Genomic DNA, 72,089 nt, shown 5'->3' with positions numbered 1-72,089 from the left:
CTCAAAGTAGATTTGAAAATCTCCCATTTATCATTTGTTCCATTATTTGACATTAGTTCTTCCCAGTCTATATCCTGAATTGCAGCCCTCATCCTGGGGAAATTGGCTTTCTTAAAATTAAATGTTTTTGCCCTCCCAGCCTGCGTTTGTTTTTTACAGTATAGGTAAAATGTAACTATATTGTGATCACTGTTACCGAGGTTTTCACGAACATTGACATTCCCAACAAGATCTGCATTATTAGAAATGACCAGATCCAACAGAGCTTCACCTCTAGTCGGGTCTTCCACAAACTGGCCCATAAAATTTTCCTGCAACAGGTTGAGGAAATGTCTCCCCTTTGCAGTTGAAGCCGAACCATGATACCAATTAATATCCCGGAAATTAAAATCTCCCATTATCACTACAGTACCCGCCTGTGCAGCCCGCTCCATCTGTTTATATAGCTGATCTTCCATCTCCTCAGTTATATTGAGGGTCTATAGATTACACCAAAAGTAATTTTTTCAGTGTTTACCTCCCTTTGTAATTCTACCCACAAGGTTTCAACCTCCTCACAATCTTCACCCTCTAATGTCTCATTCACACTCACCTTCATATCGCTTCTCACATACAGCCATACACCACCGCCTTCATATCACTTCTCACATACAGACATACACCACCGCCTTCATATCACTGCTCACATACAGACATACACCACCGCCTTCATATCACTTCTCACATACAGACATACACCACCGCCTTCATATCACTTCTCACATACAGACATACACCACCACCTTCATATCACTTCTCACATACAGACATACACCACCGCCTTCATATCACTTCTCACATACAGACATACACCACCGCCTTCATATCACTTCTCACATACAGACATACACCACCGCCTTCATATCACTTCTCACATACAGACATACACCACCACCTTCATATCACTTCTCACATACAGACATACACCACCGCCTTCATATCATTTCTCACATACAGACATACACCACCACCTTCATATCACTTCTCACATACAGACATACACCACCGCCTTCATATCACTTCTCACATACAGACATACACCACCGCCTTCATATCACTTCTCACATACAGACATACACCACCGCCTTCATATCATTTCTCACATACAGACATACACCACCGCCTTCATATCACTTCTCACATACAGACATACACCACCACCTTCATATCACTTCTCACATACAGACATACACCACCGCCTTCATATCACTTCTCACATACAGACATACACCACCACCTTTCCTATTTGCCCTGTCTTTCCGAAACAGTGTAAAACCCTGTAGATTTATAGCCCAGTCATGTGACGAGTCCAGCCATGTTTCAGCAACACCAACTATATCTATATCTTCTTCCAGTATCAAGGCCTCCAGCTCCCCCATTTTGCTTGCTAGACTTCTGGCATTTGTGAACATACACTTTAACTTGCCTTTCAGTTTTTCACTTTTATTATCAGAAATGTGATTTGACATTATTTGGGCATTTTTATTTACACTGATGTTTTGTAACGAAAGGATCTCCTTATCTTGTTGTCTAGTCCTCTCCCCACATTCTGTTTCTCCCCCCACCAATATAGTCTGACCCCTCTCTAACCTGGCTACCCCTTTTTTTTCTACATTGACCTCCCTCCTCTAGTTTAAATACTCCGCCACCCAAGAGCACAACGGACCCGCTTCCATTTAGGTGCAAATCATCTGCAGAATACAGTTTGTACCCCAATGAAAAGTCAGCCCAGTGCTCTAGGAACCCAAATCCTTCTCCTCTACACCAAGACTTCAGCCATGCATTTACCTCCCTGAGCTCCCGCTGTCTTTCCTGTGATGCGCATGGCACAGGCAGTATTCCTGAGAATACAACCTTGGAGGTCCTTCCCTTCAGCTTGTAGCCTAGTTCTTTAAAATTATTCTTAAGGCTCCTCCACCTACCATTTATTCTGTCGTTGGTACCGACATGGACCACGACAGCTGGATCATCACCAGCCCCATCCAGCAATTTGTCCACCCGTTCCACCACATGCCGAACCCTGGCACCAGGGAGACAGCAAACCATTCGGTTGAGGCGGTCTTGGCGACAAATTATTCTATCCGTCTTCCTGATTATAGAATCCCCCTACGACTATCAATTGTCTTGGCTTACCTGCATTACCATCCCGCCGACTACTAGCTGGGCTGTTCTCCCGGCTGTTAGGGAGATCAGTATCCACTAGGGCTGCCATTTCTGAGACTGACACCCTCGCATCATCACCCAACGTGGCAATTTTGCTTGGAATGTCAGAAACCGGATCGGCCTTCCTTTTCTTTGCCCCCTTTCTACTGCCCCTAACTACATTAACCCAGCTACTTACCTGATCCTGCTCACCCATGTCTTCACCCTCCAGTTCTAACCCACTAACTGCATGCTCAGCTCAAGATTGTCTATCCTCCTATATAACCCCCAATATAACTCCCCCACCCCCAAATATAACTCCCCCAACCCCCAATATATCTCCTGCAACCCCCAATATAAACCCAATATAACTCCCCCAACCCCAAATATAACCCCTGAGCCCAAATATAACCTCCAAGCCCAAATATAACCCCCAATATAACTCCCCCAACCCCAATATATCTCCCAACCCCAAATATAACTCCCCCAACCCTAAATATAACCCCCAACCCCCAATATAACTTCCAATATAACTCCCTCAACCCCAAATATAACTCCCCCAACCCCAAATATAACCTCCCAACCCCAAATATAACCTCCCAATATAACGCCCCAAATATAACCTCCCCCAACCCCAAATATAACTCCCCCAACCCCAAATATAACCTCCCAACCCCAAATATAACCTCCCAATATACTCCCCCAACCGCAAATATAACCCCTAAACCCAAATATAATCCAAGCCCAAATATAACCCCCACAACCCCAAATAAAACCCCCACAACCCCAAATAAAACCCCCAACCCCAAATATAACTCCCCAACCCCAATATAACCCCCAACCCGCCAATATAACCCCCAACCCCAAATATAACTCCCCCAAACCCCAATATAACCCCCAATATAACTCCCCCAACCCCAAATATAACTCCCCCAACCCCAAATATAACTCCCCAACCCCAAATATAACTCCCCCAACCCCGAATATAACTCCCCAACCCCAAATATAACTCCCCTAACCCCAAATATAACTCCCCAACCCCAAATATAACCCCCAGTATAACTCCCCCAACCCCAAATATAACCTCCCAACCCAAATATATCCTCCCAATATAACTCCCCCAACCCCAAATATAACTCCCCAATATAACTCCCCCAACCCCCAATATAACTCTCCCAACCCCAAATATAACCTCCCAACCCCAAATATAACCTCCCAATATAACTCCCCAACCCCAAATATAACTCCCCCAACCCCCAATATAACCCCCATATAACTCCCCCAACCCCAAATAGAACTCTCCCAGCCCCCAACCCCAAATATAATCCCCAATATAACTCTCCCAACCCCCAACAACCAACACAACCCCCAACACCTAACATAACTCCCCCCACGCCCAATATAACTCCAACCCCAAATATTACCCCAAACCCCCAATATAACTCCCCAACCCCAAATATAACCCCCAATATAAACCCCCAACATAACCCCCAACCCTAAATAACCCCCAATATAACCCCCAATCCCAAACATAACTCCCCCAACCCCCAATATAACTCCCCCATTCCCCGAATGGAAGTCCCCAACCCCCAATATAACTCACCAACCCTAAATATAACCCCCAAAATAACCCCCCAACATAACCCCCAATATAACTCCCTACACCCCAAATATAACCCCCAACCCAAATATAACTCTCCCAACCCCCAATATAACTCTCCTAAACCCCAATATAAATCCCAAACCCCAATATAACCCCAAATATAACCCCCAATATAACTCCCCCAACCCCAAATATAACACCCCAAATATAACCCCCCAATATAACTCTCCCAAGCCCAAATATAACTTCCCCAAGCCCAAATATAACTCTCTCAACCCCAAATATAACTCTCCCAACCCCCAATAAAAAACTCCCACAACCCCAAATAGAACCCCCAAGCCCAAATATAACCCCCAATATAACTCCCCCAACCCCAAATATAACCCCCAATATAACTCCCCCAAACCCAAATATAACCCCCCAACCCCCAATATAACTCTCCCAACCCCCAATAAAAAACTCCCCCAACCCCAAATATAACTCCCCCAACCCCAAATATATCTCCCCCAACCCCCAATATAACTCCCCCAACCCCAATATATCTCCCAACCCCAAATATAACTCCCCCAACCCTAAATATAACCCCCAACCCCCAATATAACTTCCAATATAACTCCCCCAACCCCAAATATAACTCCCCCAACCCCAAATATAACCTCCCAACCCCAAATATAACCTCCCAATATAACTCCCCCAACCCCAAATATAACCTCCCCCAACCCCCAATATAACTTCCAATATAACTCCCCCAACCCCAAATATAACTCCCCCAACCCCAAATATAACCTCCCAACCCCAAATATAACCTCCTAATATAACTCCCCCAACCGCAAATATAACCCCTAAACCCAAATATAATCCCAAGCCCAAATATAACCCCCACAACCCCAAATAAAACCCCCACAACCCCAAATAAAACCCCCAACTCCAATATAACCCCCAACCCGCCAATATAACCCCCAACCCCAAATATAACTCCCCCAAACCCCAATATAACCCCCAATATAACTCCCTCAACCCCAAATATAACTCCCCCAACCCCAAATATAACTCCCCAACCCCAAATATAACTCCCCCAACCCCGAATATAACTCCCCAACCCCAAATATAACCCCCCCCATTCCCCAATAGAACTCCCCCAACCCCAATATAACTCACCAACACTAAATATAACCCCCAAAATAACCCCCCAACATAACCCCCAATATAACTCCCTACACCCCAAATATAACCCCCAACCCAAATATAACTCTCCCAACCCCCAATATAACTCTCCTAAACCCCAATATAAATCCCAAACCCCAATATAACCCCAAATATAACCCCCCAATATAACTCCCCCAACCCCAAATATAACACCCCAAATATAACCCCCAATATAACTCTCCCAAGCCCAAATATAACTTCCCCAAGCCCAAATATAACTCTCTCAACCCCAAATATAACTCTCCCAACCCCCAATAAAAAAACTCCCACAACCCCAAATAGAACCCCCAAGCCCAAATATAACCCCCAATATAACTCCCCCAACCCCAAATATAACCCCCAATATAACTCCCCCAGACCCCAATATAACTCCCCCAAACCCAAATATAACCCCCCAACCCCCAATATAACTCTCCCAACCCCCAATAAAAACTCCCCCAACCCCAAATATAACTCCCCCAACCCCAAATATAACCCCCCCAACCCCAAATATAACTCTCCCAACCCCCAATATAACTCCCGCAACCCCCAATATAAACCCCAATATAACTCCCGCAACCCCCAATATAACTCCCCCAACCCCAAATATAACCCCCAAGCCCAAATATAACCCCCAATATAACTCTCCTAACCCCAAATATAACTCCCCCAACCCCAAATACAACCCCCAATATAACTCTCCCAACCACAAACATAACTCCCCCAACCCCAAATATAACTCCCCAACCCCAAATATAACTCCCAATATAACTCCCCAACCCCAAATATAACCCCCACAACCCCAAATAAAACCCCCACAACTCCAAATAAAACCCCCAACCCCAAATATAACTCCCCAACCCCCAATATAACCCCCAACCCCAAATATAACCCCCAACCCCAAATATAACTCCTCCAACATATCCCCCAATTCCAAATATAACCCCCCAACCCCAAATATAATTCCCAATCCCAAATATAACCCCCCAACCCCTAAATATAACCTCCAACCCCAAATATAACTCCCCCAACCCCCAATATAACCCCCAACCCCCAATATAACTCCCCTAACCCCCAAATATAACCCCCAACCCCCAATAACACACATATACATATAATCCCAAATATCATCAACCCATAAGAGCTTACGTTCTGCAGGAGAGAGGACCCTGCTGACCATAAGAGCTTACACTCTACAGGAGAGAGGACACTGCTGACCATAAGAGCTTACACTCTACAGGAGAGAGGACACTGCTGATCATAAGAGCTTACACTCTACAGGAGAGGACACTGCTGACCATAAGAGCTTACACTCTACAGGAGAGAGGACCCCGCTGACCATAAGAGCTTACACTCTACAGGAGAGAGGACCCCGCTGACCATAAGAGCTTACACTCTACAGGAGAGAGGGCACTGCTGACCATAAGAGCTTGGCAGATTAGAAAGAGAGGACTGGGCAAATTAGAGAGGACTGGGCAGATTAGAGAGTACTTGGCAGATTAGAGCGAGGACTCAGCCAACGAGAGAGAGGACTGGGCCGACGAGAGCGAGAGAGGACTGGGCCGACGAGCGAGAGAGAGGATTGGGCTGACGAGAGAGAGAGGACTCGGCCGACGAGAGAGAGAGAGGACTGGGCCGACGAGCGAGAGAGAGGATTGGGCTGACGAGAGAGAGAGGACTCGGCCGACGAGAGAGAGAGAGAGGACTGGGCCGACGAGCGAGAGTGAGGATTGGGCCGACGAGAGAGAGAGAGGACTGGGCCGACGAGAGAGAGAGAGGACTGGGCAGATGAGAGAGAGAGAGGACTGGGCCAAGAGAGAGGGAAGACTGGGCCAACAGAGAGAGGCCTGGGCCGAGAGAGAGAGGACTGGGCTAAGAGAGAGGGAAGACTGGGCCAACAGAGAGAAAGAGAAGACTGGGCCGATGAGAGAGGACTCGTCAGATTAGAGAGAGAGAGAAGACTCGGCAGATGAGAGAAAGAGAGAGAACTCGACCGACGAGAAAAAAAGAGAGGACTCGGCCGACGAGAGAGAGAGAGAGGACTCTGCCGACGAGAGAGAGAGGACTTGGCCGACGAGAGAGATGACTCGGCCGACGAGAGAGAGAGTTTTGAGGACTCGGCCGCCGAGAGAGAGAGAGGACTCGCCCGACGAGAGAGAGAGAGGACTCGGCCGACGAAAGAGAAGACTGGGCCGAGAGAGGACTGGGCCGACGAGAGAGAGAGAGAGGATTCGGCCGACGAGAGAGAGAGAGGATTCGGCCGACGAGAGAGAGAGAGAGAGGACTCGGCCGAGAGAGAGGGAGGACTGGGCCAACAGAGAGAGAGAGAGAAAAAACTGAGGCAGATTACAGAGAGAGAGAAGACTCGGCAGATTAGAGAGAGAGAGAAGACGAGAGAGAGAAAGAGAAGACGAGAGAGAGAAAGAGAAGACTCGGCCGACGAAAGAGAGAGAAGACTCGGCCGACGACCGAGAGAGAGGACTCGGCCGACGACCGAGAGAGAGGACTCGGCCGACGACCGAGAGAGAGGACTCGGCCGACGACCGAGAGAGAGGACTCGGCCGACGACCGAGAGAGAGGACTCGGCCGACGACCGAGAGAGAGGACTCGGCCGACGACCGAGAGAGAGGACTCGGCCGACGACCGAGAGAGAGGACTCGGCCGACGACCGAGAGAGAGGACTCGGCCGACGACCGAGAGAGAGGACTCGGCCGACGACCGAGAGAGAGGACTCGGCCGACGACCGAGAGAGAGGACTCGGCCGACGACCGAGAGAGAGGACTCGGCCGACGACCGAGAGAGAGGACTCGGCCGACGACCGAGAGAGAAGACTAGGCAGATTAGAGAGAGAGAGAAGACTCGGCCGACGACCGAGAGAGAGGACTCGGCCGATGACCGAGAGAGAAGACTCGGCAGATTAGAGAGAGAGAACTCATTCGACGAGAGAGAGGACTCGGCCGACGACAGAGGGAGAAGACTCGGCAGATTAGAGAGAGAGGACTCGGCTGACTAGAGAGAGAGAGAGAGGAATTGGCCGACGAGAGAGAGGACTGGGCCGAGAGAGGACTGGGCCAAGAGAGAGAGGACTGGGCCAAGAGAGAGAGAGAGGACTCGGCAGATAAGAGAGAGAGAGGACTCGGCAGATTAGGGAGAGAGAGGATTTGGCAGATTAGAGAGAGAGAACTCGGCCGACGAGAGAGAGAGAGAAGACTCGGCAGATTAGAGAGAGAGAACTCGGCCGACGAGAGAGAGAGAAGACTCGGCAGATTAGAGAGAGAGGACTCGGCTGACTAGAGAGAGAGAGAGAGAGAAGACTCGACCGACGACCGAGAGAGAAGACTCGGCCGACGACCGAGAGAGAGGACTCGGCCGACGACCGAGAGAGAGGACTCGGCCGACGACCGAGAGAGAGGACTCGGCCGCCGACCGAGAGAGAGGACTCGGCCGCCGACAGAGAGAGAGACTTCGGCCGACGACCGAGCGAGAGGACTCGGCAGATTAGAGCGAGAGGACTCGGCTGACTAGAGAGAGAGAGAGAGAGAGAGAGAGAGAGGAATTGGCCGACGAGAGAGGACTGGGCCGTGAGAGGACTGAGCCGAGAGAGGACTGGGCCGAGAGAGGACTGGGCCGAGAGAGGACTGGGCCAAGAGAGAGAGAGAGGACTGGGCCAAGAGAGAGAGAGAGGACTCGACCGTCAAGAGAGAGAAGACTCGGCCGACGAGAGAGAGAGAAGACTCGGCCGACGACCGAGAGAGAGGACTCTGCCGACGACCGAGAGAGAGGACTCGGCCGACAAGAGAGAGAGGACTGGGCTGACGAGAGAGAGAGAAAACTGAGGCAGATTACAGAGAGAGAGAAGACTCGGCAGATTAGAGAGAGAGAGAAGACTCGGCCGACGACCGAGAGAGAGGACTCGGCCGCCGACAGAGAGAGAGACCTCGGCCGACGACCGAGAGAGGACTCGGCCGACGATCAAGAGAGAGGACTCGGCCGACGATCAAGAGAGAGGACTCGGCCGACGATCAAGAGAGAGGACTCGGCCGACGATCAAGAGAGAGGACTCGGCCGACAACCGAGAGAGAAGACTCGGCAGACGAGAGAGAGAGAGGACTCGGCCGACGACAGAGAGAGAAGACTCGGCAGATTAGAGCGAGAGGACTCGGCTGACTAGAGAGAGAGAGGGAGAGAGAGGAATTGGCCGACGAGAGAGGACTGGGCCGAGAGAGGACTGGGCCAAGAGAGAGAGAGAGAGAGAGGACTGGGCCAAGAGAGAGAGAGAGAGAGGACTCGACCGTCAAGAGAGAGAAGACTCGGCCGACGAGAGAGAGAGAAGACTCGGCCGACGAGAGAGAGAGAAGACTCGGCCGATGACCGAGAGAGAGGACTCGGCCGATGACCGAGAGAGAGGACTCGGCCGACGAGAGAGGACTGGGCCGACGAGAGAGAGAGAAAACTGAGGCAGATTACAGAGAGAGAGAAGACTCGGCAGATTAGAGAGAGAGAGAAGACTCGGCCGACGACCGAGAGAGAAGACTCGGCCGACGACCGAGAGAGAGGACTGGGCCGACGAGAGAGAGAGGACTGGGCCGACGAGAGAGAGAGAAAACTGAGGCAGATTACAGAGAGAGAGAAGACTCGGCAGATTAGAGAGAGAGAGAAGACTCGGCCGACGACCGAGAGAGAGGACTCGGCCGCCGACAGAGAGAGAGACCTCGGCCGACGACCGAGAGAGAGGACTCGGCCGACGACAGAGAGAGAAGACTCGGCAGATTAGAGCGAGAGGACTCGGCTGACTAGAGAGAGAGAGAGGAATTGGCCGACGAGAGAGGACTGGGCCGTGAGAGGACTGGGCCGAGAGAGGACTGGGCCAAGAGAGAGAGAGAGGACTCGACCGTCAAGAGAGAGAAGACTCGGCCGACGAGAGAGAGAGAAGACTCGGCCGACGACCGAGAGAGAGGACTCGGCCGACGAGAGAGAGAGGACTGGGCCGACGAGAGAGAGAGAAAACTGAGGCAGATTACAGAGAGAGAGAAGACTCGGCAGATTAGAGAGAGAGAGAAGACTCGGCAGACGAGAGAGAGAGGACTGAGCCGAGACAGAGGACTGGGCCGACGAGAGAGAGAGAGGACTGGGCCGACGAGAGAGAGAGGACTGGGCCGAGAGAGAGAGGACTGGGCCGACGAGAGAGAGAGAGGACTGGGCCGACGAGAGAGAGAGAGGACTGGGCCGAGAGAGAGAGGACTGGGCAAACGAGAGAGAGAGAGAGAGGACTGGGCAAACGAGAGAGAGAGAGGACTGGGCAAACGAGAGAGAGAGAGGACTGGGCCGACGAGAGGGGACTGGGCTGACGAGAGAGGACTAGGCCGACAAGAGAGGACTGGGCCGATGAGAGAGAGAGGACTGGGCCGACGAGAGAGAGAGGACTGGGCCGACGAGAGAGAGAGAGGACTGGGCCGACGAGAGAGAGAGAGGACTGGGCCGACGAGATAGAGAGGACTTAAGAAGATTAGACAGAGAGAGAAGACTCAGCAGATTAGACTGACAGAAGACTCGGCCGACGAGAGACAGAGAGGACTCGGCCGACGAGAGAAAGAGAGGACTCGGCCGACGAAAGAGAGGACTGGGATGAGAGAGGACTGGGCCGACGAGAGAGAGGACTGGGCCAACGAGAGAGAGAGAGAGGACTGGGCCGACGAGAAAGAGAGGACTGGGCCGACGAGATAGAGAGGACTGGGCCGACGAGATAGAGAGGACTGGGCCGAGACAGGACTGGGCCGACGAGAGAGGACTGGGCCGACGAGAGAGAGATAACTGGGCCGACGAGAAAGAGAGGACTGGGCCGACGAGATAGAGAGGACTGGGCCGACGAGATAGAGAGGACTGGGCCGACGAGAGAGAGATGACTGGGCCGACGAGAGAGAGATGACTGGGCCGACGAGAGAGAGGACTGGGCCGACGAGAGAGAGATGACTGGGCCGACGAGAGAGAGGACTGGGCCGACGAGAGAGAGGACTGAGCCGACGAGAAAGAGAGGGAGGACTGAGCCGAGACAGAGGACTGGGCCGACGAGAGAGAGGACTGGGCCGACGAGAGAGAGAGAGGACTGGGCCGACGAAAGAGAGAGGACTGGGCCGACGAGAGAGAGAGAGGACTGGGCCGACGAGAGAGAGAGAGGACAGGGCCGACGAGAGAGAGAGAGGACTGGGCCGAGAGAGAGAGGACTGGGCCGAGAGAGAGAGGACTGGGCCGAGAGAGAGAGAGAGAGGACTGGGCCAACGAGAGAGAGAGAGGACTGGGCCGACGAGAGGGAGAGGACTGGGCCGACGAGAGGGAGAGGACTGGGCCGACGAGAGAGGACTGGGCTGACGAGAGAGGACTAGGCCGACAAGAGAGAGAGGACTGGGCCGATGAGAGAGAGAGAGAGAGAGGACTGGGCCGACGAGAGACAGAGAGGACTCGGCCGACGAGAGACAGAGAGGACTCGGCCGACGAGAGACAGAGAGGACTCGGCCGACGAGAGACAGAGAGGACTCGGCCGACGAGAGACAGAGAGGACTCGGCCGACGAGAGACAGAGAGAACTCGGCCGACGAGAGACAGAGAGGACTCGGCCGACGAGAGACAGAGAGGACTCGGCCGACGAGAGACAGAGAGGACTCGGCCGACGAGAGACAGAGAGGACTCGGCCGACGAGAGACAGAGAGGACTCGGCTGACGAAAGAGAAAGAGAGGACTGGGCCGAGAGAGGACTGGGGTGACGAGAGAGAGAGGACTTGGCCGACGAGAGAGAGAGAGAGGATTCGGCCGACGAGAGAGAGAGAGGATTCGGCCGACGAGAGAGAGAGAGAGAGGACTCGGCCAACGGAAGAGAGAGACGACTCGGCCGACGGAAGAGAGAGACGACTCGGCCGATGACAGAGAGAGGAGTCGTCCGACGACAGAGAGAGGAGTCGGCCGACGACAGAGAGAGGAGTCGGCCGACGACAGAGAGAGGAGTCGGCCGACGACAGAGAGAGGACTCGGCAGATTAGAGAGAAGGAGGACTCGGCAGATTATAGAGAGAGTACTCAGCAGATTAGACAGAGAGCACTCGGCAGATTAGAGAGAGAGAGCACTCGACAGATTAGAGAGAGAGAGAGCACCCGGCAGATTAGAGAGAGAGAGAGCACTCGGCAGATTAGAGAGAGAGCACTCGGCAGATTAGAGAGAGAGCACTCGGCAGATTAGAGATTAGAGAGAGAGAGCACTCGGCAGATTTGAGAGAGAGAGGACTCGGCAGATTTGAGACAGAGAGGACTCTGCAAATTAGGGAGAGAGAGGACTCGGCAAATTAGGGAGAGAGAGGACTCGGCAAATTAGGGAGAGAGAGGACTCGGCAGAATAGAGAGAGAGGACTCGGCAGAATAGAGAGAGAGAGAGGACTCGGCAGATTAGAGAGAGAGAGCACTCGGCAGATTAGAGAGAGAGAGCACTCGGCAGATTAGAGAGAGAGAGCACTCGGCAGATTAGATAGAGCACTCGGCAGATTAGAGAGAGAGAGCACTCGAAAGATTAGAGAGAGAGAGAGCACTCGAAAGATTAGAGAGAGAGGACTCGGCAGATTAGAGAGAGAGGACTCGGCAGATTAGAGAGAGAGGACTCGGCAGATTAGAGAGAGAGCACTCGGCAGATTAGAGAGAGAGCACTCGGCAGATTAGAGAGAGAGCACTCGGCAGATTAGAGAGAGAGCACTCGGCAAATTAGAGAGAGAGCACTCGGAAAATTAGAGAGAGAGCACTCAGCAAATTAGAGAGAGGACGCGGCAGATTTGAGAGAGAGGACTCGGCAGATTTGAGAGAGAGAGAGGAGGCGGCAGATTTGAGAGAGAGAGGACTCGGCCGACGAGAGAGAGGACTCGGCAGATTAGAGAGAGAGGACTCGGCAGATTAGGGAGAGAGAGGACTCGGCAGATTAGAGAGTGAGGACTCGGCAGATTAGAGAGAGAGGACTCGGCAGAATAGAGAGAGAGAGGACTCGGCAGAATAGAGAGAGAGGACTCGGCAGATTAAAGAGAGAGCACTCGGCAGATTAGAGAGAGAGAGCACTCGGCAGATTAGAGAGAGAGCACTCGGCAGATTAGATAGAGCACTCGGCAGATTAGAGAGAGAGAGAGCACTCGGCAGATTAGAGAGAGGACTCGGCCGACGAGAGAGGACTCGGCAGATTAGAGAGAGAGAGGACTCGGCAGATTAGAGAGAGAGGACTCGGCAGATTAGAGAGAGAGGACTCGGCAGATTAGAGAGAGAGGACTCGGCAGATTAGAGAGAGAGGACTCGGCAGATTAGAGAGAGAGGACTCGGCCGACGACAGAGAGAGGAGTCGGCCGACGACAGAGAGAGGACTCGGCAGATTAGAGAGAAGGAGGACTCGGCAGATTATAGAGAGTACTCGGCAGATTAGAGAGGGAGAAGACTCGGCAGATTAAAGAGAGAGCACTCGGCAGATTAGAGAGAGAGAGCACTCGGCAGATTAGATAGAGCACTCGGCAGATTAGAGAGAGAGCACTCGACAGATTAGAGAGAGCACTCGACAGATTAGAGAGAGAGGACTCGGCAGATTTGAGAGAGAGAGGACTCGGCAGAATAGAGAGAGAGGACTCGGCAGAATAGAGAGAGAGAGAGGACTCGGCAGATTAGAGAGAGAGAGGACTCGGCAGAATAGAGAGAGAGAGGACTCGGCAGATTAGAGAGAGCACTCGGCAGATTAGAGAGAGAGAGCACTCGGCAGATTAGAGAGAGAGAGCACTCGGCAGATTAGAGAGAGAGAGCACTCAAAAGATTAGAGAGAGAGAGCACTCGGCAGATTAGAGAGAGAGGACTCGGCAGACTAGAGAGAGAACTCGGCCGACAAGAGGGAGGACTCGGCCGATTAGAGAGAGAGAGGACTCGGCCGATTAGAGAGAGGACTCGGCAGATTAGAGAGAGAGGACTCGGCCGACGAGAGAGAGAGGACTCGGCCGACGAGAGAGAGAGGAGTCGGCCGACGACAGAGAGAGGACTCGGCAGATTAGAGAGAAGGAGGACTCGGCAGATTAGAGAGAAGGAGGACTCGGCAGATTATAGAGAGAGTACTCGGCAGATTAGAGAGGGAGAAGACTCGCCAGATTAGAGAGCGTACTCTGCAGATTAGAGAGCGTACTCGGCAGATTAGAAAGAGAGAGGACTCAGCAGATTAGAGAGAGAGAGGGGACTCGGCAGATTAGAGAGAGAGAGAGGACTCGGCAGAATAGAGAGAGAGCACTCGGCAGATTAGAGAGAGCACTCGGCAGATTAGAGAGAGAGAGAGCACTCGGCAGATTAGATAGAGCACTCGGCAGATTAGAGAGAGAGAGCACTCGACAGATTAGAGAGAGAGCACTCGGCAGATTAGAGAGAGAGGACTCGGCAGATTTGAGAGAGAGAGGACTCGGCAGATTTGAGAGAGAGAGGACTCGGGAGATTAGGGAGAGAGAGGACTCGGCAGAATAGAGGGAGAGGACTCGGCAGAATAGAGAGAGAGAGGACTCGGCAGAATAGAGAGAGAGAGGACTCGGCAGATTAGAGAGAGGACTCGGCAGATTAGAGAGAGAGAGAGGACTCGGCAGATTAGAGAGAGAGCACTCGGCAGATTAGATAGAGCACTCGGCAGATTATAGAGAGAGAGCACTCTAAAGATTAGAGAGAGAGAGCACTCGGCAGATTAGAGAGAGGACTCGGCCGACGAGAGAGGACTCGGCCGACGAGAGAGGACTCGGCCGACGAGAGAGGACTCGGCAGATTAGAGAGAGAGAGGACTCGGCAGATTAGAGAGAGAGAGGACTCGGCAGATTAGAGAGAGAGGACTCGGCAGATTAGAGAGAGAGGACTCGGCCGACGACAGAGAGGACTCGGCCGACGACAGAGAAGGAGGACTCGGCAGATTAGAGAGAAGGAGGACTCGGCAGATTAGAGAAAAGGAGGACTCGGCAGATTATAGAGAGAGTACTCGGCAGATTAGAGAGAGGACTCGGCAGATTAGAGAGAGAGAGGACTCGGCAGATTAGAGAGAGGACTCGGCAGATTAGAGAGAGGGGACTCGGCAGATTAGAGAGAGGGGACTCGGCAGATTAGAGAGAGGGGACTCGGCAGATTAGAGAGAGGGGACTCGGCAGATTAGAGAGAGGGGACTCGGCAGATTAGAGAGAGGGGACTCGGCAGATTAGAGAGAGGGGACTCGGCAGATTAGAGAGAGGGGACTCGGCAGATTAGAGAGAGGGGACTCGGCAGATTAGAGAGAGAGGGGACTCGGCAGATTAGAGAGAGGGGACTCGGCAGATTAGAGAGAGGGGACTCGGCAGATTAGAGAGAGGGGACTCGGCAGATTAGAGAGAGGACTCGCCAGATTATAGAGAGAGAGGACTCGGCAGATTAGAGAGAGAGAGGACTCGGCAGATTAGAGAGAGGGGACTCGGCAGATTAGAGAGAGGGGACTCGGCAGATTAGAGAGAGGGGACTCGGCAGATTAGAGAGAGGGGACTCGGCAGATTAGAGAGAGGGGACTCGGCAGATTAGAGAGAGGGGACTCGGCCGATCAGAGAGAGGGGACTCGGCAGATCAGAGAGAGGGGACTCGGCAGATTAGAGAGAGGGGACTCGGCAGATTAGAGAGAGGGGACTCGGCAGATTAGAGAGAGGGGACTCGGCAGATTAGAGAGAGGGAACTCGGCAGATTAGAGAGAGGGGACTCGGCAGATTAGAGAGAGGGAACTCGGCAGATTAGAGAGAGAGGATTTGGCAGATTAAAGAGAGAGAGTACTCGGCAGATTAGAAAGAGAGAGGACTCGGCAGATTAGAGAGAGGACTCGGCAGGAGAGGACTCGGCAGATTAGAGAGTCGGGACTCGGCAGATTAGAGAGAGAGGACTCGGCCGACGAGAGAGAGGACTCGGCAGATTAGCGAGAGAGAGGACTCGGCAGATTAGCGAAAGAGAGGACTCGGCAGATTAGAGAGGAGGACTCGGCAGATTAGAGAGAGAGTACTCGGCAGATTAGACAGAGAGCACTCGGCAGATTAGAGAGGGAGAGGACTCGGCAGATTAGAGAGAGAGAGCACTCGGCAAATTAGAGAGAGGGGACTCGGCAAATTAGAGAGAGGGGACTCGGCAAATTAGAGAGAGGGGACTCGGCAAATTAGAGAGAGGGCTCGGCAGATTAGAGAGAGGACTCGGCAGATTAGAGAGAGGACTCGGCAGATTAGAAAGAGAGAGGACTCGGCAGATTAGAGAGAGAGAGAGGACTCGGCAGATTAGAGAGAGAGAGAGGACTCGGCAGATTAGAGAGAGGACTCGGCAGATTAGAGAGAGGACTCGGCAGATTAGAGAGAGAGGACTCGGCAGATTAGAGAGAGAGGACTCGGCAGATTAGAGAGAGAGGACTCGGCAGATTAGAGAGAGAGAGAGGACTCGGCAGATTAGAGAGAGAGAGAGGACTCGGCAGATTAGAGAGAGAGGACTCGGCAGATTAGAGAGAGAGGACTCGGCAGATTAGAGAGAGAGGACTCGGCAGATTAGAGAGAGAGGACTCGGCAGATTAGAGAGAGAGGACTCGGCAGATTAGAGAGAGAGGACTCGGCAGATTAGAGAGAGAGGACTCGGCAGATTAGAGAGAGAGGACTTGGCAGATTAGAGAGAGGGGACTCGGCAGATTAGAGAGAGAGAGGACTCGGCAGATTAGCAAGAGAGAGGACTCGGCAGATGAGAGAGAGAGGACTCGGCAGATTAGAGAGAGGGGACTCGGCAGATTAGAGAGAGGACTCGCCAGATTATAGAGAGAGAGGACTCGGCAGATTAGAGAGAGGGGACTCGGCAGATTAGAGAGAGGGGACTCGGCAGATTAGAGAGAGGGGACTCGGCAGATTAGAGAGAGGGGACTCGGCAGATTAGAGAGAGGGGACTCGGCAGATTAGAGAGAGGGGACTCGGCAGATTAGAGAGAGGGGACTCGGCAGATTAGAGAGAGGGGACTCGGCAGATTAGAGAGAGGGGACTCGGCAGATTAGAGAGAGGGAACTCGGCAGATTAGAGAGAGAGGATTCGGCAGATTAGAGAGAGAGGATTCGGCAGATTAGAGAGAGGACTCGGCAGGAGAGGATTCGGCAGATTAGAGAGTCGGGACTCGGCAGATTAGAGAGAGAGGACTCGGCCGACGAGAGAGAGGACTCGGCAGATTAGCGAGAGAGAGGACTCGGCAGATTAGAGAGAGAGGACTCGGCCGACGACAGAGAGAGGACTCGGCCGACGACAGAGAGAGGACTCGGCAGATTAGAGAGGAGGACTCGGCAGATTAGAGAGAGAGTACTCGGCAGATTAGACAGAGAGCACTCGGCAGATTAGAGAGGGAGAGGACTCGGCAGATTAGAGAGGGAGAGGACTCGGCAGATTAGAGAGGGAGAGGACTCGGCAGATTAGAGAGAGAGAGGACTCGGCAGATTAGAGAGAGAGAGGACTCGGCAGATTAGAGAGAGAGAGGACTCGGCAAATTAGAGAGAGGGGACTCGGCAGATTAGAGAGAGGGGACTCGGCAGAATAAAGAGAGAGGGCTCGGCAGATTAGAGAGAGGACTCGGCAGATTAGAAAGAGAGAGGACTCGGCAGATTAGAGAGAGAGGACTCGGCAGATTAGAGAGAGAGGACTCGGCAGATTAGAGAGAGAGAGAGGACTCAGCAGATGAGAGAGAGAGGACTCGGCAGAATAGAGAGAAAGAGGACTCGGCAGAATAGAGAGAGGACTCGGCAGATTAGAGAGAGGGGACTCGGCAGATTAGAGAGAGAGAGAGGACTTGGCAGATTAGCGAGAGAGAGGATTTGGCAGATTAGAGAGAGAGGACTCGGCAGATTAGAGAGAGAGGATTCGGCAGGTTAGAGAGAGAGAGAGAGGACTCAGCCGACGAGAGAGAGGACTCGGCAGATTAGAGAGAGAGAGGACTCGGCAGATTAGAGGACTCGGCAGATTAGAGAGAGAGAGGACTCGGCCGACGAGAGAGAGAGGACTCTGCCGACGAGAGATAGAGGAGTCGGCCAACGACAGAGAGAGGACTCGGCAGATTAGAGAGGAGGACTCGGCAGATTAGAGAGAAGAAGGACTCGGCAGATTATAGAGAGAGTACTCGGCAGATTAGAGAGAGAGCACTCGGCAGATGAGAGGGAGAGGACTCGGCAGATTAGAGAGAGGACTCGGCAGATTAGAGAGAGGACTCGGCAGATTAGAGAGAGGACTCGGCAGATTAGAGAGAGGACTCGGCAGATTAGAGAGAGAGAGAGGACTTGGCAAATTAGAGAGAGAGGACTCGGCAGATTAGAGAGAGAGAACTCGGCAGATTAGAGAGGACTTGGCCGATGAGAGAAGTGCTGTTTCCATCTTCATAGATTTGCGAGAGATCTGGAGGCTGCACCGCACGTCCATAAAAGACTTTGCTGTCTATTTCCAGGTTCACCACACTTACCAAAAATTAAATTCCATATTTGTCTCAGAAGGTCACCACTTATCGGCCGAGTTCTCAGTGATCCGTCCAATTACCATTTCAGATCACTCCCCGTTCCATCTAGATCTATCTCTCCGTGAGCTCTAATGAGGCCTTGCTGGAAAATCCCACTCATTTGGCCATGATGGGAAAAACACTCAATAGCACGCCGCAGATCTCTAATGCAACGTTACTGGAGGCCCACAAATTGTTTTGGCCGGGGTGAATTTATTGCTAAAAGGTTCCAGAGTTAAAAAACTGAAGAGTTAATCATCTACGTTCTGTCACAGATATCGACCCTGGAAAATCTCCAGAAGAAATCCTCTCATGTCCGCTCAGAGAATTGATCACTTTAAGCTGATTGATCTTTTAAATATTAGATCGGCAAAAAACCTGCAGATCTTAAAATATAAAGGCTACAACCGTGAGATAGAGGCAGGAACAGGACGTCTAAAAGAAAAAAAATCCACCATGAGGGGAGCACCGAGCAGCTAATGGAGGACGGCCTAAAGCTCCTAGAATGACCCATGTTAAGCGTTAGACCAGGCTGACCTCCTGCGCCACTGCTTTTTTTACCCCTTTTTTATTTTTAATGCCACTAGACAAGGCCGCCCGCTGTCCCCGACACTCTTTATTCTAGTTATAGAAACATGGCTTCAGATGCTTAGACAGAACCCGGCTGTTCACGGTCTTAAATGGCTTGTCCAGGCACAGATAACTGATGACCTTTCCACAGGACAGGTCATCAATATATGATTGGTGGGGGTTCTACACCCGGACTAATCAGCTGCCGGATGTTATGCAGGGGATGCAGCACGGCCGATATTGTGGACCGGAGCCATCTGCTTCCAGCATGGACATCCGGTGCCCAGAGGCAGCCAGTGCAGCTGATCGTTGCGGGGTCCGGGTGTTGGACCCACATCGATCATAAACTGATGACCTATCCTGTGGATAGGTCATCATCAATTGTCCATGCCCGGACAACCCCTTTAAGATAGGGAACTTCACACATAAGACCGCAGCACTCGACGACGTTTGGCTATTGATAATCTCTAAGGGTATGTTCACACGGCTTATTTTCGGCCATTTATCGGGTTGTAAACGTATTTTCAGACTTTTTTAAGTTTGCGTGTGAACGTACTCTGACCCTCAATCGGCTGTGCCCATAATCTTGACATTTGAACACTTTTAGAGCCTTTCAAACTTTACGATCAATTATAGTAAGTTTGAGGCGCTCATCGTTACCTGCTCTAAAAAGAACGCGATGAAATAAAACATACGTCACCCTTTCACTGACCTTCGGAAGCCATGAATTATTTCGGCATCCATCTACCGTCTGACCCTAAACCGTAACAATTCAACCACTCCTGCAGCAGGTGAAGACTAAGTGGGGGGTCTAAGTGTCCCTTATTTGTCGTGGCTCGGCAGGAAAGTCCACTGATTACCTGGAATCTCCCGCAGATTCTGTACTCATCGCAACCCGACCACTTGATGTTCCAATTTCCTTTTTAATAAGTTTCGATCTATATTTTCAAAGTTCCTCTGGCAGGATAAAAACCCCAGGATTGTCTGGAATACTCGGATTCAGAAAAAAGAACAAGGGGTCTGGATTACCAGATCTCACTACTTCTTACCGTGCCGCTCAACTCTCTAGATGCTTGAACATGGTGGAGCCCAACAATGAACAGATACATATTGGATTGGAAAGACATTCTCCTATGGAGAAACGGTCACGTGCCTCCACCCCAGTCGGTTGTTTATTATGGTCTTGACCAAGGGAATGATTAAAACATACTTCAGGATCCTCCACGTGAAGGGCTGTTCGGACACGATTTCCACCGCTTCGCTTACCACCGGTGATCTTGGATGGTAAACCAATGGTTCCGCACCCCATTGGAGAACGTTCAACTCCATTCTAATCTACAATCTCTTGAAGACCTCCAACCCCTCCACTTTACTCCCCTCAGTAGACTGCTCATAGGCTACACTTTTGCTCCACCAGTAGAACCTTTCTGACTCGGTTCAGTCGCTGATTAAGAAACGACGCTCCAGATTGTACCATGGGCTATTACTCGATCTGGTTGTTGAGAGGCCAAGTTTTATATCGGCTTAGGAACGGGAACTAAACATCACCTTCACTGAGGAAATGGTGGAGCAAATATTCCATCACTCCCACGGCTTTTCCAGATGTAGTCGTACACAAGAGAAGTCACTATGGGGTTTAGAACAGCGGACTACCCCTGGTGGCCCCAATGGAAATCTCTCTCAGATCTGGTGGTACTGTCCCGGGAAATGAATGGCATAATTAACATTTGTTCCACGAACATCACACTTACTCCGGAACGTATTCCCTTGTGGTGAGCAGGAGGCGAGTATGTTCCATGTAAGGGGGACCTCTCCACGCATTTGTTACCTCCCCCCCCCCCCCCCACGGCTGCCATGTGGAGAGAAAAGGTGCAACAAAGAAGTAGATTGGGAGAACAAGAACGGAGGTCCCTCAGAACCTGGCTGGAGGCGACGTCTCTTCATTCTCCCGACACTCCGGTAAAGTTACTATGGGATCTCGCAAGATCACTCTGTGCTGTGAGTACAGCTGGACATGAATTGAGAGAAGTGTGATGCGGATTGGTCACATACACTTCATACAACGCCCACTTGGTCAAAACTAAAAAAAACGGCGCCTTGGGCATGAAGAACAAATTTGCATAACACTTAAAATGCTCATAACTTTGTCAAAAACAAACACGAGACTTCTCTACATTCCAGCGCCGATTAGATTAGGTGAAGCCTCGAATATCCATCGTGGGGAAAATGTCTGAGGGACTATATACAGGAGTATGTGACAGGTAATAGTATTCTAAGTGACAGCCAGCACTGATATACTAAGGACAGAAGATGTCACACCGACCGGATGTGTTTATATGAAGAGGTGAGCAGAAGCCTAGACAGAGGATCCGCTGTAGATATAGTGTTTATATGAAGATGTGAGAAGCCTAGACAGAGGGGCCGCTGTGGATATAGTGATTATATGAGTGGTGAGAAGCCTAGACAGAGAGGTCACTGTGTATATAGTGTTTATATGAGGGGTGAGCAGAAGCCTAGACAGAGGGGCCGCTGTGGATATGATTATATGAGAGGTGAGCAGAAGCCTAGACAGAGCGGCCGCTGTGGATATAGTGTTTATATGAAGAGGTGAGCAGAAGCCTAGACAGAGGGGCCGCTGTGGATATAGTGATTATATCAAGAGGTGAGCAGAAACCTAGACAGAGTTGCCGCTGTGGATATAGTGATTATATAAGGGATGAGCAGAAGCCTAGACAGCGGGGCCGCTGTGGATATGGTGTTTCTGGACTTTGTAAAGACTTTTGGAATAGTCAACCTCAGGAGCTGGTTCTTTACTGAAAGATCAGTGAATCTGTGGAATAGCCGACCTCAGGAGCTGGTTCTTTACTGTAAAAGCTGTGAATCTGTGGAATAGCCAACCTCAGGAGCTGGTTCTTTACTGTAAAAGCTGTGAATCTGTGGAATAGCCAACCTCAGGAGCTGGTTCTTTACTGTAAGAGCTGTGAATCGGTGGAATATCTGATCTCAGGAGCAGGTTCTTTACTGTAAGAGTCATGAATCTGTGGAATAGCCGACCTCAAGAGCTGGTTCTTTACTGTAAGAGCGGTAAATCTGTGGAATATCTCACCTCAGGAGCTGGTTCTTTACTGTAAGAGCGGTGAATCTGTGGAATATCTGACCTCAGGAGCCGGTCACAACAGGAACAGATGGCGGCTTCAAGACAGGCAAAGTAATATCAGCGGCTATGTTAATGTGTGTGTGAATGATAATCCAGTCTGAATGCCACTTGGGATCAGGGGGAAATTCAGTTTTTAGGGCTAATTGGATAATGCTTTATGAATGTTTTTTACCATCCTCTGAATCACTAAAGGTAAAACAACGTTCTCTAGATGCCCATATTCCCTCCCTTTTTCCCACCTCTTGATTGAACTTGATGGGCGTACGTCTTTTTTCAACCGTGTTATGTAAGTTATACAGCACTCAAAATGTGACGTGTTGGCACAGATGATTCCCAAAAGGGTGAGAAGGGGTCTGGAGGTCGGCTGAGACGTCTCCTCGCTGATTGACCACAACACAGAGGACAGAATCACAATTTTACTTTATTTCATAAAAAATATCCTGCATAGTATTTACAGTCCATCAGAGCGCCCCCCGCAGCCAGACACCCCCACTACAGTTCTCTTCATCATAAAAATTAACGAGCAGCAGAGGAGAAAATGTTACCCCCCCATCTGACTGCCAGCGCTGGGTCGCCCCCTGCTGCTCAGCATGGTTGTATTACATCATTTCCATCTCTCGCTTATTCGCTCTTTTCCTCGGCTGAACCTCCAAACTTATCCAGATATCTCCTGCAAGAGACAAAGATGCAGCTGTGAGGTGGTCGCCCCCCGGACCCAAGGGTCGGCAACAATGTTCTCCACCCCGTTACCTCACCTCCGAGCATAATCATACAGCGCCTCCTTCCGTTCCTGTAACGATAAGTGCCTGACTTCTGGACTACGGGCAAAACCCTTGGGTATTGTCTGCAAGAAAAAGATAAATAGAGATGAAGACCACCAGCAAAAAACTCCCCAAAAACAGTGCTACTCCCCATCCTCAACCCTGCTATACTATTACTCCATGACTGTAGATCCTCCAAACATATTACTCCTCCATCCTCAACCCTACTATATTATTACTCCATGACTGTAGATCCTCCAAACATATTACTACTCCGTCCTCAACCCTAGTATATTATTACTCCATGACTGTAGATCCCCAAACATATTACTACTCCGTCCTCAACCCTAGTATATTATTACTCCATGACTGTAGATCCTCCAAACATATTACTCCTCCATCCTCAACCCTACTATATTATTACTCCATGACTGTAGATCCTCCAAACATATTACTCCTCCGTCCTCAACCCTAGTATATTATTACTCCATGACTGTAGATCCTCCAAACATATTACTACTCCGTCCTCAACCCTACTATATTATTACTCCATGACTGTAGATCCCCAAACATATTACTACTCCGTCCTCAACCATAGTATATTATTACTCCATGACTGTAGATCCTCAAACATATTACTCCTCCGTCCTCAACCCTGCTATATTATTACTCCATGACTGTAGATCCCCAAACATATTACTACTCCGTCCTCAACCCTACTATATTATTACTCCATGACTGTAGATCCTCCAAACATATTACTACTCCGTCCTCAACCCTACTATATTATTACTCCATGACTGTAGATCCCCAAACATATTACTACTCCGTCCTCAACCATAGTATATTATTACTCCATGACTGTAGATCCCCAAACATATTACTCCTCCGTCCTCAACCCTAGTATATTATTACTCCATGACTGTAGATCCTCAAACATATTACTCCTCCGTCCTCAACCCTGCTATATTATTACTCCATGACTGTAGATCCTCCAAACATATCACTACTCCGTCCTCAACCCTACTATATTATTACTCCATGACTGTAGATCCTCCAAACATATTACTACTCCGTCCTCAACCCTGCTATATTATTACTCCATGACTGTAGATCCCCAAACATATTACTCCTCCGTCCTCAACCCTAGTATATTATTACTCCATGACTGTAGATCCCCAAACATATTACTACTCCGTCCTCAACCCTACTATATTATTACTCCATGACTGTAGATCCCCAAACATATTACTCCTCCGTCCTCAACCCTAGTATATTATTACTCCATGACTGTAGATCCTCCAAACATGTTACTACGCCGTCCTCAACCCTAGTATATTATTACTCCATGACTGTAGATCCCCAAACATATTACTACTCCGTCCCCAACCCTAGTATATTATTACTCCATGACTGTAGATCCCCAAACATATTACTACTCCGTCCCCAACCCTAGTATATTATTACTCCATGACTGTAGATCCTCCAAACATATTACTCCTCCGTCCCCAACCCTAGTATATTATTACTCCGACTGTAGATCCCCAAACATATTACTACTCCGTCCTCAACCCTAGTATATTATTACTCCATGACTGTAGATCCCCAAACATATTACTACTCCGTCCTCAACCCTAGTATATTATTACTCCATGACTGTAGATCCTCCAAAAATATGACTACTCCGTCCCCAACCCTAGTATATTATTACTCCATGACTGTAGATCCCCAAACATATTACTACTCCGTCCTCAACCCTAGTATATTATTAATCCATGACTGTAGATCCTCCAAACATATTACTACTCCGTCCTCAACCCTAGTATATTATTACTCCATGACTGTAGATCCCCAAACATATAACTACTCCGTCCTCAACCCTAGTATATTATTACTCCATGACTGTAGATCCTCCAAACATATTACTACTCCGTCCTCAACCCTACTACATTATTACTCCATGACTGTAGATCCTCCAAACATATTACTACTCCGTCCTCAACCCTACTACATTATTACTCCATGACTGTAGATCCCCAAACATATTACTACTCCGTCCTCAACCCTACTATATTATTACTCCATGACTGTAGATCCCCAAACATATTACTCCTCCGTCCTCAACCCTAGTATATTATTACTCCATGACTGTAGATCCTCCAAACATGTTACTACTCCGTCCTCAACCCTAGTATATTATTACTCCATGACTGTAGATCCCCAAACATATTACTACTCCGTCCCCAACCCTAGTATATTATTACTCCATGACTGTAGATCCTCCAAACATATTACTACTCCGTCCCCAACCCTAGTATATTATTACTCCATGACTGTAGATCCTCCAAACATATTACTACTCCGTCCTCAACCCTAGTATATTATTACTCCATGACTGTAGATCCTCCAAACATATTACTACTCCGTCCCCAACCCTAGTATATTATTACTCCGACTGTAGATCCCCAAACATATTACTACTCCGTCCTCAACCCTATATGATTACTCCATGACTGTAGATCCCCAAACATATTACTACTCCGTCCTCAACCCTACTATATTATTACTCCATGACTGTAGATCCCCAAACATATTACTACTCCGTCCTCAACTCTGCTATACTATTACTCCATGACTGTAGATCCTCCAAACATATTACTACTCCGTCCTCAACCCTGCTATATTATTACTCCATGACTGTAGATCCCCCAAACATATTACTACTCCGTCCCCAACCCTAGTATATTATTACTCCATGACTGTAGATCCTCCAAACATATTACTACTCCGTCCCCAACCCTAGTATATTATTACTCCATGACTGTAGATCCCCAAACATATTACTACTCCGTCCCCAACCCTAGTATATTATTACTCCATGACTGTAGATCCTCCAAACATATTACTACTCCGTCCCCAACCCTACTATATTATTACTCCATGACTGTAGATCCTCCAAACATATTACTACTCCGTCCTCAACCCTACTATATTATTACTCCATGACTGTAGATCCTCAAACATATTACTACTCCGTCCTCAACCCTAGTATATTATTACTCCATGACTGTAGATCCCCAAACATATTACTACTCCGTCCTCAACCCTAGTATGTTATTACTCCATGACTGTAGATCCTCCAAACATATTACTACTCCGTCCTCAACCCTAGTATATTATTACTCCAGGACTGTAGATCCCCAAACATATTACTACTCCGTCCTCAACCCTACTATATTATTACTCCATGACTGTAGATCCTCCAAACATGTTACTACTCCGTCCTCAACCCTACTATATCATTACTCCATGACTGTAGATCCCCAAACATATTACTACTCCGTCCTCAACTATAGTATATTATTACTCCATGACTGTAGATCCCCAAACATATTACTACTCCGTCCCCAACCCTACTATACTATTACTCCATGACTGTAGATCCCCAAACATATTACTACTCCGTCCTCAACCCTAGTATATTACTCCATCACTGTAGATCCTCCAAACATATTACTACTCCGTCCCCAACCCTACTATATTATTACTCCATGACTGTAGATCCTCCAAACATATTACTCCTCCGTCCTCAACCCTACTATATTATTACTCCATGACTGTAGATCCCCAAACATATTACTCCTCCGTCCTCAACCCTAGTATATTATTACTCCATGACTGTAGATCCTCCAAACATATTACTCCTCCGTCCTCAACCCTACTATACTATTACTCCATGACTGTAGATCCCCAAACATATTACTACTCCGTCCTCAACCCTAGTATATTATTACTCCATGACTGTAGATCCTCCAAACATATTACTACTCCGTCCTCAACCCTACTATATTATTACTCCATGACTGTAGATCCCCAAACATATTACTACTCCGTCCTCAACCCTAGTATATTATTACTCCATGACTGTAGATCCCCAAACATATTACTACTCCGTCCTCAACCCTAGTATATTATTACTCCATGACTGTAGATCCCCAAACATATTACTCCTCCGTCCTCAACCCTAGTATATTATTACTCCATGACTGTAGATCCCCAAACATATTACTACTCCGTCCCCAACCCTAGTATATTATTACTCCATGACTGTAGATCCTCCAAACATATTACTACTCCGTCCTCAACCCTAGTATATTATTACTCCAGGACTGTAGATCCCCAAACATATTACTACTCCGTCCTCAACCCTACTATATTATTACTCCATGACTGTAGATCCTCCAAACATATTACTCCTCCGTCCTCAACCCTGCTATATTATTACTCCATGACTGTAGATCCCCAAACATATTACTCCTCCGTCCTCAACCCTAGTATATTATTACTCCATGACTGTAGATCCCCAAACATATTACTACTCGGTCCTCAACCCTACTATATTATTACTCCATGACTGTAGATCCCCAAACATATTACTCCTCCGTCCTCAACCCTAGTATATTATTACTCCATGACTGTAGATCCTCCAAACATGTTACTACTCCGTCCTCAACCCTAGTATATTATTACTCCATGACTGTAGATCCCCAAACATATTACTACTCCGTCCCCAACCCTAGTATATTATTACTCCATGACTGTAGATCCTCCAAAAATATTACTACTCCGTCCCCAACCCTAGTATATTATTACTCCATGACTGTAGATCCCCAAACATATTACTACTCCGTCCTCAACCCTAGTATATTATTAATCCATGACTGTAGATCCTCCAAACATATTACTACTCCGTCCTCAACCCTAGTATATTATTACTCCATGACTGTAGATCCCCAAACATATAACTACTCCGTCCTCAACCCTAGTATATTATTACTCCATGACTGTAGATCCCCAAACATATTACTACTCCGTCCTCAACCCTACTACATTATTACTCCATGACTGTAGATCCTCCAAACATATTACTACTCCGTCCTCAACCCTACTATACTATTACTCCATGACTGTAGATCCTCAAACATATTACTCCTCCGTCCTCAACCCTGCTATATTATTACTCCATGACTGTAGATCCTCCAAACATATTACTACTCCGTCCTCAACCCTGCTATATTATTACTCCATGACTGTAGATCCCCAAACATATTACTCCTCCGTCCTCAACCCTAGTATATTATTACTCCATGACTGTAGATCCCCAAACATATTACTACTCCGTCCTCAACCCTACTATATTATTACTCCATGACTGTAGATCCCCAAACATATTACTCCTCCGTCCTCAACCCTAGTATATTATTACTCCATGACTGTAGATCCTCCAAACATGTTACTACTCCGTCCTCAACCCTAGTATATTATTACTCCATGACTGTAGATCCTCCAAACATATTACTACTCCGTCCCCAACCCTAGTATATTATTACTCCGACTGTAGATCCCCAAACATATTACTACTCCGTCCTCAACCCTATATGATTACTCCATGACTGTAGATCCCCAAACATATTACTACTCCGTCCTCAACCCTACTATATTATTACTCCATGACTGTAGATCCCCAAACATATTACTACTCCGTCCTCAACCCTGCTATACTATTACTCCATGACTGTAGATCCTCCAAACATATTACTACTCCGTCCTCAACCCTGCTATATTATTACTCCATGACTGTAGATCCCCAAACATATTACTACTCCGTCCCCAACCCTAGTATTTTATTACTCCATGACGGTAGATCCTCCAAACATATTACTACTCCGTCCCCAACCCTAGTATATTATTACTCCATGACTGTAGATCCCCAAACATATTACTACTCCGTCCCCAACCCTAGTATATTATTACTCCATGACTGTAGATCCTCCAAACATATTACTACTCCGTCCTCAACCCTAGTATATTATTACTCCATGACTGTAGATCCCCAAACATATTACTACTCCGTCCTCAACCCTACTATATTATTACTCCATGACTGTAGATCCCCAAACATATTACTCCTCCGTCCTCAACCCTAGTATATTATTACTCCATGACTGTAGATCCTCCAAACATATTACTACTCCGTCCCCAACCCTACTATATTATTACTCCATGACTGTAGATCCTCCAAACATATTACTACTCCGTCCTCAACCCTACTATATTATTACTCCATGACTGTAGATCCCCAAACATATTACTACTCCGTCCTCAACCCTAGTATGTTATTACTCCATGACGGTAGATCCTCCAAACATATTACTACTCCGTCCTCAACCCTAGTATATTATTACTCCAGGACTGTAGATCCCCAAACATATTACTACTCCGTCCTCAACCCTACTATATTATTACTCCATGACTGTAGATCCTCCAAACATATTACTCCTCCGTCCTCAACCCTACTATATTATTACTCCATGACTGTAGATCCCCAAACATATTACTCCTCCGTCCTCAACCCTAGTATATTATTACTCCATGACTGTAGATCCTCCAAACATATTACTCCTCCGTCCTCAACCCTACTATACTATTACTCCATGACTGTAGATCCCCAAACATATTACTACTCCGTCCTCAACCCTAGTATATTATTACTCCATGACTGTAGATCCTCCAAACATATTACTACTCCGTCCTCAACCCTACTATATTATTACTCCATGACTGTAGATCCCCAAACATATTACTACTCCGTCCTCAACCCTAGTATATTATTACTCCATCACTGTAGATCCTCCAAACATATTACTACTCCGTCCCCAACCCTAGTATATTATTACTCCATGACTGTAGATCCCCAAACATATTACTACTCCGTCCTCAACCCTAGTATATTATTACTCCATGACTGCAGATCCCCAAACATATTACTCCTCCGTCCTCAACCCTAGTATATTATTACTCCATGACTGTAGATCCCCAAACATATTACTACTCCGTCCCCAACCCTAGTATATTATTACTCCATGACTGTAGATCCTCCAAACATGTTACTACTCCGTCCTCAACCCTACTATATTATTACTCCATGACTGTAGATCCCCAAACATATTACTACTCCGTCCTCAACTATAGTATATTATTACTCCATGACTGTAGATCCCCAAACATATTACTACTCCGTCCTCAACCCTACTATATTATTACTCCATGACTGTAGATCCCCAAACATATTACTACTCCGTCCTCAACCCTAGTATATTATTACTCCATGACTGTAGATCCCCAAACATATTACTACTCCGTCCTCAACCTTACTATATTATTACTCCATGACTGTAGATCCTCCAAACATATTACTACTCCGTCCTCAACCCTAGTATATTATTACTCCATGACTGTAGATCCCCAAACATATTACTACTCCGTCCTCAACCCTAGTATATTATTACTCCATGACTGTAGATCCTCCAAACATATTACTCCTCCGTCCTCAACCCTACTATATTATTACTCCATGACTGTAGATCCTCCAAACATATTACTACTCCGTCCCCAACCCTACTATATTAGTACTCCATGACTGTAGATCCTCCAAACATATTACTCCTCCGTCCTCAACCCTGCTATATTATTACTCCATGACTGTAGATCCCCAAACATATTACTACTCCGTCCTCAACCCTTCTATATTATTACTCCATGACTGCAGGTCCCCAAACATATTACTACTCCGTCCTCAACCCTACTATATTATTACTCCATGACTGTAGATCCCCAAACATATTACTACTCTGTCCTCAACCCTACTATATTATTACTCCATGACTGTAGATCCCCAAACATATTACTCCTCCGTCCTCAACCCTAGTATATTACTCCATGACTGTAGATCCCCAAACATATTACTCCTCCGTCCTCAACCCTAGTATATTATTACTCCATGACTGTAGATCCCCAAACATATTACTACTCCGTCCTCAACCCTAGTATATTATTACTCCATGACTGTAGATCCTCCAAACATGTTACTACTCCGTCCTCAACCCTAGTATATTATTACTCCATGACTGTAGATCCTCCAAACATATTACTACTCCGTCCTCAACCCTACTATATTATTACTCCATGACTGTAGATCCTCCAAACATATTACTACTCCGTCCCCAACCCTAGTATATTATTACTCCATGACTGTAGATCCCCAAACATATTACTACTCCGTCCTCAACCCTACTATATTATTACTCCATGACTGCAGATCCCCAAACATATTACTACTCCGTCCTCAACCCTGCTATATTATTACTCCATGACTGTAGATCCCCAAACATATTACTACTCCGTCCTCAACCCTACTATATTATTACTCCATGACTGCAGATCCCCAAACATATTACTACTCCGTCCTCAACCCTAGTAGATTATTACTCCATGACTGTAGATCCCCAAACATATTACTACTCCGTCCTCAACCCTAGTATATTATTACTCCATGACTGTAGATCCCCAAACATATTACTACTCCGTCCTCAACCCTACTATATTATTACTCCATGACTGCAGATCCCCAAACATATTACTACTCCGTCCTCAACCCTAGTATATTATTACTCCATGACTGTAGATCCTCCAAACATATTACTACTCCGTCCTCAACCCTACTATATTATTACTCCATGACTGTAGATCCTCCAAACATATTACTACTCCGTCCTCAACCCTACTATATTATTACTCCATGACTGTAGATCCCCAAACATATTACTACTCCGTCCTCAACCCTAGTATATTATTACTCCATGACTGTAGATCCTCCAAACATGTTACTACTCCGTCCTCAACCCTAGTATATTATTACTCCATGACTGTAGATCCTCCAAACATATTACTACTCCGTCCTCAACCCTACTATATTATTACTCCATGACTGTAGATCCTCCAAACATATTACTACTCCGTCCTCAACCCTACTATATTATTACTCCATGACTGTAGATCCCCAAACATATTACTACTCTGTCCTCAACCCTATATGATTACTCCATGACTGTAGATCCCCAAACATATCACTACTCCGTCCTCAACCCTACTATATTATTACTCCATGACTGTAGATCCCCAAACATATTACTACTCCGTCCTCAACCCTAGTATATTATTACTCCATGACTGTAGATCCCCAAACATATTACTACTCCGTCCTCAACCCTACTATATTATTACTCCATGACTGCAGATCCCCAAACATATTACTACTCCGTCCTCAACCCTAGTATATTATTACTCCATGACTGTAGATCCTCCAAACATATTACTACTCCGTCCTCAACCCTACTATATTATTACTCCATGACTGTAGATCCTCCAAACATATTACTACTCCGTCCTCAACCCTAGTATATTATTACTCCATGACTGTAGATCCCCAAACATATTACTACTCCGTCCTCAACCCTAGTATATTATTACTCCATGACTGTAGATCCCCAAACATATTACTACTCCGTCCTCAACCCTACTATATTATTACTCCATGACTGCAGATCCCCAAACATATTACTACTCCGTCCTCAACCCTAGTATATTATTACTCCATGACTGTAGATCCTCCAAACATATTACTACTCCGTCCTCAACCCTAGTATATTATTACTCCATGACTGTAGATCCCCAAACATATTACTACTCCGTCCCCAACCCTAGTATATTATTACTCCATGACTGTAGATCCCCAAACATATTACTACTCCGTCCTCAACCCTAGTATGTTATTACTCCATGACTGTAGATCCTCCAAACATATTACTACTCCGTCCTCAACCCTAGTATATTATTACTCCAGGACTGTAGATCCCCAAACATATTACTACTCCGTCCTCAACCCTACTATATTATTACTCCATGACTGTAGATCCCCAAACATATTACTACTCCGTCCTCAACTATAGTATATTATTACTCCATGACTGTAGATCCCCAAACATATCACTACTCCGTCCTCAACCCTACTATACTATTACTCCATGACTGTAGATCCCCAAACATATTACTACTCCGTCCTCAACCCTAGTATATTATTACTCCATCACTGTAGATCCTCCAAACATATTACTACTCCGTCCCCAACCCTACTATATTATTACTCCATGACTGTAGATCCTCCAAACATATTACTCCTCCGTCCTCAACCCTACTATATTATTACTCCATGACTGTAGATCCCCAAACATATTACTCCTCCGTCCTCAACCCTAGTATATTATTACTCCATGACTGTAGATCCTCCAAACATATTACTCCTCCGCCCTCAACCCTAGTATATTATTACTACGACTGTAGATCCCCAAACATATTACTACTCCGTCCCCAACCCTAGTATATTATTACTCCATGACTGTAGATCCCCAAACATATTACTACTCCGTCCTCAACCCTAGTATATTATTACTCCATGACTGTAGATCCCCAAACATATTACTACTCCGTCCCCAACACTAGTATATTATTACTCCATGACTGTAGATCCTCCAAACATATTACTGCTCCGTCCTCAACCCTAGTATATTATTACTCCAGGACTGTAGATCCCCAAACATATTACTACTCCGTCCTCAACCCTACTATATTATTACTCCATGACTGTAGATCCTCCAAACATATTACTCCTCCGTCCTCAACCCTGCTATATTATTACTCCAGGACTGTAGATCCTCAAACATATTACTACTCCGTCCTCAACCCTAGTATATTATTACTCCAGGACTGTAGATCCTCCAAACATATTACTCCTCCGTCCTCAACCCTAGTATATTATTACTCCATGACTGTAGATCCTCCAAACATATTACTACTCTGTCCCCAACCCTACTATATTATTACTCCATGACTGTAGATCCCCAAACATATTACTACTCCGTCCTCAACCCTAGTATATTATTATTCTATGACTGTAGATCCTCCAAACATATTACTACTCCGTCCTCAACCCTAGTATATTATTACTCCATGACTGTAGATCCTCCAAACATATTACTCCTCCATCCTCAACCCTACTATATTATTACTCCATGACTGTAGATCCTCCAAACATATTACTACTCCGTCCTCAACCCTACTATATTATTACTCCATGACTGTAGATCCTCCAAACATATTACTACTCCGTCCTCAACCCTAGTATATTATTACTCCATGACTGTAGATCCCCAAACATATTACTACTCCGTCCTCAACCCTAGTATATTATTACTCCGACTGTAGATCCCCAAACATATTACTACTCCGTCCCCAACCCTAGTATATTATTACTCCATGACTGTAGATCCCCAAACATATTACTACTCCGTCCTCAACCCTAGTATATTATTACTCCATGACTGTAGATCCCCAAACATATTACTACTCCGTCCTCAACCCTAGTGTATTATTACTCCATGACTGTAGATCCTCCAAACATATTACTACTCCGTCCTCAACCCTAGTATATTATTACTCCATGACTATAGATCCCCAAACATATTACTACTCCGTCCTCAACCCTACTATATTATTACTCCATGACTGTAGATCCCCAAACATATTACTACTCCGTCCTCAACCCTACTATATTATTACTCCATGACTGCAGATCCCCAAACATATTACTACTCCGTCCTCAACCCTACTATATTATTACTCCATGACTGTAGATCCCCAAACATATTACTACTCTGTCCTCAACCCTACTATATTATTACTCCATGACTGTAGATCCCCAAACATATTACTCCTCCGTCCTCAACCCTAGTATATTACTCCATGACTGTAGATCCCCAAACATATTACTCCTCCGTCCTCAACCCTAGTATATTATTACTCCATGACTGTAGATCCCCAAACATATTACTACTCCGTCCTCAACCCTAGTATATTATTACTCCATGACTGTAGATCCTCCAAACATGTTACTACTCCGTCCTCAACCCTAGTATATTATTACTCCATGACTGTAGATCCTCCAAACATATTACTACTCCGTCCTCAACCCTACTATATTATTACTCCATGACTGTAGATCCTCCAAACATATTACTACTCTGTCCTCAACCCTAGTATATTATTACTCCATGACTGTAGATCCTCCAAACATATTACTACTCCGTCCCCAACCCTAGTATATTATTACTCCATGACTGTAGATCCCCAAACATATTACTACTCTGTCCTCAACCCTATATGATTACTCCATGACTGTAGATCCCCAAACATATCACTACTCCGTCCTCAACCCTACTATATTATTACTCCATGACTGTAGATCCCCAAACATATTACTACTCCGTCCCCAACCCTACTATATTATTACTCCATGACTGTAGATCCCCAAACATATTACTACTCCGTCCTCAACCCTACTATATTATTACTCCATGACTGCAGATCCCCAAACATATTACTACTCCGTCCTCAACCCTAGTATATTATTACTCCATGACTGTAGATCCTCCAAACATATTACTACTCCGTCCTCAACCCTAGTATATTATTACTCCAGGACTGTAGATCCCCAAACATATTACTACTCCGTCCTCAACCCTAGTATATTATTACTCCATGACTGTAGATCCCCAAACATATTACTACTCCGTCCTCAACCCTAGTATATTATTACTCCATGACTGTAGATCCTCCAAACATATTACTACTCCGTCCTCAACCCTAGTATATTATTACTCCAGGACTGTAGATCCCCAAACATATTACTACTCCGTCCTCAACCCTAGTATATTATTACTCCATGACTGTAGATCCTCCAAACATATTACTCCTCCGTCCTCAACCCTAGTATATTATTACTCCATGACTGTAGATCCTCCAAACATATTACTACTCCGTCCCCAACCCTACTATATTATTACTCCATGACTGTAGATCCCCAAACATATTACTACTCCGTCCTCAACCCTAGTATATTATTATTCTATGACTGTAGATCCTCCAAACATATTACTACTCCGTCCTCAACCCTAGTATATTATTACTCCATGACTGTAGATCCTCCAAACATATTACTCCTCCATCCTCAACCCTAGTATATTATTATTCTATGAGTGTAGATCCTCCAAACATATTACTACTCCGTCCTCAACCCTACTATATTATTACTCCATGACTGTAGATCCTCCAAACATATTACTACTCCGTCCTCAACCCTAGTATATTATTACTCCATGACTGTAGATCCCCAAACATATTACTACTCCGTCCTCAACCCTAGTATATTATTACTCCGACTGTAGATCCCCAAACATATTACTACTCCGTCCCCAACCCTAGTATATTATTACTCCATGACTGTAGATCCCCAAACATATTACTACTCCGTCCCCAACCCTAGTATATTATTACTCCATGACTGTAGATCCCCAAACATATTACTACTCCGTCCTCCAACCCTAGTATATTATTACTCCATGACTGTAGATCCCAAACATATTACTACTCCGTCCTCAACCCTAGTGTATTATTACTCCATGACTGTAGATCCTCCAAACATATTACTACTCCGTCCTCAACCCTAGTATATTATTACTCCATGACTATAGATCCCCAAACATATTACTACTCCGTCCTCAACCCTACTATATTATTACTCCATGACTGTAGATCCCCAAACATACTACTACTCAGTCCTCAACCCTAGTATATTATTACTCCATGACTGTAGATCCTCCAAACATATTACTACTCCGTCCTCAACCCTAGTATATTATTACTCCATGACTGTAGATCCCCAAACATATTACTACTCCGTCCTCAACCCTAGTATATTATTACTCCAGGACTGTAGATCCCCAAACATATTACTACTCCGTCCTCAACCCTAGTATATTATTACTCCATGACTGTAGATCCCCAAACATATTACTACTCTGTCCTCAACCCTAGTATATTATTACTCCATGACTGTAGATCCCCAAACATATTACTACTCCGTCCTCAACCCTAGTATATTAATACTCCATGACTGTAGATCCCCAAACATATTACTACTCTGTCCTCAACCCTAGTATATTATTACTCCATGACTGTAGATCCCCAAACATATTACTACTCGTCCTCAACCCTACTATATTAATTACTCCATGACTGTAGATCCCCAAACATATTACTACTCCGTCTCAACCCTACTATATTATTACTCCATGACTGTAGATCCTCCAAACATATTACTACTCCGTCCTCAACCCTACTATATTATTACTCCATGACTGTAGATCCCCAAACATATTACTCCTCCGTCCTCAACCCTAGTATATGATTACTCCATGACTGTAGATCCCCAAACATATTACTACTCCGTCCTCAGCCCTACTATATTATTACTCCATGACTGTAGATCCTCCAAACATGTTACTACTCCGTCCTCAACCCTAGTATATTATTACTCCATGACTGTAGATCCCCAAACATATTACTACTCCGTCCTCAGCCCTACTATATTATTACTCCATGACTGTAGATCCCCAAACATATTACTACTCCGTCCTCAACCCTAGTATATTATTACTCCATGACTGTAGATCCTCCAAACATATTACTACTCCGTCCTCAACCCTACTATATTATTACTCCATGACTGTAGATCCTCCAAACATATTACTACTCCGTCCTCAACCCTAGTATATTATTACTCCATGACTGTAGATCCTCCAAACATATTACTACTCCGTCCACAACCCTAGTATATTATTACTCCATGACTGTAGATCCTCCAAACATATTACTACTCCGTCCTCAACCCTAGTATATTATTACTCCATGACTGTAGATCCCCAAACATATTACTACTCCGACCTCAACCCTAGTATATTATTACTCCATGACTGTAGATCCTCCAAACATATTACTACTCCGTCCTCAACCCTAGTATATTATTACTCCATGACTGTAGATCCCCAAACATATTACTACTCCGTCCTCAACCCTACTATATTATTACTCCATGACTGTAGATCCCCAAACATATTACTACTCCGTCCTCAACCCTAGTATATTATTACTCCATGACTGTAGATCCTCCAAACATGTTACTACTCTGTCCTCAACCCTATATGATTACTCCATGACTGTAGATCCTCCAAACATATTACTACTCCGTCCTCAACCCTAGTATATTATTACTCCATGACTGTAGATCCCCAAACATATTACTACTCCGTCCTCAACCCTAGTATATTATTACTCCATGACTGTAGATCCCCAAACATATTACTACTCCGTCCTCAACCCTAGTATATTATTACTCCATGACTGTAGATCCCCAAACATATTACTACTCCGTCCTCAACCCTACTATATTATTACTCCGACTGTAGATCCCCAAACATATTACTACTCCGTCCCCAACCCTAGTATATTATTACTCCATGACTGTAGATCCCCAAACATATTACTACTCCGTCCTCAACCCTGCTATATTATTACTCCATGACTGTAGATCCCCAAACGTATTACTACTCCGTCCTCAACCCTAGTATATTATTACTCCGACTGTAGATCCCCAAACATATTACTACTCCGTCCTCAACCCTAGTATATTATTACTCCATGACTGTAGATCCTCCAAACATATTACTACTCCGTCCTCAACCCTACTATACTATTACTCCATGACTGTAGATCCCCAAACATGTTACTACTCCGTCCTCAACCCTACTATATTACTCCAGGACTGTAGATCCCCAAACATATTACTACTCCGTCCTCAACCCTAGTATATTATTATTCTATGACTGTAGATCCTCCAAACATATTACTACTCCGTCCTCAACCCTAGTATATTATTATTCTATGACTGTAGATCCTCCAAACATATTACTACTCCGTCCTCAACCATAGTATATTATTACTCCATGACTGTAGATCCTCCAAACATATTACTACTCCGTCCTCAACCCTACTATATTATTACTCCATGACTGTAGATCCTCCAAACATATTACTACTCCGTCCTCAACCCTAGTATATTATTACTCCATGACTGTAGATCCCCAAACATATTACTACTCCGTCCTCAACCCTAGTATATTATTACTCCGACTGTAGATCCCCAAACATATTACTACTCCGTCCCCAACCCTAGTATATTATTACTCCATGACTGTAGATCCCCAAACATATTACTACTCCGTCCCCAACCCTAGTATATTATTACTCCATGACTGTAGATCCCCAAACATATTACTACTCCGTCCCCAACCCTAGTATATTATTACTCCATGACTGTAGATCCACAAACATATTACTACTCCGTCCTCAACCCTAGTATATTATTACTCCATGACTGTAGATCCCCAAACATATTACTACTCCGTCCTCAACCCTAGTATATTATTACTCCATGACTGTAGATCCCCAAACATATTACTACTCCGTCCTCAACCATAGTATATTATTACTCCATGACTGTAGATCCTCCAAACATATTACTACTCCGTCCTCAACCCTACTATATTATTACTCCATGACTGTAGATCCTCCAAACATATTACTACTCCGTCCTCAACCCTAGTATATTATTACTCCATGACTGTAGATCCCCAAACATATTACTACTCCGTCCTCAACCCTAGTATATTATTACTCCGACTGTAGATCCCCAAACATATTACTACTCCGTCCCCAACCCTAGTATATTATTACTCCGACTGTAGATCCCCAAACATATTACTACTCCGTCCCCAACCCTAGTATATTATTACTCCATGACTGTAGATCCCCAAACATATTACTACTCCGTCCCCAACCCTAGTATATTATTACTCCATGACTGTAGATCCACAAACATATTACTACTCCGTCCTCAACCCTACTATATTATTACTCCATGACTGTAGATCCCCAAACATATTACTACTCCGTCCTCAACCCTAGTGTATTATTACTCCATGACTGTAGATCCCCAAACATACTACTACTCAGTCCTCAACCCTAGTATATTATTACTCCATGACTGTAGATCCCCAAACATATTACTCCTCCATCCTCAACACTACTATATTATTACTCCATGACTGTAGATCCTCCAAACATATTACTACTCCGTCCTCAACCCTACTATATTATTACTCCATGACTGTAGATCCCCAAACATACTACTACTCAGTCCTCAACCCTAGTATATTATTACTCCATGACTGTAGATCCCCAAACATATTACTACTCCGTCCTCAACCCTAGTATATTATTACTCCATGACTGTAGATACCCAAACATATTACTACTCTGTCCTCAACCCTAGTATATTATTACTCCATGACTGTAGATCCCCAAACATATCACTACTCCGTCCTCAACCCTACTATATTATTACTCCATGACTGTAGATCCTCCAAACATATTACTACTCCGTCCTCAACCCTACTATATTATTACTCCATGACTGTAGATCCTCCAAACATATTACTACTCCGTCCTCAACCCTAGTATATTATTACTCCATGACTGTAGATCCCCAAACATATTACTACTCCGTCCTCAACCCTACTATATTATTACTCCATGACTGTAGATCCCCAAACATATTACTCCTCCGTCCTCAACCCTAGTATATTATTACTCCATGACTGTAGATCCTCCAAACATATTACTACTCTGTCCTCAACCCTAGTATATTATTACTCCATGACTGTAGATCCCCAAACATATTACTACTCCGTCCTCAACCCTAGTATATTATTACTCCATGACTGTAGATCCCCAAACATATTACTACTCCGTCCTCAACCCTAGTATATTATTACTCCATGACTGTAGATCCCCAAACATATTACTACTCCGTCCCCAACCCTAGTATATTATTACTCCATGACTGTAGATCCTCCAAACAGATTACTACTCCGTCCTCAACCCTAGTATATTACTCCATGACTGTAGATCCCCAAACATATTACTACTCCGTCCTCAACCCTACTATATTATTACTCCATGACTGTAGATCCTCCAAACATATTACTACTCCGTCCCCAACCCTACTATATTATTACTCCGACTGTAGATCCCCAAACATATTACTACTCCGTCCTCAACCCTAGTATATTATTACTCTATGACTGTAGATCCCCAAACATATTACTACTCCGTCCTCAACCCTAGTATATTACTCCATGACTGTAGATCCCCAAACATATTACTACTCCGTCCTCAACCCTATATTATTACTCCATGACTGTAGATCCCCAAACATATCACTACTCCGTCCTCAACCCTACTATATTATTACTCCATGACTGTAGATCCCCAAAAATATTACTACTCCGTCCTCAACCCTAGTATATTATTACTCCATGACTGTAGATCCCCAAACATATTACTACTCCGTCCTCAACCCTAGTATATTATTACTCCATGACTGTAGATCCCCAAACATATTACTACTCCGTCCCCAACCCTAGTATATTATTACTCCATGACTGTAGATCCCCAAACATATTACTACTCCGTCCTCAACCCTACTATATTATTACTCCGACTGTAGATCCCCAAACATATTACTCCTCCGTCCTCAACCCTACTATATTATTACTCCATGACTGTAGATCCCCAAACATATTACTACTCCGTCCCCAACCCTAGTATATTATTACTCCATGACTGTAGATCCCCAAACATATTACTACTCCGTCCTCAACCCTACTATATTATTACTCCATGACTATAGATCCCCAAACATATTACTACTCCGTCCCCAACCCTAGTATATTATTACTCCATGACTGTAGATCCTCCAAACATATTACTACTCCGTCCTCAACCCTACTATATTATTACTCCGACTGTAGATCCCCAAACATATTACTACTCCGTCCTCAACCCTACTATATTATTACTCCATGACTGTAGATCCCCAAACATATTACTCCTCCATCCTCAACCCTACTATATTATTACTCCATGACTGTAGATCCTCCAAACATATTACTACTCCGTCCTCAACCCTAGTATATTATTACTCCATGACTGTAGATCCCCAAACATATTACTCCTCCATCCTCAACCCTACTATATTATTACTCCATGACTGTAGATCCCCAAACATATTACTACTCCGTCCTCAACCCTACTATATTATTACTCCATGACTGTAGATCCCCAAACATATTACTACTCCGTCCCCAACCCTAGTATATTATTACTCCATGACTGTAGATCCCCAAACATATTACTACTCCGTCCTCAACCCTACTATATTATTACTCCGACTGTAGATCCCCAAACATATTACTCCTCCGTCCTCAACCCTACTATATTATTACTCCATGACTGTAGATCCCCAAACATATTACTACTCCGTCCCCAACCCTAGTATATTATTACTCCATGACTGTAGATCCCCAAACATATTACTACTCCGTCCTCAACCCTACTATATTACTCCATGACTATAGATCCCCAAACATATTACTACTCCGTCCCCAACCCTAGTATATTATTACTCCATGACTGTAGATCCTCCAAACATATTACTACTCCGTCCTCAACCCTACTATATTATTACTCCGACTGTAGATCCTCCAAACATATTACTACTCCGTCCTCAACCCTACTATATTATTACTCCATGACTGTAGATCCCCAAACATATTACTCCTCCATCCTCAACCCTACTATATTATTACTCCATGACTGTAGATCCTCCAAACATATTACTACTCCGTGCTCAACCCTAGTATATTATTACTCCATGACTGTAGATCCCCAAACATATTACTCCTCCATCCTCAACCCTACTATATTATTACTCCATGACTGTAGATCCCCAAACATATTACTCCTCCATCCTCAACCCTACTATATTATTACTCCATGACTGTAGATCCCCAAACATATTACTACTCCGTCCTCAACCCTACTATATTATTACTCCATGACTGTAGATCCCCAAACATATTACTACTCCGTCCTCAACCCTAGTATTTTATTACTCCATGACTGTAGATCCCCAAACATATTACTACTCCGTCCCCAACCCTACTATATTATTACTCCATGACTGTAGATCCCCAAACATATTACTCCTCCGTCCTCAACCCTACTATATTATTACTCCATGACTGTAGATCCTCCAAACATATTACTACTCCGTCCTCAACCCTAGTATATTATTACTCCATGACTGTAGATCCTCCAAACATATTACTACTCCGTCCTCAACCCTAGTATATTATTACTCCATGACTGTAGATCCCCAAACATATTACTACTCCGTCCTCAACCCTACTATATTATTACTCCATGACTGTAGATCCTCCAAACATATTACTACTCCGTCCTCAACCCTACTATATTATTACTCCATGACTGTAGATCCTCCAAACATATTACTACTCCGTCCTCAACCCTAGTATATTATTACTCCATGACTGTAGATCCTCCAAACATATTACTACTCTGTCCTCAACCCTAGTATATTATTACTCCATGACTGTAGATCCCCAAACATATTACTCCTCCGTCCTCAACCCTACTATATTATTACTCCATGACTGTAGATCCTCCAAACATATTACTACTCCGTCCTCAACCCTGCTATATTATTACTCCATGACTGTAGATCCTCCAAACATATTACTACTCCGTCCTCAACCCTAGTATATTATTACTCCATGACTGTAGATCCCCAAACATATTACTACTCCGTCCTCAACCCTAGTATATTATTACTCCATGACTGTAGATCCCCAAACATATTACTACTCCGTCCTCAACCCTACTATATTATTACTCCATGACTGTAGATCCTCCAAACATATTACTACTCCGTCCTCAACCCTACTATATTATTACTCCGACTGTAGATCCCCAAACATATTACTACTCCGTCCTCAACCCTACTATATTATTACTCCATGACTGTAGATCCCCAAACATATTACTCCTCCATCCTCAACCCTACTATATTATTACTCCATGACTGTAGATCCTCCAAACATATTACTACTCCGTCCTCAACCATAGTATATTATTACTCCATGACTGTAGATCCCCAAACATATTACTACTCCGTCCTCAACCATAGTATATTATTACTCCATGACTGTAGATCCCCAAACATATTACTACTCCGTCCTCAACCATAGTATATTATTACTCCATGACTGTAGATCCCCAAACATATTACTACTCCGTCCTCAACCCTAGTATACTATTACTCCATGACTGTAGATCCTCCAAACATATTACTACTCCGTCCTCAACCCTAGTATATTATTACTCCATGACTGTAGATCCTCCAAACATATTACTACTCCGTCCTCAACCCTAGTATATTATTACTCCATGACTGTAGATCCCCAAACATATTACTACTCCGTCCTCAACCCTAGTATACTATTACTCCATGACTGTAGATCCTCCAAACATATTACTACTCCGTCCTCAACCCTAGTATATTATTACTCCATGACTGTAGATCCTCCAAACATATTACTACTCCGTCCTCAACCCTAGTATATTATTACTCCATGACTGTAGATCCCCAAACATATTACTACTCCGTCCTCAACCCTAGTATATTATTACTCCATGACTGTAGATCCCCAAACATATTACTACTCCGTCCTCAACCCTAGTATATTATTACTCCATGACTGTAGATCCTCCAAACATATTACTACTCCGTCCTCAACCCTACTATATTATTACTCCATGACTGCAGATCCCCAAACATGTTACTACTCCGTCCTCAACCCTAGTATATTATTACTCCATGACTGTAGATCCTCCAAACATATTACTACTCCGTCCTCAACCCTACTATATTATTACTCCATGACTGTAGATCCTCCAAACATATTACTACTCCGTCCTCAACCCTAGTATATTATTACTCCATGACTGTAGATCCTCCAAACATATTACTACTCCGTCCTCAACCCTAGTATATTATTACTCCATGACTGTAGATCCCCAAACATATTACTACTCCGTCCTCAACCCTACTATATTATTACTCCATGACTGTAGATCCCCAAACATATTACTACTCCGTCCTCAACCCTACTATATTATTACTCCATGACTGTAGATCCTCCAAACATATTACTACTCCGTCCTCAACCCTAGTATATTATTACTCCATGACTGTAGATCCCCAAACATATTACTACTCCGTCCTCAACCCTACTATATTATTACTCCATGACTGTAGATCCCCAAACATATTACTACTCCGTCCTCAACCCTGCTATATTATTACTCCATGACTGTAGATCCCCAAACATATTACTACTCCGTCCTCAACCCTAGTATATTATTACTCCATGACTGTAGATCCCCAAACATATTACTACTCCGTCCTCAACCATACTATATTATTACTCCATGACTGTAGATAACTATAGTCCCATCGTAAATCCTACTATATTAATACTTCCTGACCACAGAGCCCCCCTACCTTGCAGCTTTCCGCTGGTGCATCAATTCCTGGTTGTGATTCTGCTTCAGGCACATAAGGGACTCGTCCTTCTATCAAGTTTGTGATTGTTGCGTCTACACATCCAGTCTGAGCTAAGAAAATAAGAAAATCCACAATGTAGAGCAATGTAGGTCAGAAACCATATATCATACACCACAGGCCATTATATACACCCATCATGTCATCTACATCTATAATACACAGGAGATCATTATATACACCCATCATGTGATCTATACGTTGATCCGGACCCCCACACTCACCCAGGTCTAGGTGGATGACAGAGAACGGCACCTGGGGTAACACTTCCTTTACGCGTTGTGCCATGTGACTTGCGGCTGGGGATGGGGTGGGTGGGATCTGGTGTTTGTGGGGTGGGAGCTCGATCCTCCTCCTCTTTACGTGTTCTGCTCTATCTGCAGCCGTGTGCCTCGTGTCGTGGACACCCAACGAGAGCGCCAACAGCTGTGGGGAGAAGACGACAGATGAAGACGGCCATGCTGGAGGCCATGGTCACAGACAGCAGCCCCTCCCCCTCTCACCTTCTGAACACGGAAGGAGAAGTCTTTATCGGATTCTCTGGATGAGCGGCACACCGGCGGCAGCCATCTGTAAACAGAGCGCATGATGTGTTCCTTACATATGTGCCCCCCAGCAAACGTACCGGTGACCCCACAGCATGGTGTAATTACCACCCAAATGTGGGCGGAGCGTCCAGGAACAGACCCACTGTGGCAGCTCCACCCTACTGAGGGCAACTCGCCCCATACAGGTCATCGGATACACCTGTGCCTAGTGGGCGAGGGTGATACTATTACAGAAGATGCCACCCCCACACCCATAACATACAAAACATTGTTACTACCTTACGTGATATAATGTGTACGGGGTAAAGAGCGTCCAGAACAACTCAATGTACCAAGGGGACCCGGCCACCGCCTGCAGGAGAGACACACAGACTGGTGAGAGACAGAGGAGGGGAGAGGAGGAGGAGAGAGGGGGAGGAGGAGAGAGGGGGAGGAGGAGAGAGGGGGAGGAGGAGAGAGGGGGAGGAGGAGAGAGGGGGAGGAGGAGAGAGGGGGAGGAGGAAGAGGAGAGAGACAGAGAGGAGGAGAGAGACAGAGAGGAGGAGAGAGACAGAGAGGAGGAGAGAAAGAGAGAGAGGAGAGACAGAGAAAAAGGGGGTGAGAGAGGGAGAGGCAGAGAGGGGGGGCGAGAGGCAGAGAGGGGGGGCAGGAGGCAGAGAGGGGGGGCGAGAGGCAGAGAGGGGGGGCGAGAGGCAGAGAGGGGGGGCGAGAGGCAGAGAGGGGGGGCGAGAGGCAGAGAGGGGGGGCGAGAGGCAGAGAGGGGGGGCGAGAGGCAGAGAGGGGGGGCGAGAGGCAGAGAGGGGGGGCGAGAGGCAGAGAGGGGGGGCGAGAGGCAGAGAGGGGGGGCGAGAGGCAGAGAGGGGGGGCGAGAGGCAGAGAGGGGGGGCGAGAGGCAGAGAGGGGGGGCGAGAGGCAGAGAGGGGGGGCGAGAGGCAGAGAGGGGGGGCGAGAGGCAGAGAGGGGGGGCGAGAGGCAGAGAGCGAGAGGCAGAGAGGGGGGGCGAGAGGCAGAGAGCGAGAGGCAGAGAGGGGGGGCGAGAGGCAGAGAGGGGGGGCGAGAGGCAGAGAGGGGGGGCGAGAGGCAGAGAGGGGGGCGAGAGGCAGAGAGGGGGGCGAGAGGCAGAGAGGGGGGGCGAGAGGCAGAGAGGGGGGGCGAGAGGCAGAGAGGGGGGGCGAGAGGCAGAGAGGGGGGGCGAGAGGCAGAGAGGGGGGGCGAGAGGCAGAGAGGGGGGGCGAGAGGCAGAGGGGGGGGCGAGAGGCAGAGAGGGGGGGCGAGAGGCGAGAGGGGGGGCGAGAGGCAGAGAGGGGGGGCGAGAGGCAGAGAGGGGGGGCGAGAGGCAGAGAGGGGGGGCGAGAGGCAGAGAGGGGGGGCGAGAGGCAGAGAGGGGGGGGCGAGAGGCAGAGAGGGGGGGGCGAGAGGCAGAGAGGGGGGGGCGAGAGGCAGAGAGGGGGGGGCGAGAGGCAGAGAGGGGGGGGCGAGAGGCAGAGAGGGGGGGCGAGAGGCAGAGAGGGGGGGCGAGAGGCAGAGAGGGGGGGCGAGAGGCAGAGAGGGGGGGCGAGAGGCAGAGAGGGGGGGCGAGAGGCAGAGAGGGGGGGGCGAGAGGCAGAGAGGGGGGGCGAGAAGCAGAGAGGGGGGGGCGAGGGGCAGAGCGAGCGGCAGAGAGGGTGGGCGAGAGGCAGAGCGAGAGGCAGAGAGGGGGGGCGAGAGGCAGAGAGGGGGGGCGAGAGGCAGAGAGGGGGGGCGAGAGGCAGAGAGGGGGGGCGAGAGGCAGAGAGGGGGGGCGAGAGGCAGAGAGGGGGGGCGAGAGGCAGAGAGGCGGGGCGAGAGGCGGGGCGAGAGGCAGAGAGGGGGGGCGAGAGGCAGAGAGGGGGGGCGAGAGGCAGAGAGGGGGGGCGAGAGGCAGAGAGGGGGGGCGAGAGGCAGAGAGGGGGGGCGAGAGGCAGAGAGGGGGGGCGAGAGGCAGAGAGGGGGGGCGAGAGGCAGAGAGGGGGGAGAGGGGCAGAGCGAGCGGCAGAGAGGGTGGGCGAGAGGCAGAGCGAGAGGCAGAGAGGGGGGGCGAGAGGCAGAGAGGGGGGGCGAGAGGCAGAGAGGCGGGGCGAGAGGGGGGTGCGAGAGGCAGAGAAGGGGGTGCGAGAGGCAGAGAGGGGGGTGCGAGAGGCAGAGAGGGGGGTGCGAGAGGCAGAGAGGGGGGTGCGAGAGGCAGAGAGGGGGGTGCGAGAGGCAGAGAGGGGGAGAGAGACAGAGGAGGAGAGAGACAGAGAAAAAGGGGGTGAGAGAGGGAGAAGCAGAGAGGGGGGGCGAGAGGCAGAGAGGGGGGCGAGAGGGAGGGAGGAGGTGGGCGAGAGAGGGAGGAGTTGGGCGAGAGGATGAGAGAGAGAGAGGGAGGAGTTGGGCGAGAGGATGAGAGAGAGGGAGGTGGTGGGCGAGAGAGGATGAGAGAGAGAGAGGGAGGAGGTGGGCGAGAGAGGATGAGAGACAGAGAGAGGGAGGAGGTGGGCGAGAGAGGATGAGAGAGAGAGAGAGAGGGAGGAGGTGGGCGAGAGAGGATGAGAGAGAGAGAGAGAGGGAGGAGGTGGGCGAGAGAGGATGAGAGAGAGAGAGGGAGGAGGAGGGCGAGAGAGGATGAGAGAGAGAGAGGGAGGAGGTGGGCGAGAGAGGATGAGAGAGAGAGAGGGAGGAGGTGGGCGAGAGAGGATGAGAGAGAGAGAGAGAGAGAGGGAGGAGGAGGGCGAGAGGGGGAGGAGGAGGGCGAGAGGGGGAGGAGGAGGGCGAGAGGGGGAGGAGGAGGGCGAGAGGGGGAGGAGGAGGGCGAGAGGGGGAGGAGGAGGGCGAGAGGGGGAGGAGGAGGGCGAGAGGGGGAGGAGGAGGGCGAGAGGGGGAGGAGGAGGGCGAGAGGGGGAGGAGGAGGGCGAGAGGGGGAGGAGGAGGGCGAGAGGGGGAGGAGGAGGGCGAGAGAGGGGGAGGAGGAGGGCGAGAGAGGGGGAGGAGGAGGGCGAGAGAGGGGGAGGAGGAGGGCGAGAGAGGGGGAGGAGGAGGGCGAGAGAGGGGGAGGAGGAGGGGCGAGAGAGGGGGAGGAGGAGGGGCGAGAGAGGGGGAGGAGGAGGGGCGAGAGAGGGGGAGGAGGAGGGGCGAGAGAGGGGGAGGAGGAGGGGCGAGAGAGGGGGAGGAGGAGGGGCGACAGAGGGGGAGGAGGGGGGCGACAGAGGGGGAGGAGGGGGGCGACAGAGGGGGAGGAGGGGGGCGAGAGAGGGGGAGGAGGGGGGCGAGAGGGGGAGGAGGGGGGCGAGAGGGGGAGGAGGGGGGCGAGAGGGGGAGGAGGGGGGCGAGAGGGGGAGGAGGGGGGCGAGAGGGGGAGGAGGGGGGCGAGAGGGGGAGGAGGGGGGCGAGAGGGGGAGGAGGGGGGCGAGAGGGGGAGGAGGGGGGCGAGAGGGGGAGGAGGGGGCGAGAGGGGGAGGAGGGGGGCGAGAGGGGGAGGAGGGGGGCGAGAGGGGGAGGAGGGGGGCGAGAGGGGGAGGAGGGGGGCGAGAGGGGGAGGAGGAGGGCGAGAGGGGGAGGAGGGGGCGAGAGGGGGAGGAGGGGGGCGAGAGGGGGAGGAGGGGGGGGAGGAGGGGGGCGAGAGGGGGAGGAGGGGGGCGAGAGGGGGAGGAGGGGGGCGAGAGGGGGAGGAGGGGGGCGAGAGGGGAGGAGGGGGGCGAGAGGGGGAGGAGGGGGGCGAGAGGGGAAGGAGGAAGGCGAGAGAGGGGGAGGAGGGCGAGAGAGGGGGAGGAGGGCGAGAGAGGGGGAGGAGGGCGAGAGAGGGGGAGGAGGGCGAGAGAGGGGGAGGAGGGCGAGAGAGGGGGGGGAGGAGGGCGAGAGAGGGGGGGGGGAGGGCGAGAGAGGGGGGGGGGAGGGCGAGAGAGGGGGGGGAGGAGGGCGAGAGAGGGGGGGGGGAGGAGGGCGAGAGAGGGGGGGGAGGAGGGCGAGAGAGGGGGGGGAGGAGGGCGAGAGAGGGGGGAGGAGGGCGAGAGAGGGGGAGGAGGAGGAGCGAGAGAGGGGGAGGAGGAGGGCGAGAGAGGGGGAGGAGGAGGGGCGAGAGAGGGGGAGGAGGAGGGCGAGAGAGGGGGAGGAGGAGGGCGAGAGAGGGGGAGGAGGAGGGCGAGAGAGGGGGAGGAGGAGGGGCGAGAGAGGGGGAGGAGGAGGGACGAGAGAGGGGGAGGAGGAGGGCGAGAGAGGGGGAGGAGGAGGGGCGAGAGAGGGGGAGGAGGAGGGGCGAGAGAGGGGGAGGAGGAGGGCGAGAGAGGGGGAGGAGGAGGGCGAGAGAGGGGGAGGAGGAGGGCGAGAGAGGGGGAGGAGGAGGGCGAGAGAGGGGGAGGAGGAGGGCGAGAGAGGGGGAGGAGGGCGAGAGAGGGGGAGGAGGGCGAGAGAGGGGGAGGAGGGCGAGAGAGGGGGGGAGGAGGGCGAGAGAGGGGGGGAGGAGGGCGAGAGAGGGGGGGGGAGGAGGGCGAGAGAGGGGGGGAGGAGGGCGAGAGAGGGGGGGGAGGAGGGCGAGAGAGGGGGGGGAGGAGGGCGAGAGAGGGGGGGGAGGAGGGCGAGAGAGGGGGAGGAGGAGGGGCGAGAGAGGGGGAGGAGGAGGGGCGAGAGAGGGGGAGGAGGAGGGGCGAGAGAGGGGGAGGAGGAGGGGCGAGAGAGGGGGAGGAGGAGGGCGAGAGAGGGGGAGGAGGAGGGCGAGAGAGGGGGAGGAGGAGGGCGAGAGAGGGGGAGGAGGAGGGCGAGAGAGGGGGAGGAGGAGGGCGAGAGAGGGGGAGGAGGAGGGCGAGAGAGGGGGAGGAGGAGGGCGAGAGAGGGGGAGGAGGGGGGCTAGAGAGGGGGAGGAGGGGGGCGAGAGAGGGGGAGGAGGGGGGCGAGAGAGGGGGAGGAGGGGGGCGAGAGAGGGGGAGGAGGGGGGCGAGAGAGGGGGAGGAGGAGGGCGAGAGAGGGGGAGGAGGAGGGCGAGAGAGGGGTTGGAGGGGGAGGAGGGCGAGAGAGGGGGAGGAGGGCGAGAGAGGGGGAGGAGGGCGAGAGAGGGGGAGGAGGGCGAGAGAGGGGGAGGAGGGCGAGAGAGGGGGAGGAGGGCGAGAGAGGGGGAGGAGGGCGAGAGAGGGGGAGGAGGGCGAGAGAGGGGGAGGAGGGCGAGAGAGGGGGAGGAGGGCGAGAGAGGGGGAGGAGGGCGAGAGAGGGGGAGGAGGGCGAGAGAGGGGGAGGAGGGCGAGAGAGGGGGAGGAGGGCGAGAGAGGGGGAGGAGGGCGAGAGAGGGGGGGGAGGAGGGCGAGAGAGGGGGGGGAGGAGGGCGAGAGAGGGGGGGGAGGAGGGCGAGAGAGGGGGGGGAGGAGGGCGAGAGAGGGGGGGGAGGAGGGCGAGAGAGGGGGGGGGGGAGGGCGAGAGAGGGGGGGGAGGAGGGCGAGAGAGGGGGGGGAGGAGGGCGAGAGAGGGGGGGGAGGAGGGCGAGAGAGGGGGGGGGGAGGAGGGCGAGAGAGGGGGGGGGAGGAGGGCGAGAGAGGGGGGAGGAGGGCGAGAGAGGGGGAGGAGGAGGGCGAGAGAGGGCGAGAGAGGGGGAGGAGAAGGGCGAGAGAGGGGGAGGAGGAGGGCGAGAGAGGGGGAGGAGGAGGGCGAGAGAGGGGGAGGAGGATGGCGAGAGAGGGGGAGGAGGGCGAGAGAGGGGGAGGAGGGCGAGAGAGGGGGAGGAGGGCGAGAGAGGGGGAGGAGGAGGGCGAGAGAGGGGGAGGAGGAGGGCGAGAGAGGGGGAGGAGGAGGGCGAGAGAGGGGGAGGAGGAGGGCGAGAGAGGGGGAGGAGGAGGGCGAGAGAGGGAGGAGGAGGAGGGCGAGAGAGGGAGGAGGTGGGCGTGAGAGGATGAGAGAGAGAGAGAGGATGTGGGTGAGAGAGGATGAGAGAGAGAGAGGGAGGAGGTGGGCGAGAGAGGATGAGAGAGAGAGAGGGAGGAGGTGGGCGAGAGAGGATGAGAGAGAGAGAGAGAGGGAGGAGGTGGGCGAGAGAGGATGAGAGAGAGAGAGAGAGAGAGAGAGAGAGAGAGAGGAGGTGGGCGAGAGAGGATGAGAGAGAGGGAGGAGGTGGGCGAGAGAGGGGGATGTCGGCTTTAGAACACGCTGAATGACCCTTTATACTGAACTCACCACAGAGACGAGGGCTCTGCTCACACTCAGGGTCAGAGGCTGCACAGAGTCCGACAGCGAGAACGGCCAAGAACTGACAGACAAAACAATATCATGAGTCACCCCACCCCCGCCACAATAATACATCAGAGGCTGTGTACACATCCAGCACCTGATCCCTACACTGTACACATCCAGCACCTGATCCCTACACTGTACACATCCAGCACCTGATCCCTACACTGTACACATCCAGCACCTGATCCCTACACTGTACACATCCAGTACCTGATCCCTACACTGTACACATCCAGTACCTGATCCCTACACCGTACACATCCAGCACCGGATCCCTACACTATACACATCTAGTACCTGATCCCTACACTGTACACATCCAGTACCTGATCCGCATGTGGTGTACTCATCCGGTAACTGATCCCTATGCTGCGTTCTCATCCAATATCTGATCCCTATGCTGCGTTCTCATCCAGTATCTGATCCCTATGCTGCGTTCTCATCCAGTAACTGATCCCTATGCTGCGTTCTCATCCAGTAACTGATCCCTATGCTGCGTACTCATCCAGTAACTGATCCCTATGCTGCTTTCTCATCCAGTAACTGATCCCTATGCTGCGTTCTCATCCAGTAACTGATCCCTATGCTGCGTTCTCATCCAGTAACTGATCACTATGCTGCGTTCTCATCCAGTAACTGATCCCTATGCTGCGTTCTCATCCAGTAACTGATCCCTATGCTGCGTTCTCATCCAGTAACTGATCCCTATGCTGCGTTCTCATCCAGTAACTGATCCCTATGCTGCGTTCTCATCCAGTAACTGATCCCTATGCTGCGTAAACATCCAGTAACTGATCCCTATGCTGCGTAAACATCCAGTAACTGATCCCTATGCTGCGTTCTCATCCAGTAACTGATCCCTATGCTGTGTACTCATCCAGTAACTGAGCCCTATGCTGCGTTCTCATCCAGTAACTGATCCCCATGCTGCTTTCTCATCCAGTATCTGATCCCTACGCTGTGTACTCATCCAGTAACTGATCCCTACGCTGCGTTCTCATCCAGTAACTGATCCCTATGCTGTGTTCTCATCCAGTATCTGATCCCTATGCTGCGTTCTCATCCAGTAACTGATCCCTATGCTGCGTTCTCATCCAGTAACTGATCCCTATGCTGCGTTCTCATCCAGTAACTGATCCCTATGCTGCGTTCTCATCCAGTAACTGATCCCTATGCTGCGTTCTCATCCAGTAACTGATCCCTATGCTGCGTTCTCATCCAGTAACTGATCCCTATGCTGCGTTCTCATCCAGTAACTGATCCCTATGCTGCGTTCTCATCCAGTAACGAATCCCTATGCTGCGTTCTCATCCAGTAACCGATCCCTATGCTGCGTTCTCATCCAGTAACCGATCCCTATGCTGCGTTCTCATCCAATATCCGATCCCTATGCTGCGTTCTCATCCAGTATCCGATCCCTATGCTGCGTTCTCATCCAGTATCCGATCCCTATGCTGCGTTCTCATCCAGTAACCGATCCCTATGCTGCGCTCTCATCCAGTAACCGATCCCTATGCTGCGTTCTCATCCAGTAACTGATCCCTATGCTGCGTTCTCATCCAGTAACTGATCCCTATGCTGTGTACTCATCCAGTAACTGATCCCTATGCTGCGTTCTCATCCAATAACTGATCCCAATGCTGCGCTCTCATCCAATATCCGATCCCTATGCTGCGTTCTCATCCAGTAACTGATCCCTATGCTGCGTTCTCATCCAGTAACTGATCCCAATGCTGCGTTCTCATCCAGTAACTGATCCCAATGCTGCGCTCTCATCCAGTAACTGATCCCTATGCTGTGTACTCATCCAGTAACTGATCCCTATGCTGCGTTCTCATCCAGTAACTGATCCCAATGCTGCGTTCTCATCCAGTAACTGATCCCTATGCTGCGTACTCATCCAGTAACTGATCCCTATGCTGCATTCTCATCCAGTAACTGATCCCTATGCTGCATTCTCATCCAGTAACTGATCCCTATGCTGCGTACTCATCCAGTATCTGATCCCTATGCTGCGTACTCATCCAGTAACTGATCCCTATGCTGCGTACTCATCCAGTAACGGATCCCTATGCTGCGTACTCATCCAGTAACGGATCCCTATGCTGCGTACTCATCCAGTAACTGATCCCTATGCTGCGTACTCATCCAGTAACTGATCCCTATGCTGCGTACTCATCCAGTAACTGATCCCTATGCTGCGTACTCATCCAGTAACTGATCCCTATGCTGCGTACTCATCCAGTAACTGATCCCTATGCTGCGTACTCATCCAGTAACTGATCCCTATGCTGCGTACTCATCCAGTAACTGATCCCTATGATGCGTTCTCATCTAGTAACTGATCCCTATGCTGCGTTCTCATCCAGTAACTGATCCCTATGCTGCTTACTCATCCAGTAACTGATCCCTATGCTGCGTACTCATCCAGTAACTGATCCCTATGCTGTGTTCTCATCCAGTATCTGATCCCTACGCTGCGTTCTCATCCAGTAACTGATCCCTATGCTGCGTTCTCATCCAGTAACTGATCCCTATGCTGCGTTCTCATCCAGTAACTGATCCCTATGCTGCGTTCTCATCCAGTAACTGATCCCTATGCTGCGTTCTCATCCAGTAACTGATCCCTATGCTGCGTTCTCATCCAGTAACTGATCCCTATGCTGCGTTCTCATCCAGTAACTGATCCCTATGCTGCGTACTCATCCAGTATCTGATCCCTATGCTGCGTTCTCATCCAGTAACTGATCCCTATGCTGCGTTCTCATCCAGTAACTGATCCCTATGCTGCGTTCTCATCCAGTAACTGATCCCTATGCTGTGTTCTCATCCAGTAACTGATCCCTATGCTGTGTTCTCATCCAGTATCTGATCCCTATGCTGCGTTCTCATCCAGTAACTGATCCCTATGCTGTGTTCTCATCCAGTATCTGATCCCTATGCTGCGTTCTCATCCAGTAACTGATCCCTATGCTGCGTTCTCATCCAGTAACTGATCCCTATGCTGCGTTCTCATCCAGTAACTGATCCCTATGCTGCGTTCTCATCCAGTAACTGATCCCTATGCTGTGTTCTCATCCAGTAACTGATCCCTATGCTGCGTTCTCATCCAGTAACTGATCCCTATGCTGCGTTCTCATCCAGTATCTGATCCCTATGCTGCGTTCTCATCCAGTAACGGATCCTGGTACCTGAAGTGTAGTAGACCGACTTTGCCATTGGTGGTCTCCTCCTCTGGGAACAGTAATAGCGGAGGACTCCCCGGCTGAGACAGATAATGCTTCAGACACTCCTGTAGTTGAGTTCGGCTCCCAGGAGCCCCAAGCTCAAAAAATCCCCGAGCCCAGCACAGAAATCCAGGAGGACAGGACACAGATGGCTGAGAAATACAAGGTGGTCAGTAGCGCTACTTTAACCCCCGGAGTGCTAAGGTCATGTGACTTACAGTGCTGCAGACAGTGAGGAGACTTAGCACGTTGTGGTCGATGCAGGTCATGTGATTAGAAACGTAAATCTTCACTGCAGGATCCTGTTCTCCAGACTGAGAGATGACGACTCCGAGAACCGAGGCCATGACCCGCACCAGGAACCTGACACCAGAGAACAAAAACGCAGCATGTGAGGGGGCCACAAAGGAGGAGCCCCCCAGCCAGACGCCACAGTAACATGGTCACTATCCAGCATCATGTAAGGAGGGGGAATGTTCTCTCCAGTAATACACCCCCCCAATGTCATCATCATGTAAGGAGGGGGGGTGACAATGTAATACAGCCCCCCCCCCCCAATATCATCATCATGTAAGGAGGGGGGTGACAATGATAGTAATATACCCCCCCCCAATGTCATCATCATGTAAGGAGGGGGGTGACAATGATAGTAATATACCCCCCCACCACCAATATCATCATCATCATGTAAGGAGGGGGGTGACAATGATAGTAATACACACCCCCCCCCAATGTCATCATCATGTAAGGAGGGGGGGGGTGACAATGATAGTGATATACCCCCCCACCACCAATATCATCATCATCATGTAAGGAGGGGGGGTGACAATGATAGTAATACACACCCCCCCCCAATGTCATCATCATGTAGAGGGGGGGGGGGTTCTATCTCATGTACCCCCCTCTCATGGTTCACGCTGACAGGACACCCACCTTCTTATTGGACAGTCGGGGAGGACGCAGCTCACTAGAAACACATGAGCGCCAATGAAGAGACGCAGTAAGAAGAGGCAGAGGCCCAGCGGAGCATACAGGAGGAGCAGACCGCGGGACAGCAGATCCAAGGGGAACCTGCAGGACACCAACACAGAAGCTCAGCTGGGATCATTGTGTACTAATCCCCCCATATTGCACCCCCCTCCCCTGTACTCAGCAACGTTATCACCTCCCCCACTCACCGCCGGCTCTCCAGCATCTGCTCCAACCCGGGCGCCTCCATATTGTCTGTGATGGTCGGAGAATTGGACGTTCCCTCTCAGCGGCACACGTCACTAACCTGCAGAGAAACAGAACTGGTCACATGACAATCACCACAAACTATCCCCGGCAGCCCAAAGTACGGCAGTCTTCAGATCAGTCACATCCCATGCCCGGGAAATAAACATGGTGGAGGAGCTCAACGCTGACCTCTACTCTCCCTCCGAGCCCTATCTCATGATGACCGCGACATGCCACCGATAGCAGCCACTCTCCGGCCTCGTAACTCTGCTCTTCAGGAGAACATCCCATGTACATTCACCCATCACTCAATAACCACTGCCGAAACGCCAACATCCCCATAGAAGCCTCTATAGTCATTCTCCGACTCTTCTGGAGCTAGAAGTGGCCACCACCGAAACATCTGCTCCAGACTCACTGGTCATCCCAACCAAAAAAAAAATAATCAACTATTACAGAGCGTCTCCAGGACAGTGGAGCTCTGATGGAGAAGCCTCCGCAGTGACCCCTTCACATCATCCCAATCCAAAAAGAACCAAACTCTTCTGTATTACCAACTCCTACAAAAGATCACAACATAACCCTGAACTAGACAGTGGCCACCCTAACGTCAGGACCCTCCTCAGGAGAAGTGGTCATCTCCTTCACAAGAACGCTAATGGTTGACAGAAGTCCCCTTCCCCAACTCCAGTATAAATATAAACACACAACCTCCTCATACCCTCACCTCCAGGTCTTCTCTACTGCCTGGACCTCCATATATCTCTATACTAATCTCCACATACCTCCCCCAAAACCCAACCTCCCCTCCACACAACCTCACCTCCAGGTCTTCTCTACTGCCTGGACCTCCATATATCTCTATACTAATCTCCACATACCTCCCCCCAAACCCAACCTCCCCATTCCCTCACCTCCAGGTCTTCTCTACTGCCTGGACCTCCATATATCGCTATACTTATCTCCACATACCTCCCCCCAAAGCCACCTTCCACTCCACACAACCTCCTCATACCCTCACCTCCAGGTCTTCTCTACTGCCTGGACCTCCATATATCTCTATACTAATCTCCACATACCTCCCCCCAAACCCAACCTCCCCTCCACACAGTCTCCTCATTCCCTCACCTCCAGGTCTTCTCTACTGCCTGGACCTCCATATATCGCTAACTAATCTCCACATACCTCCCCCCAAAGCCACCTTCCACTCCACACAACCTCCTCATACCCTCACCTCCAGGTCTTCTCTACTGCCTGGACCTCCATATATCTCTATACTAATCTCCACATACCTCCCCCCAAACCCAACCTCCCCTCCACGCAACCGCATACCCTCACCTCCAGGTCTTCTCTACTGCCTGGACCTCCATATATCTCTATACTAATCTCCACATACCTCTCCCCAAACCCAACCTCCCCTCCACACAACCTCCTCATACCCTCACCTCCAGGTCTTCTCTACTGCCTGGACCTCCATATATCTCCATACTAATCTCCACATACCTCCCCCCAAACCCAACCTCTCCTCCACACAACCTCACCTCCAGGTCTTCTCTACTGCCTGGACCTCCATATATCTGTATACTAATCTCCGCAGACCTCCCTCCAAACCCAACCTCCCCTCCACACAATCTCCTCATTCCCTCACCTCCAGGTCTTCTCTACTGCCTGGACTTCCATATATCGCTATACTAATCTCCACATACCTCCCCCCAAACCCAACCTCTCCTCCACACAACCTCACCTCCAGGTCTTCTCTACTGCCTGGACCTCCATATATCTGTATACTAATCTCCACAGACCTCCCCCCAAACCCAACCTCCTCATACCCTCACCTCCAGGTCTTCTCTACTGCCTGGACCGCCATATATCTCTATACTAATCTCCACATACCTCCCCCCAAACCCAACCTCCCCTCCACACTACCTCCTCATACCCTCACCTCCAGGTCTTCTCTACTGCCTGGACCTCCATATATCTCTATACTAATCTACGCAGACCTCCCCCAAACCCAACCTCACCTCCACACAACCTCCTCATACCCTCACCTCCAGGTCTTCTCTACTGCCTAGACCTCCATATATCTCTATACTAATCTCCGCAGACCTCCCCCAAACCCAACCTCTCCTTCACACAACCTCACCTCCAGGTCTTCTCTACTGCCTGGCCCTCCATATATCTCTAAACTAATCTCCGCATACCCCCCCACCCCAAACCCAACCTCTCCTCCACACAATCTCCTCCTCATACTCTCACCAGGGTTGCCAACCATCCGTAAATTTACGAACAGTCTGCAAAAACAGGTGTTTCTCTTCTGCCGATTTAGTGTCCGGCAGAAAAAAGAACTGTCCCGGATTTAGTTAGACATCACGTCAGTGACATGAGGTCAAGTGACTGACTCAGGTCAGATGACTGGACCGGTTCATTCCTGGGTCGGCATTAACCTTACTCAGACCGCCACCGCGTCACCTGCTGCTAAATGTGAGTCACTTCAGGCAGAGTGGAGAGAGGTAGCGGTAAACTACCACTCTCCAATGTGCTACTAACTTCAAGGGCCAGACTGTGTGGCACTCTCTACTGGAGGGGGTCTGTGGGGCACTCTGTACCGGGGGGAGGGGAGGCTGCGTGGGGCACTCTCTACCGGAGGGGAGAAGGAGGCTGCGTGGCGCACTCTCTACCGGAGGGGAGAAGGAGGCTACGTGGGGCACGCTCTAACGGAGGGGAGGGGGAGGCTGCGTGGGGCACGCTCTACCGGAGGGGAGGGGGAGGCTGCGTGGGGCACGCTCTACCGGAGGGGAGGGGGAGGCTGCGTGGGGCACGCTCTACCGGAGGGGAGGGGGAGGCTGCGTGGGGCTATCTACAGGGGGCTCAACTGGGGCTGTGTTGGGGCACTTTTATTGTGTTGAGCACGGAGGGATCATTATCATCATCAGGGGCAATATGGATTCCGAGTTTGTTTAGAGGAGGGGGTATAGGAGTGGAGGATGCTGGAAAAGCGAGAAATGAACAAGTCTGAGCCAAATGCTGCAGAGCTATGCGTTTTGACCTACTAAGGTCTTCATCAGATAAGCCTGATGAAGATCTAAGGACTAGGTCGAAACGCGTAGCTTCCAGATCCATTTATAGAGACATGTGTTGTTTTAAAGAGGCTGTCACCAGATTATAAGTGCCCTATCTCCTACATAATGTGATCAGTGCTGTAATGTAGATAACAGTGGTCCTAGTAATAAAGAGGCTGTCACCAGATTATAAGTGCCCTATCTCCTACATAATGTGATTGGCGCTGTAATGTAGATAACAGTGGTCCTAGTAATAAAGAGGCTGTCACCAGATTATAAGTGCCCTGTCTCCTACATAATGTGATTGGCGCTGTAATGTAGATAACAGTGGTCCTAGTAATAAAGAGGCTGTCACCAGATTATACGTGCCCTATCTCCTACATAATGTGATCTGTGCTGTAATGTAGATAACAGTGGTCCTAGTAATAAAGAGGCTGTCACCACATTATAAGTGCCCTGTCTCCTACATAATGTGATTGGCGCTGTAATGTAGAGAACAGTGGTCCTAGTAATAAAGAGGCTGTCACCAGATTATAAGTGCCCTATCTCCTACATAATGTGATTGGCGCTGTAATGTAGATAACAGTGGTCCTAGTAATAAAGAGGCTGTCACCAGATTATAAGTGCCCTATCTCCTACATAATGTGATTGGCGCTGTAATGTAGATAACAGTGGTCCTAGTAATAAAGAGGCTGTCACCAGATTATAAGTGCCCTATCTCCTACATAATGTGATTGGCGCTGTAATGTAGATAACAGTGGTCCTAGTAATAAAGAGGCTGTCACCAGATTATAAGTGCCCTATCTCCTACATAATGTGATTGGCGCTGTAATGTAGAGAACAGCAGCGGTTTTTATTTTGAAAAACGATCATTTTTGAGCAAGTTATGAGGTAGTTTAGATTTATGCTAATGAGTTTCTCAATGGACAACTGGGCGTGTTTTTACTTTTTACCAACTGGGTGTTGTACAGAGAAGTGTATGAGGCTGACCAATCAGTGACCAATCAGTGACCAATCAGTGTTCTACACTTCTCATTGTTCCAGCCCAGCATGATCCACAGCACAGTGTGATTGTGCAGTGAAAGTAGTAAACACGCTCAGTTGCTAAAAACACAATACACGCCCAGTTGTCCATTAAAAAGCCTCATTTACATAAATATAAAATTGCTTATAACTTCAAAAATGATCGTTTTTTAAAAAAAACAAAAAACGTTACGGTTATCTACATTGCAGCGCCGATCACATGCAATAGGAGATAGGGATTTGATAATTTGGTGACAGAGCCTCTTTAATTACACGTCTTATTTAAACAATAAAGCGGTTTTATACTTCATTCACTGAGAGGCCGTTCCGTGATTTGGGACGCGGACGATTTTCAACGCTTGTGCAGGAGTGCCTTCAGCAAAAAGTGATCCTTTTTCAAGTTTCTTTGCACGGTTTTCCCACATCAGATCCCGCTGATTTTTCAGCCGCCGATGCCCACTCCGAAGGCCAGCAGACTGCCCATGTATGGAGCTGAAGGTCTCCACAAGCTAGATGATCGTGTTGTGCCGACTTTCTTGCAATACCACAGAAGGTGAGTGTATTACCAAAAACAACTTAGCTTGTGCCACCTGTTTTTGAATCTACGATATCTCTCTGTTTTTTTCCCCTTCCCATTCCCAAATTCTGGGCCGGTTGGATAAAAAAAAAGGGAAAGTAAACGACTCTAATTAGAAAAAACATCACCTGAGTTAGCGTGGGAAAGCTACGAGCGGAGCAGTGATTGGTCAGTCACTCCTAGCACCCTGCACAGGCAACGATTATGTGTCCGTCCAAATTATGGTCTGTCCGTGATTTTTAACTCAGTCGTCCAGAAATTACTAAAGTGAAGGTTGGCAACGCAGACACTCACCTCCAGGACTTCTCCCCTGCCTCTCCTCTACACACAACCTTCTTATCTCCTCCTCATACTCTCACCTCCAGGACTTCTCCCCTGCCTCTCCTCTACACACAACCTTCTTATCTCCTCCTCATACTCTCACCTCCAGGACTTCTCCCCTGCCTCTCCTCTACACACAACCTCCTTATCTCCTCCTCATACTCTCACCTCCAGGACTTCTCCCCTGCCTCTCCTCTACACACAACCTCCTTATCTCCTCCTCATACTCTCACCTCCAGGACTTCTCCCCTGCCTCTCCTCTACACACAACCTCCTTATCTCCTCCTCATACTCTCACCTCCAGGACTTCTCCCCTGCCTCTCCGCTACACACAATCTTCTTATCTCCTCCTCATACTCTCACCTCCAGGACTTCTCCCCTGCTTCTCCTCTACACACAACCTCCTTATCTCCTCCTCATACTCTCACCTCCAGGACTTCTCCCCTGCCTCTCCGCTAAACACAACCTTCTTATCTCCTCCTCATACTCTCACCTCCAGGACTTCTCCCCTGCCTCTCCGCTACACACAACCTTCTTATCTCCTCCTCATACTCTCCCCTCCAGGACTTCTCCCCTGCCTCTCCGCTACACACAATCTTCTTATCTCCTCCTCACACTCTCACCTCCATGACTTCTCCACTGCCTCAACACTACACACAACCTTCTTATCACCTCCTCATACTCTCACCTCCAGGACTTGTCCCCTGTCTCTCCTCTACACACAACCTCCTTATCTCCTCCTCATACTATCACCTCCCGGACTTCTCCCCTGTCTCTCCTCTACACACAACCTCCTTATCTCCTCCTCATACTCTCACCTCCAGGACTTCTCCCCTGCCTCTCCTCTACACACAACCTCCTTATCTCCTCCTCATACTCTCACCTCCCGGACTTCTCCCCTGTCTCTCCTCTACACACAACCTCCTTATCTCCTCCTCATACTATCACCTCCCGGACTTCTCCCCTGTCTCTCCTCTACACACAACCTCCTTATCTCCTCCTCATACTCTCACCTCCAGGACTTCTCCCCTGTCTCTCCTCTACACACAACCTCCTTATCTCCTCCTCATACTATCACCTCCCGGACTTCTCCCCTGTCTCTCCTCTACACACAACCTCCTTATCTCCTCCTCATACTCTCATCTCCAGGACCTGTGCCCTGCCTCTCCTCTACACACAACCTTCTTATCTCCTCCTCATACTCTCACCTCCAGGACTTCTCCCCTGCCTCTCCTCTACACAAAACCTCCTTATCTCCTCCTCATACTCTCACCTCCAGGACTTCTCCCCTGCCTCTCCTCTACACACAACCTCCTTATATCCTCCTCATACTCTCACCTCCAGGACTTCTCCCCTGCCTCTCCTCTACACACAACCTTCTTATCTCCTCCTCATACTCTCACCTCCAGGACTTCTCCCCTGCTTCTCCTCTACAGACAACCTCCTTATCTCCTCCTCATACTCTCACCTCCAGGACCTGTGCCCTGCCTCTCCTCTACACACAACCTCCTTATCTCCTCCTCATACTCTCACCTCCAGGACTTCTCCCCTGCCTCTCCTCTACACAAAACCTTCTTATCTCCTCCTCATACTCTCACCTCCAGGACTTCTCCCCTGCCTCTCCTCTACACACAACCTCCTTATCTCCTCCTCATACTCTCACCTCCAGGACTTCTCCACTGCCTCAACACTACACACAACCTTCTTATCTCCTCCTCATACTCTCACCTCCAGGACTTCTCCCCTGCCTCTCCTCTACACAAAACCTTCTTATCTCCTCCTCATACTCTCACCTCCAGGACTTCTCCCCTGCCTCTCCTCTACACACAACCTTCTTATCTCCTCCTCATACTCTCACCTCCAGGACTTCTCCCCTGCCTTTCCTCTACACACAACCTCCTTATGTCCTCCTCATACTCTCACCTCCAGGACTTCTCCCCTGCCTCTCCTCTACACACAACCTCCTTATCTCCTCCTCATACTCTCACCTCCAGGACTTCTCCCCTGCCTCTCCTCTACACACAACCTTCTTATCTCCTCCTCATACTCTCACCTCCAGGACTTCTCCCCTGCCTCTCCTCTACACAAAACCTTCTTATCTCCTCCTCATACTCTCACCTCCAGGACTTCTCCCCTGCCTCTCCGCTACACACAACCTCCTTATCTCCTCCTCATACTCTCACCTCCAGGACTTCTCCCCTGCCTCTCCTCTACACAAAACCTCCTTATCTCCTCCTCATACTCTCACCTCCAGGACTTCTCCCCTGCCTCTCCTCTACACACAACCTCCTTATCTCCTCCTCATACTCTCACCTCCAGGACTTCTCCCCTGCCTCTCCTCTACACACAACCTTCTTATCTCCTCCTCATACTCTCACCTCCAGGACTTCTCCCCTGCCTCTCCTCTACACACAACCTCCTTATCTCCTCCTCATACTCTCACCTCCAGGACTTCTCCCCTGCCTCTCCTCTACACAAAACCTCCTTATCTCCTCCTCATACTCTCACCTCCAGGACTTCTCCCCTGCCTCTCCTCTACACAAAACCTCCTTATCTCCTCCTCATACTCTCACCTCCAGGACTTCTCCCCTGCCTCTCCTCTACACAAAACCTTCTTATCTCCTCCTCATACTCTCACCTCCAGGACTTCTCCCCTGCCTCTCCTCTACACACAACCTTCTTATCTCCTCCTCATACTCTGACCTCCAGGACTAGTCCCCTGCCTCTCCGCTACACACAACCTTCTTATCTCCTCCTCATACTCTCACCTCCAGGACTTCTCCCCTGCCTCTCCTCTATACAAAACCTTCTTATCTCCTCCTCATACTCTCACCTCCAGGACTTCTCCCCTGCCTCTCCGCTACACACAACCTCCTTATCTCCTCCTCATACTCTCACCTCCAGGACTTCTCCCCTGCCTCTCCTCTACACACAACCTTCTTATCTCCTCCTCATACTCTCACCTCCAGGACTTCTCCCCTGCCTCTCCTCTACACAAAACCTCCTTATCTCCTCCTCATACTCTCACCTCCAGGACTTCTCCCCTGCCTCTCCTCTACACAAAACCTTCTTATCTCCTCCTCATACTCTCACCTCCAGGACTTCTCCCCTGCCTCTCCTCTACACAAAACCTCCTTATCTCCTCCTCATACTCTCACCTCCAGGACTTCTCCCCTGCCTCTCCTCTACACACAACCTTCTTATCTCCTCCTCATACTCTCACCTCCAGGACTTCTCCCCTGCATCTCCTCTACACACAACCTTCTTATCTCCTCCTCATACTCTCACCTCCAGGACCTGTGCCCTGCCTCTCCTCTACACACAACCTTCTTATCTCCTCCTCAAACTCTCACCTCCAGGACTTCTCCCCTGCCTCTCCTCTACACACAACCTTATCTCCTCCTCATACTCTCACCTCCAGGACTTCTCCCCTGCCTCTCCTCTACACACAACCTTATCTCCTCCTCATACTCTCACCTCCAGGACTTCTCCCCTGCCTCTCCTCTACACACAACCTCCTTATCTCCTCCTCATACTCTCACCTCCAGGACTTCTCCCCTGCCTCTCCTCTACACACAACCTCCTTATCTCCTCCTCATACTCTCACCTCCAGGACTTCTCCCCTGCCTCTCCTCTACACACAACCTCCTTATCTCCTCCTCATACTCTCACCTCCAGGACTTCTCCCCTGCCTCTCCTCTACACACAACCTTCTTATCTCCTCCTCATACTCTCACCTCCAGGACTTCTCCCCTGCCTCTCCTCTACACACAACCTTCTTATCTCCTCCTCATACTCTCACCTCCAGGACTTCTCCCCTGCCTCTCCTCTACACACAACCTCCTTATCTCCTCCTCATACTCTCACCTCCAGGACTTCTCCCCTGCCTCTCCTCTACACACAACCTCCTTATCTCCTCCTCATACTCTCACCTCCAGGACTTCTCCCCTGCCTCTCCTCTACACACAACCTCCTTATCTCCTCCTCATACTCTCACCTCCAGGACTTCTCCCCTGCCTCTCCTCTACACACAACCTCCTTATCTCCTCCTCATACTCTCACCTCCAGGACTTCTCCCCTGCCTCTCCGCTACACACAACCTTCTTATCTCCTCCTCATACTCTCACCTCCAGGACTTCTCCCCTGCCTCTCCTCTACACACAACCTCCTTATCTCCTCCTCATACTCTCACCTCCAGGACTTCTCCCCTGCCTCTCCTCTACACACAACCTCCTTATCTCCTCCTCATACTCTCACCTCCAGGACTTCTCCCCTGCCTCTCCTCTACACACAACCTCCTTATCTCCTCCTCATACTCTCACCTCCAGGACTTCTCCCCTGCCTCTCCTCTACACACAACCTTCTTATCTCCTCCTCATACTCTGACCTCCAGGACTTCTCCCCTGCCTCTCCTCTACACACAACCTTCTTATCTCCTCCTCATACTCTCACCTCCAGGACTTCTCCCCTGCCTCTCCTCTACACACAACCTCCTTATCTCCTCCTCATACTCTCACCTCCAGGACTTCTCCCCTGCCTCTCCTCTACACACAACCTCCTTATCTCCTCCTCATACTCTCACCTCCAGGACTTCTCCTCTGCCTCTCCTCTACACACAACCTTCTTATCTCCTCCTCATACTCTCACCTCCAGGACTTCTCCCCTGCCTCTCCTCTACACACAACCTTCTTATCTCCTCCTCATACTCTCACCTCCAGGACTTCTCCCCTGCCTCTCCTCTACACACAACCTTCTTATCTCCTCCTCATACTCTCACCTCCAGGACTTCTCCCCTGCCTCTCCTCTACACACAACCTCCTTATCTCCTCCTCATACTCTCACCTCCAGGACTTCTCCCCTGCCTCTCCTCTACACACAACCTTCTTATCTCCTCCTCATACTCTGACCTCCAGGACTTCTCCCCTGCCTCTCCTCTACACACAACCTTCTTATCTCCTCCTCATACTCTCACCTCCAGGACTTCTCCCCTGCCTCTCCTCTACACACAACCTCCTTATCTCCTCCTCATACTCTCACCTCCAGGACTTCTCCCCTGCCTCTCCTCTACACACAACCTCCTTATCTCCTCCTCATACTCTCACCTCCAGGACTTCTCCCCTGCCTCTCCTCTACACACAACCTCCTTATCTCCTCCTCATACTCTCACCTCCAGGACTTCTCCCCTGCCTCTCCTCTACACACAACCTCCTTATCTCCTCCTCATACTCTCACCTCCAGGACTTCTCCCCTGCCTCTCCTCTACACACAACCTCCTTATCTCCTCCTCATACTCTCACCTCCAGGACTTCTCCCCTGCCTCTCCTCTACACACAACCTTCTTATCTCCTCCTCATACTCTGACCTCCAGGACTTCTCCCCTGCCTCTCCTCTACACACAACCTTCTTATCTCCTCCTCATACTCTCACCTCCAGGACTTCTCCCCTGCCTCTCCTCTACACACAACCTCCTTATCTCCTCCTCATACTCTCACCTCCAGGACTTCTCCCCTGCCTCTCCTCTACACACAACCTCCTTATCTCCTCCTCATACTCTCACCTCCAGGACTTCTCCCCTGCCTCTCCTCTACACACAACCTTCTTATCTCCTCCTCATACTCTCACCTCCAGGACTTCTCCCCTGCCTCTCCTCTACACACAACCTTCTTATCTCCTCCTCATACTCTCACCTCCAGGACTTCTCCCCTGCCTCTCCTCTACACAAAACCTCCTTATCTCCTCCTCATACTCTCACCTCCAGGACTTCTCCCCTGCCTCTCCTCTACACACAACCTTCTTATCTCCTCCTCATACTCTCACCTCCAGGACTTCTCCCCTGCCTCTCCTCTACACACAACCTCCTTATCTCCTCCTCATACTCTCACCTCCAGGACTTCTCCCCTGCCTCTCCTCTACACACAACCTCCTTATCTCCTCCTCATACTCTCACCTCCAGGACCTGTGCCCTGCCTCTCCTCTACACACAACCTCCTTATCTCCTCCTCATACTCTCACCTCCAGGACTTCTCCCCTGCCTCTCCTCTACACAAAACCTCCTTATCTCCTCCTCATACTCTCACCTCCAGGACTTCTCCCCTGCCTATCCTCTACACACAACCTTCTTATCTCCTCCTCATACTCTCCCCTCCAGGACTTCTCCCCTGCCTCTCCTCTACACACAACCTCCTTATCTCCTCCTCATACTATCACCTCCCGGACTTCTCCCCTGCCTATCCTCTACACACAACCTCCTTATCTCCTCCTCATACTCTCACCTCCAGGACTTCTCCCCTGCCTCTCCTCTACACACAACCTTCTTATCTCCTCCTCATACTCTCCCCTCCAGGACTTCTCCCCTGCCTCTCCTCTACACACAACCTCCTTATCTCCTCCTCATACTCTCACCTCCAGGACTTCTCCCCTGTCTCTCCTCTACACACAACCTCCTTATCTCCTCCTCATACTCTCATCTCCAGGACTTCTCCCCTGCCTCTCCTCTACACACAACCTCCTTATCTCCTCCTCATACTCTCACCTCCAGGACTTCTCCCCTGCCTCTCCTCTACACACAACCTCCTTATCTCCTCCTCATACTCTCACCTCCAGGACTTCTCCTCTGCCTCTCCTCTACACACAACCTCCTTATCTCCTCCTCATACTCTCACCTCCAGGACTTCTCCCCTGCCTCTCCTCTACACACAACCTCCTTATCTCCTCCTCATACTCTCACCTCCAGGACTTCTCCCCTGCCTCTCCTCTACACACAACCTCCTTATCTCCTCCTCATACTCTCACCTCCAGGACTTCTCCCCTGCCTCTCCTCTACACAAAACCTCCTTATCTCCTCCTCATACTCTCACCTCCAGGACTTCTCCCCTGCCTCTCCTCTACACACAACCTTCTTATCTCCTCCTCATACTCTCACCTCCAGGACTTCTCCCCTGCCTCTCCTCTACACACAACCTCCTTATCTCCTCCTCATACTCTCACCTCCAGGACTTCTCCCCTGCCTCTCCTCTACACACAACCTCCTTATCTCCTCCTCATACTCTCACCTCCAGGACTTCTCCCCTGCCTCTCCTCTACACACAACCTCCTTATCTCCTCCTCATACTCTCACCTCCAGGACTTCTCCCCTGTCTCTCCTCTACACACAACCTCCTTATCTCCTCCTCATACTCTCATCTCCAGGACTTCTCCCCTGCCTCTCCTCTACACACAACCTCCTTATCTCCTCCTCATACTCTCACCTCCAGGACTTCTCCCCTGCCTCTCCTCTACACACAACCTCCTTATCTCCTCCTCATACTCTCACCTCCAGGACTTCTCCCCTGCCTCTCCTCTACACACAACCTCCTTATCTCCTCCTCATACTCTCACCTCCAGGACTTCTCCTCTGCCTCTCCTCTACACACAACCTCCTTATCTCCTCCTCATACTCTCACCTCCAGGACTTCTCCCCTGCCTCTCCTCTACACACAACCTCCTTATCTCCTCCTCATACTCTCACCTCCAGGACTTCTCCCCTGCCTCTCCTCTACACACAACCTCCTTATCTCCTCCTCATACTCTCACCTCCAGGACTTCTCCCCTGCCTCTCCTCTACACACAACCTCCTTATCTCCTCCTCATACTCTCACCTCCAGGACTTCTCCCCTGTCTCTCCTCTACACACAACCTCCTTATCTCCTCCTCATACTCTCACCTCCAGGACTTCTCCCCTGCCTCTCCTCTACACACAACCTCCTTATCTCCTCCTCATACTCTCACCTCCAGGACTTCTCCTCTGCCTCTCCTCTACACACAACCTCCTTATCTCCTCCTCATACTCTGACCTCCAGGACTTCTCCCCTGCCTCTCCTCTACACACAACCTCCTTATCTCCTCCTCATACTCTCACCTCCAGGACTTCTCCCCTGCCTCTCCTCTACACATCTCTATAGTAATCTCCACACACCTCTGCAAACACTATCTCCTTCGAAGAGGAGGCTGATGAGGATAGTGATAACGATGATGAGGAGTAGGAGGCTGATGAGGATAGTGATTATTAGGATGATGATGAGAATTATAAGGACTATAATAATATATATAGTGATGACGTCAGTTTTGCAGTACACATAAGCAGCAGTGACGTCACCCCGGTACAGTATAATGACAGATGTCGCCCCTCCCCCACACCTATATAGTTGGAGCAGCAGTGATGTCACACCACTTGTCTCCGCTCCTCCACCCCGCACTGTACACTCACTGACCACCATGCTCTCTCCCGACACTGCTGCAATCACCCCGTCCTGCTCTCGCACCTCCCAGAACTTGTCCCCTCTCACCAGATCTGTGTCACCACCAGGGATCCGCCATCTTCACAGCTGTCGCGGGGCACGGTGATTGGTTGAGAGAAGGATGCAGTGATTGGTGGGAAAAACGTCGCATAATTAATACGTACGCAATATCGTCACAGCCACGAACCTAGAGCGCGGATACAAAATATCAGGACTACAACAAAATGGCGGAATACGGATCCCCCTGTGCCCCTGAATAACATTCCTCCCGTCCTTAAACCCATACACAACGTTCCGTCCTGAACTCCTCATACACTACATCAGAAATATACAGATAATGAACAGTCCCTGATCACATATATATCACTACACTGTATATAATATATAATGTATGTATCTATTACTGACATTACTGCTATCTGTACAGTGTGTGGTGGAGTATATATACTGTATATAATATATAATGTATGTGATTATATCTATTACTGACATTACTGCTATCTGTACAGTGTGTGGTGGAGTATATATACTGTATATAATATATAATGTGTGTGATTATATCTATTACTGACATTACTGCTATCTGTACAGTGTGTGGTGGAGTATATATACTGTATATAATATATAATGTGTGTGATTATATCTATTACTGACATTACTACTATCTGTACAGTGTGTGGTGGAGTATATATACTGTATATAGTGTATAATGCATGTGATTATATCTATTACTGACATTACTGCTATCTGTACAGTGTGTGGTGGAGTATATATACTGTATATAATATATAATGCATGTGATTATATCTATTACTGACATTACTGCTATCTGTACAGTGTGTGGTGGAGTATATATACTGTATATAATATATAATGTATGTGATTATATCTATTACTGACATTACTGCTATCTGTACAGTGTGTGATGGAGTATATATACTGTATATAATATATAATGTATGTGATTATATCTATTACTGACATTACTGCTATCTGTACAGTGTGTGGTGGAGTATATATACTGTATATAATATATAATGTATGTGATTATATCTATTACTGACATTACTGCTATCTGTACAGTGTGTGGTGGAGTATATATACTGTATATAATATATAATGTATGTGATTATATCTATTACTGACATTACTGCTATCTGTACAGTGTGTGGTGGTGGAGTATATATACTGTATATAATATATAATGTGTGTGATTATATCTATTACTGACATTACTACTATCTGTACAGTGTGTGGTGGAGTATATATACTGTATATAATATATAATGTATGTGATTATATCTATTACTGACATTACTGCTATATGTACAGTGTGTGGTGGAGTATATATACTGTATATAATATATAATGTATGTGATTATATCTATTACTGACATTACTGCTATCTGTACAGTGTGTGGTGGAGTATATATACTGTATATAATATATAATGTATGTGATTATATCTATTACTGACATTACTACTATCTGTGCAGTGTGTGGTGGAGTATATATACTGTATATAATATATAATGTATGTGATTATATCTATTACTGACATTACTACTATCTGTACAGTGTGTGGTGGAGTATATTTACTGTATATAATATATAATGTATGTGATTATATCTATTACTGACATTACTACTATCTGTACAGTGTGTGATGGAGTATATATACTGTATATAATATATAATGTATGTGATTATATCTATTACTGACATTACTGCTATCTGTACAGTGTGTGGTGGAGTATATATACTGTATATAATATATAATGTATGTGATTATATCTATTACTGACATTACTACTATCTGTGCAGTGTGTGGTGGAGTATATATACTGTATATAATATATAATGTATGTGATTATATCTATTACTGACATTACTGCTATCTGTACAGTGTGTGGTGGAGTATATATACTGTATATAATATATAATGTATGTGATTATATCTATTACTGACATTACTATTATCTGTACAGTGTGTGGTGGAGTATATATACTGTATATAATATATAATGTATGTGATTATATCTATTACTGACATTACTGCTATCTGTACAGTGTGTGGTGGAGTATATATACTGTATATAATATATAATGTATGTGATTATATCTATTACTGACATTACTGCTATCTGTACAGTGTGTGGTGGAGTATATATACTGTATATAATATATAATGTATGTGATTATATCTATTACTGACATTACTGCTATCTGTACAGTGTGTGGTGGAGTATATATACTGT

General features: G+C 48.7%; 1 protein-coding gene across 2 annotated transcripts; it reads right to left on the bottom strand.

The window, feature by feature from the left end:
* Positions 1-22,624: 22,624 nt before the first annotated feature.
* AUP1 (AUP1 lipid droplet regulating VLDL assembly factor) lies at positions 22,625-69,977 on the bottom strand. 2 transcript variants are annotated; one of them, XM_075849508.1, is made up of 12 exons: positions 69,880-69,977; positions 56,536-56,633; positions 56,291-56,428; positions 55,576-55,720; positions 55,322-55,509; positions 52,074-52,146; positions 46,205-46,278; positions 45,882-45,948; positions 45,603-45,804; positions 45,319-45,431; positions 22,977-23,065; positions 22,625-22,891 (listed from the first exon to the last, which is right to left on the bottom strand). In XM_075849508.1, exons 2-12 carry the CDS (start codon positions 56,574-56,576, stop codon positions 22,843-22,845), a joined length of 1,179 nt encoding a protein of 392 aa, XP_075705623.1. In that variant the 5' UTR covers positions 56,577-56,633; positions 69,880-69,977; the 3' UTR covers positions 22,625-22,842. The 2 variants fall into 2 exon arrangements, with proteins under 2 accessions (XP_075705623.1, XP_075705624.1); XM_075849509.1 differs by lacking the exon at positions 69,880-69,977 and adding an exon at positions 69,805-69,825.
* Between the last annotated feature and the right edge of the window lie 2,112 nt (positions 69,978-72,089).

Source organism: Rhinoderma darwinii, unplaced genomic scaffold, assembly GCF_050947455.1.
Source record: "Rhinoderma darwinii isolate aRhiDar2 unplaced genomic scaffold, aRhiDar2.hap1 Scaffold_930, whole genome shotgun sequence".
NCBI classification, from domain to species: Eukaryota; Metazoa; Chordata; class Amphibia; order Anura; family Rhinodermatidae; genus Rhinoderma; species Rhinoderma darwinii.
This window is presented reverse-complemented; position numbering and strand designations above follow the sequence as displayed.

Excerpts from the sequence above, each read along its gene's own strand:
- AUP1 (XM_075849508.1), bottom strand. The coding sequence starts at position 56,576 with ATGGAGGCGCCCGGGTTGGAGCAGATGCTGGAGAGCCGGCG. Across the intron at positions 46,279-52,073 it reads GCAGAGCCCTCGTCTCTGTG|GCGGTGGCCGGGTCCCCTTG; the intron begins GTGAGTTCAGTA and ends TCTCTCCTGCAG. Across the intron at positions 22,892-22,976 it reads CTGTATGATTATGCTCGGAG|GAGATATCTGGATAAGTTTG; the intron begins GTGAGGTAACGG and ends TGTCTCTTGCAG.